This window comes from Aristolochia californica, unplaced genomic scaffold (assembly GCF_029961685.1).
Source record: "Aristolochia californica isolate CCGP_79_NKW_82.1479 unplaced genomic scaffold, dmAriCali1.0.hap1 SCAF_14, whole genome shotgun sequence".
In the NCBI taxonomy this organism is placed as follows: domain Eukaryota; kingdom Viridiplantae; phylum Streptophyta; class Magnoliopsida; order Piperales; family Aristolochiaceae; genus Aristolochia; species Aristolochia californica.
Window position 1 is genome coordinate 5801433 of NW_027181815.1, and position 70377 is coordinate 5871809.

Below are 70377 nucleotides of genomic sequence, written 5' to 3' on the forward strand. Positions count from 1 at the left end.
GAAGCCTTACATGATCTTGGTGCATGGGTATTATTTGATTCTCCTTCCAATGTTGTAGTTGTGGTACGTCACTAGGTATACACTGTAAAATATAACATTGATGGATCTATTGACAAGTAAAAAACAAGATTAATGGCCAAAGGGGTATACTCAGACCTATAGAGAAGATGTGTTTGAGACTTTTTCCCTTGTCACTAGGTTGATATCTGTTCAGACTCTTTTTTCTATGGTTGTGAATCAAGGTTGACTTCTATTTCAGTTGGATATCAATTTGTATGGTGATCTAGAAGAAGAACTATATATGAAGCAACCTCCTGGAATGTTGCTCAGGGGAGATGGCACAGTGTGCATGTTGAGGAAAGCAATCTACAACCTTAAGTAGATTCTCAAAGCACAATACAAATTTCTTCAGGAAATTTGGGATCACTCAAACATTTCCTTGGGATATAAGTTGCCAAAAGTAAGGCAAGAATTGTCTTAACACAAAAGAATTACATCATAAATATGTAATATGAATCACTAGGGGTGAAACCTATAGAAACACCGATGGAGGTAGGCCATGATCTTCAAGATGAAAGTATTTTTTAAATTAAAGATAGAAACATGTTGAAATATGTCCAAATTTATTCTCTTATTGTCTAGATTAATTGTCTCTTGAAATATGTCCAGATTCACACTCTCATTGCCAAGATTCATTGTATGTTCCAGATTCATTTATAATGAGATTTTTAGGAAATTAAACTCCCTAATTCCAAACTAATAAGAGCAATAATAATAATCGCAGAAGAAAGGAAAAATAAGCACGAAAAATATAAAATAATATTTATACAGGTTCACCTTAAGGTGAGACTACGTCTTGTATTCTGCCGTTGTAGTTTCACTATAATGATGAAATAATTTACAAGAAAAATGGTTTCTCTAACCTCTTTGACCGCAATAGATGATGATGTTTCGATGATAATACTCCGAGTGATGAAACCCTAATAATAATGCCCCCAAATATAAAGAGAAAATTAGGGTAACCAAATTACAAGTGTGAAATCTCCAAACTACAACAGTTAATATATCGTGGATTTGGCGGGGGCTCCGCCCCCGAATACCCAGGGAGGGGGGCTCCCCGCCCCCTTCCAACCCTCACAACGACCTTACCGCGAAGGTCGACTTGCGTATCGACTTAGCATAAGGCGTTAATTAGGCTCCACAACTTAAAAGAAATATGTCCAAATTCATTCTCATATGTTGTATATATTGTAGTTATTGTAGTTGTGATTGAATAAAATTGAAAAAGAAGTTTTTATTCTTCATTTTCTTCATGGTATCAGAGCCATGCCTCTAAATTCTTTTGTTTTCGTCAGCCTTCATTTTTGGCAATTACCATCGTTTCCGGTCTTCATTACCAAAAAATATTTTTTCACCTATTTATCGACTTCTATTTGTCAAAATCCTTTTATCGGCCTTCATTGTTAGACTTGTCTATTTGGAAAAGTGCATTAACGGGTTTCTCTTTCCTATCAAGCTTCTCCACCACCATCACCTTGTTCCTCATCCAACGATCATGTCTAAAGCTTCCAAGTCCTCTACAATCACCTCTATTCCCCAACAAATTCCTACTCAACTTGAGAATTTCACCTTTAAGCTTTCTATAGTTAAACTGAATGGAAGAAACTTTATGGAGTGGTCTCAATCTGCCAAAATCTTTTTTATGAGTCACGAGAGATTTAATATGTGAATGGAGTTGCAAAGGCATTGTTAGAGAACAATAAGTTCTATGAGGCATGGGAGGCTGCTAATGTCACTGTCATTTCATGGCTGCTACATTAGCAACCTAAGATTAGTATGACAGGTTTGATACTTCCTACTGCTAGGGACATTTGATTGGTTGTGAATAAATTGTACTCCAATATGGGATTTATTTCTTAGCCTTTTCAAATCAAAAGGCAAGTCGACAAGACACAACAAGGTCCGCAAGTTTTACAGACTACTATAACAAATTGCAAATGTTGTTTATTGGGTTAGATATGTATCATAATGTGGAGATGGAATTTTGTGTGTATGCGGAAAAAATAAAAGACATGATAGAGAGAGAGAAAGTGTGCCAGTTCTTGTTAGGACTTACTCCTGAATTCGAGTAGGTTTGTGACCGTGTTCTTAGTAAAGAACCCTTTCCTGATTTTACTAAAGTTTTACTCTTGTTGGAGGAGCAAAAATTCAAAAAGAGCTATTGGGTGACAAAGAACCTGATCATGAAAAGTCAACTTTAGAAAACTCACCATTTGTGGGAACTACGTTTGGTTCCAATGGTGGTGATAACACAAAAGGGGTTGAGTTAGATACAAGATGGTGTAATTATTGCAATAAGCCCAAACATATCAGGGAATCATGTTGGAAGTTACATGGCAAAACCTTCCAACTGGAAGAACATATATAGTAAAGGTATATAGGCGGCTACAAAAAATCAGGGAGGTTCATCCCAATAGTTCCAAGACACCTTTATTCAGTAAGGAATAGTTAGAGCATCTGTATGGACTATTCAATCAATCAGAATCTAATCCTAATACATGGACTATTTAATCAATCAGAATCTAATCTTAATACCCTTACTACTAGTTCACTTGCTCAAAAAAGGTATTTCTCCTGTAACCTTCCCTTCCTCGAGTTTGGTCTTCAATATTACCTCCCTTCCTCCTTTTATTCCCTCCGTGGGAAAATTTTGGTAAAAATCTCAAGCTTTTCTCTCTTACAACAATTGTAAGAGAGAAACCAACAGACTTTTGAGGGTAAGCAAAAGTATGTTGGATGCATCGTTGAGGCATCCATCCACTATGTACTCTTCTGGGCAAGCACAAGGAAATGAGGGACCTCACATCACATCATTGTTCTAATCAAAAGAAATTGGAAACAAATCATCACCTCCTTGGACCACACCATCCCAAACCTTGTTGCCAGAACCCTCCTAGAATAGTCTAAAGCATAACATTAATGGGGAATCCAGGGGTAATTTGGGTCCAATTGGAGGGATTGGCTTGATCAAAGATTCCTTAGGTACTATCTTTCTTGTTTATTTTGATCATTTTGCCTTTGGGGATGCTATTGTGGTAGAGATGAGGGCACTTCTCGTGAGTCGAGTCTCTGCCCCACGGTTGTAGATGGGAGCTCAGTGATCATTAGTTAGGCTTGTTGAAAGAAAACCCCTCTTGGGTGCTTCTTGATATATATATATATATATATATTGATGGAGTTGAAGATTTATCTAAACATTTGGATGTTTATTAGCAACATACCCTCATAAGTGCCAATAACATTGTTTCTAGGTAGCAATTCATTGTAGGAACTTCTTTTCCTCATGTGACTTGAGGTCGGTACTTCTCACTGGGATGTTGTTTATGTTTCTATTTCCTTTTTGTCATGTTTTTTTACTCCTTTTTTCTTAGACAACTTTCTTAATGGAATCCTTTTTCTCATCATTATCAAAACAAAAACAAAAAAATGCATAGCTATTTGTAGTGACATTAGAACCGCACTAACCATGTATTTTCAAATCTTTGGACATAACACTAGAAACTGTATGATGTCCAATAATGTTATTGCTCCCAATGATTGTTTGACCAGGAATAACAGCACCCACAATAACACCACTGACCTGACAAAATTCCAAATAGCAAACATTTATTTTTGGCAAGGGGATTGAAGGCGTGTTTATAGAACTATCGAACTATATCATTAGGAGAAATAAATAACCAATAAGCAAAGTAAAGCTACAAATAGAAAGATAGAAGGCAGACATGCTCCCAAATGTGAAATATAGAGAACTATATGGTATTAAAAGGATGAGACAAACTCACTTTACTAAAAATTACAATAAGGCCTAATTGTAACACTCTAAAAACAAAATAAGTCGCGTGAGGAACTCTATAGACCCCACAACACATGGACCTATTCATGTCCAATGAGGTCATTATCTATGTCTAGAGTTTTCTTTGATGCAAGTTGTTTGAAGATCCAATCCACCCATATAGACCATAGTCAAGAAGTAAGCGTGCCAATTTTTCTTAATTGCTTATTTTACTTTGTTATATTTACTTGTTAAATAATAATATATGAAACAAAATTATGTATATATGTAATTATTTACCTAATTACCCCTGTATTAATTATTAAATACATTTCAAGACAGCTAGCAAGTCATGGAGTGGAGCTCAATGCTCAAGTTTGGCTTAATAAAAATCATGATCTGGTTCTAGCTAATGACATATTAATGATATTTTTATAAAAATATACTTGTTCTAGCTAATGACCTTGACTTGGGGCTTGAGCTCGATAAGGTTTAGGATGGCTTAATTTAAAGATTGTTTAATTAAAAAATAATTATAAAAATATACTTGTTCTAGCTAATGACCTTGACTTGGGGCTTGAGCTCGATAAGGTTTAGGATGGCTTAATTTAAAGATTGTTTAATTACAAAATAATTATAGAGGGAGACACTAATAGGACCTCTAACTTTTTAGCGAGTGACCCTAGCACTCGAAGTTGCAGTAACTTAACTCTTACGGGCATAGGGATTCGACGAGGCCAGAAGAGGGGAGACAATCAAATTGGACGATTCACAAACCCTAGATCCTTTCTACCTCTTCTTTGATCCATGGCTTCAAAGGAACACGCGAACTGGTCTCCTTATGATAACAATGGAGGGTATACTGCATATTTGATAAGATCATTATTTTACTGTTTCTTTTTCTTCAAGGAAACACCCTAATTGTATTGGATTTCTGGTTGTTACTTTCAGGACCTGTGTGGCGATCGCTGGCGCAGATTACTGTGTCATCGCGTCAGACACGCGAATGTCGACCGGTTACAGCATCCTCACCCGTGATTATTCCAAAATATGCAAGCTGTACGGCATCCATCCTTTGAATTCGAACTTTAAATTCAATATTTTGATAACTTCTAGCCGTAATTATAAGGTGTCTCGGTCTTTAGTGCTTCAAGTATGAAGTGAGTTTGTATGAACAAGGAATGGTATTCCAGTGGTATGTTTTCGATAAACCCCTTCTCCAAGTACATTTGAACGGGAAATTACTCAAACGCTTTGCATGAAGGGCTTTTGATTAAGCGAAGGTTATCTGCGTGGAAGGATGAGGGCCTCAGTGGGGGACTCCGGAGAAGCTTGTACTGCGGCTTCTTCCGTTTTTTTTAAATATTATTATTATTATTGTTGTTATTGTTGTTGTTGTTGTTGTTGTTGTTGTTGTTGTTGTTATTGTTGTTGTTGTTGTTGTTGTTGTTATTATTATTATTATTATTATTATTTTAATATAATGGGAGGGGGAGGGGGGTGTAAAATCTCTCTGACTTTATTTTTTCTTCACCAAAAAGCAATAAGCAAAGCTGTTCAGCTCGTTGGAGCTCTTCAGTGGAAACCGCAGGGTAAAATGTTTAGAAGATATTATCCAGAAATTCTTGATGGCCAGGGCTGAACCCAAGCCAAAGAGGGGGTTTGGAAATAATTTTTAAACAGCAATTGACGCTCCTCGGTTAATACCTCACTAGTTGCGTCATTGCCCCAAGCGCAAAGATTAACAGATATTATCTGGAGCGTTATATACTCTTACTGAAATACTTTCTGACAAGTTATCTTCTCTATCAAAGTCATATTCTTTTAGTGATAAGCTTCAAGAGCAGAAAATTATTATGATGATTATTATTATTATTGTTATTATTATTTGGGGATATTGATATTAATGGGAAAAATACATAGCAACTAGAATCTAAAGGAAGACCTGACAGCGATATGCCTCTAGGAAGGGAAAATCTTCCTATAGCTAGGGAACCTGCAAGACTGTTGGCTGAATGAGACAGATGACTCCATTCCGCCCTCCTTGAGGTGGAGACATCAGAAATTTCATCAAACACATAAGCTAGGATTCAAGGAGGTTTAGATTTTTTGGTTGTCTGGCTGATAATGTTGGCTGAATCTCCTTCAATGACAAAGGGCCCAGAGGATTCTTGCTCCACAAAATGAACTCCATGAACCAAAACCCATCCTGCAGCTTCAGTTGAATCACAAAGGCCCAAAGAAGAGGACAAGGACAGTCCCCTCATGGTCCCTCAAGCTGCCGCCACTACCCGTTTGCCCAGGGTTCCCAACAGATCAGCTGTCAAATTTGAGTTTCATCTCACCTTTTGGTAAACAGAGGATGGCCAAAGAAGAACCCGCTGAATTGTTCCTTCAATTATGAGGCCATTGAGCTCGGCAGTGTATTGAAAGTTCTTTTGTTTCTCTCTACCCAAAGATTCCAAGGTAACAGTCATTGCTGCCTTCCCAAGGATTTTTCCATACTTGGGAAGGGGATAGGAGTGATGGTGAATCACAGATGATGAGAATGATTCTGGAAAACAAGACTAAATGCCAAAGTTGCTGAAGACAGCCCCTTCAAACTGATCTGCTGAATGAGCAATGAAGAAGCATGTGATTGATGGTTTTCTCTGCCTCTCCACATAACTTTCACGGGCAGTTTACAACTGGCTGCTCCCTCGTTGCCAATTCATCATGAGTGATAACTTTACCATGTGCTGTAATCCAGATGAAATAAAGGACCCTCTGGGGGCCCCAACAACTTCCATCATTTTCTGACTTTCTCAACCATTGGGAATGAAGTAGGAGCTGATTTGAGATTGTAAGTACGAGGCTACTCTGAACTGGCCAGATGTATTTGGACTCCAAATTATTGAGTCAGGTCCTTGATTGCTGGTACCATGCTGTTTCTAATTGCAACAATAATCTGTAAGCATCAACAGCTTCAACATCTGAAAGTCCCCTTCTTGTCCCAAAGAATGTTTGCATTAGTAGAAATTCTGGAGTCTTGAATTGAGATATCTGGACTTCCCGCAAATTTAAATAAAGCTGGATATGCCACAGTTAGATGCCAGTCCCCTTATTATGGATCTGTCCAGAATTTGATTCTGGTGCCCTCCTTACTCCAAACACATCTGCTTTTCTTTCATGGTGGCCATTCAAATTCTAAAGACCCTATTGTGTGCTGGACCAGGTAGGATCCAATGGCCATGGTTTATGTTGTATTTGCTTGAAATAGCCGTTCTCCTTAGTACATCCTTCTATAGTCCAAGTGCCATAGCCAATTAGCCTTGGAGGCAGAGTTCCTCTCCTTCCCTCTTTTGATTTTGAGTCCACCATTGGATTTCTGCTTACACACCTGGTCCCATTTGACTAGGTGGTAATTGAACTGGCCTCTGTTCCCTGCCTCTTAAATCTTCTTTGGCGCTTGCTTTGGTGGCTGTGCTTGCAGGGCATGGAAATAATTAGGTAAACCTACAACACTTGATTAGTATAGATTTGCTTGCTAGAGATGAGCAAAGGCCCTTCCAGGCTGCCAGCCTCTTTTTAACCCTTTCTAAATGGGGTTCCATAGCTGTTTGGTAAGCCTGCCCAAAAAAGGTGTATGGCCAAGATATGTAGTAGCAATTTAATGACTTAATCAAGGATGCTGACCAATGATTTCACTCTCTCACATATTGAGATTAACCCCAAATAAGCCTGATTTGTGCCAGCTGACTTTTGCCCTCATATAAGCTCATGAAGGAGAGCATGATTGTGATATTGACTAGCGGATCCTTTAATGACTTAATCAAGGGTGCTGACCAATGATTTCACTCTCTCACATATTGAGATTAACCCCAAACAAGCCTGATTTGTGCCAGCTGACTTTTGCCCTCATATACGCTCATGAAGGAGAGCATGATTGTGATATTAACTAGTGGATCTTCTGACCCTTTGTGGAAACCGAACATGCCATCCGCAAACTGTAAGATGGGATTCTTAGCTGCTGGTTACCAGAATTGTGTAAAAATCAAGATTTGGGTGAAGGAAGAGGAGAAAAATGGGAGAAAGGAGAAGAAGAATTTTCTGAAGAAGCTTCGTTGGGAACTGTGCACGAATTCCCAGACTTCTTAAATATATATTTTGAGTTACAAATTACAAAAATGCCTCTATGCACTTAATAATCCCTAATCTTCGTATATCTCCTTAACTACACGTCCTATGTATATGAAAATTTAACCACTGATGTAATTTAACAAGCAGAATAAGATTACATAAAGAAAATTAACCATTGAAGTCGTAAAATGACCAAAATACCCCTGGAGGGTAAATTAACCAAAATATCCCTGGATGTATTTTCTAACAAACTCTGACCGTGCATCAACCGATTCTTGCTTTGAGATGAATATGGAACAAAAGGTCTTCTATATTAAACAACAAAGGGGAGAGAAGGTATCCCTGTCTTAAACCCTTCCCTTTGCTGAGCCTTAAAGAAATTTGAGTATCCACTTCTTAAAACCCATGTTTTCAACAAGGAAAACCTGAAATTGCCAACTAACTTTGTCAAACACTTTCTCTAAGTTCAAGTTCAACACAATCCCTTGTCTTCCACCTTGGTGATAGTGGTCAATCAACACATGGGCCATGATTGAAGAATCAACAGTATGCATTCCTTTTTGGAATTCTGCTTTGCTGATTACATGGGGGAGTGCCTTCTTAGTCTTAGCACCTGGGTAACGATCTTATGAGGGCTGGATAAATTGGTAGGCCTCCATTGGACTATTTGCCCCTGCCTTTTTGGGGACTGAATCCATAAAGGTGGATCCCATGCTTTTAGCTATAATCCCATGCTCGTAGAAGTCTTGGAACATACTTACAATGTAACTTTTAAGGAACTTCCATATGGATTTGTAAATGCTGAAATAAATCCATCTGGCCCAGTTATTCTTGCTACTTGACACGCTTTTAGTGGCCACTTTGATTCCTCAACTATGAATGGAGCTTCTATGCTGTCAGCCACTTCATTGGCACTTGTTTGACTTGAAGGTGCTATGAATGGAGCTTCTATGCTGTCAGCCACTTCATTGGCACTTGTTTGACTTGAAGGTGCTGTTGTTTGGCCTGATTGGGTTATCCTCTTGAAAGTAAGAGAAGTAGGAGATGAAAGCCTTGGGTATTTCCTTCTTGGTTGATGCTACCTGTCCTATTTACCAAGGGAGAAGTTTTTTTTTTTCTTTTGTGGTGAGCTGAAGCAATGCTATGAAGGAACTTGGTGCTGTCATCTCCTTTTTTACCTATTTGAACTTGGCTTTTGTTTCCTCATCTCTTCAATCTGATCTAGGTCATGTGTTCTGGTTGATAGGCTGCTTCATTCCTTCTTATTGTTTCTTTTTTCTTTATCCTTTATTTTCTGCTTCAAGTTCTTCAACTTTCTACCCTATTTTAGGCTTGCTGGTCCTGGAAATTTTAATTCCTCCCACCATCTTTTCATCATCTTCACAATGGACTTGTCTGAAGCCACATCAGTTCAAACCTAAGGGGAGGGGCTCCCCATAAGTCTGTCTTGGTTTTCAGTATTATTAGGCTATTGTCTAATACTGGCTGGGGAAGGACCTTACTAGCTCCTGTGGGGGAATTTGCTCGTCCACTGCTGATTAGTAAGAACCTATCCAGCTTTGAAATTATTGGAGAATGGCAGCCATTGGTCTATGTTAATGAAGGACCTGTAAGTGTAAGGGTCCATGAGGTTGTGCTTCTTAATGAATTCTGAGAACTCTTTCATGGAGGAGTAATTTTAATTTGGTTATTATTGTAGAACTTGATGAAGTTAGAATCTCCTCCGTACAATAATCTGAAGAGAACTAAATTGCATATCTTGTTCTAAAGGACGCTTCATAGTATATTTTATCGAGCCTACTGCACAACTGCATGAAGAACTTTTAAGCAATAATTGTCATCTGTTTGAGAAAGTAGAGTCTTTAGAGTCTATCGGAGTTAGAATAAAGCTTTGCATGTATCCTGTATGATCTTTGCCGTCTCCAAGTGGACAACATTATTAGCTAGTGATTCTTCCGTGCTATTAATCATCCAGTTAATCACTAGTGTGTCTTCTTTCAGCCACTTTTTGTAGGTGGCAACTTACTCGTGAGTGTAGGGTGGTGGTTTTGCTAGATGGTCATCAAGATCTCGTGGAACAAAAAAATTATTAACTCCTACCAAGAGTGATAATTCGAGACAACCTTGAGTTCAATGGTGGTGATTTTAAGAAAATTATGTTTCCCTAATTCATAGGAAGAAGAAATGTTCTCAGCCACATTGAAATAAGGGAAAATCAAACAAATATAAGCAAGGACTGTTACAAATAAAGATAGCTACTTTAGTGTAAACAATTCACTTATACAAGTCCTAAAGGTGGGACGTCTAGTTCAATCAAATGCTGGAACTTAACCTAAGAGAATAACACATACCTTCCATAAAGAGGGATGCATAAGATGGCTGATCTACCTCACAAGAGAAAATTGAAATGTTTAAAAAAATTTATGACCTCAAATAGCAATTGGCTTATCAATCAACAAAACAGAATTTCAGGTTTAGTTTCATGTAGGATGTCCCATGCATGATAATTTTTTTCCCTTAATTTTCTTCACACCCTAAATTAGGGTCTCATCTTACTAAATATCAAATTCAGAAAATTAACAAGGTGGCATGGACCAGAATAGAGGAATTTTTATTCAAGTATTATTGAATTTTTGAGCCTAAGATTAAAGCTTATAGGCATGTGAAACTAAAAAACGAATCTTGGGTCTAGTCTAGCATGAAAAATTCAAACTTGCATTATGAATGGAGGCTGATTACTAGGCATTGAATTGGAGCAAGTGACTGATTAGAAGGCATAGATAACATAAAGAACAAACCCACAATTCATATACTTATCATGTTGGAGGAAGTAGCGAGCCTTTTGGCAGCCATTGAATTGTCTCCCATGTATTAAAAATTCAGCTTGAGCAGTGATGTTATAGGTCCTAGAACTCCTACTCTGTTACCATGTTAAAATTCTAGGACCTTAAAATAGTATTGACCTTCCTTAGAAGGAGAAGGAAGAGTAAAGTGATGAAGGGAGAAAAGAGGAGAAGTGAGAAGAAGAAGAGAGAGAAGGATGAGCTAGGGCACGAGTATGAAAGAAGCACTAGAAAACAAAGGAATTGAAGAAGGAGAAGCTCCCTTTCAGCCTTAGGTCGAGTCTTTCTCTTTCACTTATTTACAATGTCTACTAATATTACATAATAACAAATATGCCCTTGACTCAATTAGGAAAGCACAAGCGTCTTAAAGAGAAGAAACAAATAACTAAGTAAAGGAGATAGATTGAATACAATTTTAATCTTCAACAACTAGTATGCACCTTATCTTGGTGGATTAATCAGTTCTCAAAAAATCAGCAAGATAGAGGTGGTGTTCAAGGTGGTGTCCTCTATTAATCAGTTCTCAACTAGTATGCATCCCTTCCAGGTGGTGTTCTTTTCTTGGGGGGGCATTAGCCATCCTAGCAGTCATTCTATGGTTTTCTGCCTTTTTAAAAAAAAAAAAAAATGCTCTATCCTATATCTTCACGCAGCAGATTGTGTGGCAGAAAGGTGCATTTAGTTATTTATTGAACAATGTTTATTACATTAAATTTTAGGTTCATCATATCCATCTTCCTTTAGGTCCAAAGTGTTTCTATTGTTATCTCTTTTAGCACTTTTCACACAAGTGAGAAAAATTCTGTTAGTGGTGAGCTTGTCTTTGGAACCTTGAAACTCAAAAAACTTTTTACTGGAAATTACCTTACCTGTCTAGGAGCTTATGTGGTATATGCCTTTTCAAAATGTCCTAGACAACCTTAGACTATTTGTAGACTGTGGCATCTTGGAGTACTCTTTACATAGATTCCTTACAGCACAATATGGAATTTCCCTTGTTCTTGGAAAAGTTGCTTTCCAAGTATTGTTTAGGGAGTGAGGGACTTTATAGTGGTTCTGGTTACACAAAATGAATTGAGTCATTATTTACAGCTTGATATTAGGTAAGACAAATCTCAAAATATTTACATTTCCGGATCTGACCTTTCTAAACTAGGGAAGCCACTCCTATCAGCTTGTGTGGCTCATATCCCATGGAGGATCTGGCTGGAGAAGAGCAACTGTCATTCCAATGGCAGGCATAGTAGCTATGGAATTGTAATTGAGAGCATCTCTAGGACCATTCTTGTCTGGATTTTAACTCAAAAGAAGTTTCAAGTTCTGAATGGAGGAATCATGACAGGGAGCTGGAGGATTGTGGCTCAGGTGTCTGTGCCTAGGTCTCTCAACCACAGCTGAGCTTCTCAGACCACAGCAAGGCCTCCTCAGCTTCAAGAGCTCAATTGGCAGGCTCCTGTGGATCACAGGGGATTCCAGTACAGTCATTTGCTGGTGCTCCAAGGCTCAAGCTCCCCCTTGGAAGCACTGGCAAACCTACCCTGAAATTTTAAACATTATTCCTGAATTCAATTTCTACTTGGACTCATGTACAGATATCAGCCAATAGTTTGGTTGGCTCTCTAACTAAAGATGGGGTGGCCCTCCAATCCATCATTGCAACGGGATCCCCAGCTTAAGATTTTGCTCTTTGTTCTTTGGACTAAAATCTCACTTTTTCAAGAAAAAAGAAATTACAATTCAGTGTGGTGTTTAACCTTCTTGTGTGGATGTGACACATCTTTTTATTTGGTTAACCGCATTTCCTTCCCTCTCTTTTGGTTTCTATCAGTTCATGTGCAAACTTTATATAGAAAAGTTGATAGATATTTTTTAGTTATTTTTTGTGCGTAATGCTTGGATATATCCATTTTCTGTCTTGTGAGGTACATAGTAAGAAAAAATACCGGATGCTTATCTTTTTGTAGAGCGGACAAATCTGTGATGGCTTCCTCAGGATTTCAGGCTGATGTAAGAGCTTTACAGAAGAACTTAGCTGCCAAACACTTGGTATGTAGTCTGTAGATTCAAGATATAATTGCTTAATTGTTTGTAGATATCCTGCACATGGTAATCTCATGATGTTTGTGGTATGTGAAATCTATTATGTTATTTTATGTGCATAAGTTTCTGACCAGGCATGTAAGTGTTGCATGTTGCTCTTATTTTTTTTTATATTTCTTGGTCTGGGTCAGCATTTTTTTTTTTTTTTTTGAAAAGTATGAGCATTGGCTGCAAAATGGATAGGCCATTTTCTTTTCTGTTACCTTCGCATGGGGGCAAACTAGTGCTGCAGCCAACCTTTGCAGGGATATCAGAAATATCTCTCTAGATGGAAACTGACTTCCTGATTTGACTTCTTCATTCTTTTTCCTTTTTCGTTCCTTTTTTGTGTTGAATGTGTTAAATTACATAGGCAGGGGTATTTTTGGTCATTTGTCCATGTCAGATAAATGTCATAATGTATAGAATGATTTGATGTCATATGGTCATCAGGGTAGATTTGATGTCATATGCCTATATTTCAATTTGTGTCCAAATCTGGAGTGAGATATGAGAGATAGAAAGTGTTGTACTTAAGGGCCATTTTTGTCCTCTCAATGTCTTTCTCACTTAAGTGAACAAAATAAGAGGTTAAAAATAAAAAAGAAGTGATTGAATTGTTATTTAATGAGTAAAATATTATTAGTAATTATATATTTAAAATTTAGTTGGTTGTCAAAAGAATTTACATTAACTGTTTACTTCAAGTCATTTATCACCAATTATATAGGAAGTTTCTTGCTATATTCCTATCTATTTCTTACAAAATTTAAACTGTTTATTATTTGTTTCTGAATGTTTTTCAGAAGTTTATCAAATGTTCTCTGTTCATTTCTAACTCTAATGTCTTGGACAGGTTTATTTTGTTACATTTGTTGTTTCACATCCTTTTTCCATTTCCTTTTTTGTAACTATGGTCAAAGCTCCTGGATATTGACTGTCACAGCACCCCCTTGTTTTAAAATTTCATTATGCTCTACCCCTTTCTTTCTCTTTTAGAAGGAGAAAAAATATATGTATTAAAAGTTCTTTATGCCTCTTATGTCATATGAGTGTATAGCCCCTGCATTTAATGTGGAACCACTTAGTTTATTGTGAACCACTTGATGCATCTTAGTGGTCCATTTCTCATTGTGGTATACAGCTATGATGTGGCAGCCATCAAGTAGGTTCTGTAGTTTGAAGTAAGTTTGGTCAGTCTTAGAAGGCTGGGACCACACTTCCAGCGTAGAGCCTATTAAATGGGCAGGACTGCGCTTTCAGTGTAGAGCCTATTAAATGGCCCTACATTATGCATAGCTGCACATAAAAAGTGGATCCAATATTTTAATGAAGGCTGAGGCATATGATAGTTTTTGGTTTTCTTGTCTTCTTTTACAAGGAAAGAAGGCAAGGGGTTGAAGATAATGAAATTTCCAAACTAAGGAGAAAGGGGAAGAGGGAGAAAGGGTTTAGTGTAATTAACCCATCTGTTTCCTCCTCTAGAGAAGATTGCTACCTGGAAAAAGTTTTCACTGGAATAAGACTATTGGTCATTGCACTTTATCAAAAAAAAAAAAAAGACTATTGGTCATTGCAATAATTTGTAGCTAAAAGATTGTCATAAGACACAGACCTAATAATTGAACTAGGTTCAATCATTATTATTTTACATTTTTGAGTAGTATTATTCTCTCCTATTTTTTTTGAAATCCCCCTTCCATATTCCATCCTGAATACTAACAAATAAAATTGACATATTAATGTTGGAATGCTGGGTTAAGATTTTTTTATTTTTGGAATGTAAATTATTGTGTTGATAGCTATTCTTTGTTCCTTAGACTCTTTGATAAACAATTTGGGCATTTATTGGAGCTCACACTGGAATACAACCATAAGTTATTCTATTTGAGTAATTATTAGAAAATTGAAAATTCCTAAAGAATGGCTTTGATGCTTTAAGTTCTTTTTCCAGTCAATTTTTTCCCATTTCATGGTTTTAATTTATTGACTGTTAAGAAAAGGGTTTTTCTTCTAATACATTCATAGGGGCCTTCATCTCTATCATGTTTCTTGCGTGGAATATATGGAAATTGTCCTGACACCGAAATTACAGTTAGTGACAAATGATTTAGGTATAATAGACTGTTTAGTTGCACTGTGGCTTGGTTTTATAATTTTTGCTACATAAGCCAAGTGACAAAGGATTTAGGTATAATAGACTGTCTAGATGCATATCTGGTTCGGAGCATACAAAAGCCAGGTACAATTTGTCTCACCATTGACCTATTAATTGACCTATTATATTTTTAATTCCCAATATAAGTTAATCAATCATGTCCTTTTAATGAGGTGATTTGGATGCAAGAAATAGGAGAAAATGTTCAAGTTCTATTTGGTTATGTTTGGACTCATCGCTGAATTTTTATTGTAAAGTGAAAAAACATAATGTTGAAGAGAGGAAATCGCCCAACCAAAATCAGGTGTCTTGCTGCAATTGCATGTCAATATCTCTTCTTTGGAATATGTGAATTAGGAGGTCTGTGTTGTTGAACCTCTTTTTGAATTTTGTGTGTGCCTATGTTTACTTGCGGTGATGCAACTTTCTCACACTGGAGTATGTTGGATTGTGATTCCAGACTTACGGAGACCATGATTACATTGCTGCATTTGTTATCTTAATAACTTTATGATTGTTAAGTTTGGCTTGCTTTGGGTATGAAAATACTTATATTGTTCCAACTGCAAAGCGACAAGAAGCCATTCTAACCCACAACTTGTTCACTTGGAATGACATTCTGGCATTGGAGTAGGAAGATACTAGCACTCTTGTTTTGACAGCTGTTTAATCAGTGCCCACTGATAGCTAAACCATCTGCCCTAGAAGTATGAGCCGTTGTGCCACTTACAGTTTGCATAATGTTACACATCTGTGGCTTACGCTTTTGGCTCAATGGTGACATGGAGTTTTTTAAGTGTGAGGTCTAGACTTCAAGTCTCACAAGGGGGTTGGGGGGGGGGGGGGGGGGGGGGGGGGAGAGGGAGGAAGTATGTATATAATCAACATTCAGAAAAGTAATTATTTCACACCTGCTTTTCTTGTAGTTGACCAGCCTTCAAATGCACTTTTTTCTTGTTGATGAACATTTTAGGTCCATGTACTTTGGAGATAGTCGAATTGCCAATGACTAGTTATAAACATATTTTATATCTTTACGATAAAATCTGGTATTTTTACATTCTGAAAGATTATTAAAAAAAACTTAATGTCAGTTGCTTGCTGTTAAATCTTGTACTCATCTCTATTTGTTTTTCCGGTGTTGAAGATCTATCAGCATCAACATAACAAGCAGATGAGCTGTCCTGCAATGGCCCAGTTGCTCTCCAATACTCTGTATTACAAAAGATTCTTCCCTTATTACGCCTTCAATGTGCTGGGAGGCCTAGATAATGAAGGTAAAAGTTAAGCCTTGAATACATTTCTAACAAAGCATTATTTATTGCACTCCTAATTTCTGAGTTTTCAGGGAAGGGCTGTGTTTTCACATATGATGCTGTGGGTTCATATGAGAGAGTTGGATATAGCTCCCAAGGTTCTGGTTCTACCCTCATCATACCTGTCTTAGACAACCAACTGAAATCTCCTAGTCCTCTCTTGCTACCTGCAAAGGTAAAAAGACTAATGTGTGAGATCGTAATTTATTCTTCTGTAGTCTACTAAGTTAGTTGGAAAATTTGTAACTCGAAGCCCAATTTCCTCTGCAGGATGCTGTAACTCCTCTTTCAGAATCTGAGGCAGTTGATCTTGTAAAAGATGTTTTTGCATCTGCAGCTGAAAGGGATATTCAGACTGTAAGTTTCCAATGCAATTATATTATGAGAATGATCTATGGAGAATTGATAGCTAAATTGAGAGAAGTAATGTTCTTAATCCTCGTACAGTTGATGTATCATGGTTGCAGATGAGATATATATTTAATGCTGATTTCATAAATGATGACTTTGCTGAATCTTTTGCCCAAATCACTAAAAAAAATAGCAACCTCAAGAGTCCAAATCAAGTGGGTCACTCAGTGATATTCAAATTGATTACTACAAATGATGGTGCACCCATGGAAGACAGTATTCTTGTTTTGGTTAATTCCACTAAAGTGGCTCAATCTGCATAACTTTTTCTATCATTCAAGTCTTAGCTTTCAAATGATGGGGACCTGTCTTTTGAACATAATAGTGTAGAGGGCTATTTTAACTGTCTGTTTTTTATGTCTACAATTTGTACATGTGGCGGTTAGCATAAAAGATTGGGATGGGTTAAGGTCTACCTGACAACGCCTAGCCAATACACCCAAAAGACCGATCTGTTAGGTGAAAGCTACCGCCTACAAGAGTGGACGGAACCATTTTGACACTACCCCATCCCAATCCAGCCCATCCACCTGGGTCCAAGCTAATTTGCTGGCTATACTCTAGCTTGTTGAATTATGTTCTTAATGCAATGTAAATGTTACTGTTTTAGTATTTGAATGATGTTATATTTGTTTTGCAGGGAGATAGGTTAGAAATAGTTGTTGTAAATGCTGGAGGTATTCGCCGTGAGTACGTTGAACTAAGAAAAGATTAGGTAGTCTTTATGGCTCAATGGTTACACAGGGGCAAACAGTACTCTTCTGTCATAAGAACTGTATTGTTTTAAGTTTTAATACCGATATTCCGTTCATTATCTTCCAAGAAACTGTTGTAGCAGAAAAGTGCAATTTTCCAATTTCACTTGCATTATGTTGCATAGTTTGTATTTTAGGTAAACATTTTGTCATGGGAAAGCACCCGTCAGCAAATGATTCGTGAGAAGCAAAAAAAAATTTATGCACTGTAGTGAAACTAGAAATGTTGTGGAAATTATCACTCCAAGCTGCAAAATTCAACTACTCCTGTGTGGAACTTAAAATGTTCGAGTAGTCATGTAGGAACTTTTGTTGTCTTTGTTGCGTACCTTCTGGTTGCAGGACTGAACAAAGATAATGCAAGATTGAAAATGTTATGGGTGGTTCTGAATAAATCTTTAAAAGACAATTAACAATGAAGTTTGTTGAGGCTAAGGCAGAATGGATGCGTATTCAGATGTTAGTTGACATGATGATGTTTTCTTTCATTTCAGAGAAAATGATGAAACCTTTCTTTGTGCTCTTACATTGCAACTTTAATATTTGTGAGAAGACGGCTTGTATTGTAGTTATTCCTCTCAAGGAAATTGTTCATGATCAATTTTCCTATTACGTTTCTATTGGCAAAATATACCTTGGAGTTTAGCCAACCCTACAGAGCCTTTGGATTGACCGTCGTTGCTGTTCTCAATCTAAAATATATTTTGTTACAATGTAACTAGGGCACAAACCGACACCTAAATAAAACCATGGAGATCCGCTAGTGTACCTAGTCGCATTTTGCGGTGGAGAGAAAATCGATGGCCGACAAAGTTGCAAGCCAATGTTCAAGAACACGTCCTTTAATGGTTAATAATGGAAGAGCACGTCCTATCTGCTAATCCTGTAATGTGATGTGGTCCAAATGTTATCTTGGTATATTGTGTTTCTGTCACTTTAAAAAGGTTATCTTTTTACTTGACTCTTTGGGAGGAGACACAATTTTTGCATACTACACAAAGGGCAATAAAATCGTAAAACTATTTTTTTTATTAAGCAATTAACTGAATATGAAAATAACCCTTGAACATATCTTTTACTTTTGCCAAATTATTCAACTTAACTCTAATAAATATACTTAAAATTTTAATCTAAAATATTTATAATATGTATTTAAATAATGAGGGAAAGTAAGGAATAATAAAAATGATATATACATATATAATCACCTCAAATATTTCATTAGCTCTAAGTAAATTTCATTAATTATAACAAAGTCATTGGATTGACTATTATAAAATGTAGTTAAAAATATTTTTAAATAGAAGCATCCCTGAGAGAACAACAGAATATTGCATGCTCCCACAAACTTTTCTTTTCATCATCGATAAAAATCTAAGGCAGCAGGAGATGACTTCGTGCATAGGAGTCGAGCACTTCAATAGGGAATGAAGATGAAGACTTGAACACATGTAGAAGAGTTGATTCTTTTAGTTGAAAAATGAAAAACTAAAGTAAAAAAAAAAAAAAAAAAAGTCAAGACTATTATAAACAGTGAGTTGTGAATTTAGAAAAGGGTCGATCACTTTTAGTAGGGGAGTTGAAGACTTAAAACATAAAAGTCCAGAAGAATCGAGCACTCTAAAAGGAGTAAACCCCTTTGCAATATAGACAATAACAAAAGGAGTCGACCCCTAAAAAAATGAGTTTTGAAAATAATAAGAGTCACTTCCTCTCAAGGTTTAACCACTAAGAATTGATAAATTTATTCAGTCTCCTTTTTCAAGGTTTATCTTTGTAGGACTCAATGTTCAATTCATTAAAATAATTTAAAAAAGATAATACGCATTTGACTCCTACTAAGTTAAATTATAGAGAATTATCATATCAATGTTTGATGAATACATGGAAATTCAGAGGTGCTAGAACCATTCACTCATACTCTAAAACAAGTTTCTATCAACAATACTCAAGAAAGAGGCATTAAATAAATCATATTTGGAATTTTCTATGGGGACTAAGCTTTAAATTGTACCAACTATGGGATGTATTTAATATGTATGATTGATTATAGCTTTTATCTGAAAATTTTCAACAAGATAAACTAAATATGTAGTGCGGTAGGACCAACAAAGTTCCTCTTCAATCTAAACGCCGGGTAAAACCCACTGAGCGTGAAGAGGTGGCGCAGAAACTATCGACTATTTGACTCTTTCTAGTGCGCTAGGGTTTTTATGCGATTCTTCTTCTTCCGGCCACTCTGTCAACCCTATTTTTCTGTAGCCTAACAGAATCCACCATGAAGCCTAACAGAATCTAGTACTGGGTGTTATACCTATCGCCCCCGGTTGTCCAACCTCCGTGCTCCATGGCGACGACTAATCCTTTCGAACTCCTTGGGGATGACGACAATGACGATCCCTCGCTCCTAATTGCCAAACAGCAAGAGAAAATCCTTACCAAAAACACTCTCTCGGCTGCCGCTCCTGCACCGGCTAAGCTTCCATCGAAGCCTCTTCCTCCGGCGCTAGCTGGTAAGGAGCATTATTTCATACCCCCAAATTTGAAAGTTCGCCGGCTAACTTTGCTGTTTTTGGTCGAATTGCTAAACTAAGTGTGATGCTTGGAGGCTCTCTAGCTTCCTCGGACGTTGTAGACATGTCGTCTATTGTTCGTTTGACATCAATCTTCCACTGGAGACTTGATCTCCTACATCCTCTCAAGTCTATCAACATTTGGAATTGCAATGATCCCCGTATTTGCAATAAAGAAAAAAAAGTGCTTAGGATTGTAGTGCACAAAATAAAGTATTTGCAGAAGAATGAAGCTCTTCACTTAATTTCACTAGGTCGTTCGATCCAATCAACTCGTCCACATCTGCCATGCTGGAGTGTTGTGGAAATTTTGATTGGCACAGTGTATGTGTTTTTTCCGCAGTTTACAATAAATGCTTAGCATTGTACTGCTTAAAAAAGTATTTTCAGAAGAATGAAACTTTTCACTTAAATTTCACTAGGTAGTTGGATCCATTCAGCTCGCCCACCTCTGGCATGCTGTAGTTTTGTGGAAATTTTAACTGACATAGTGTTATGTATTTTCCCGCTGTTCAACTATAAGTGCTTAGCATTGTAATGCTTAAACTAAAGTAGCCGCAAAAGAATGAAGCCCTTCACTACTTTATTTCACTAGATAGTTGAATCAACTTCAACTTGTCCATATCTGGCATGCTGAAGTTTTATGGAAATTTTAATGGGCATAATTTTATGTGTTTTCTTGCAGTTAAGAATGCTAGGAAGGATGTCGCTAGTTCTCCACGAGGTCGTGGGCGAGGTGGAAGTGCACGAGGAAGGGGTACACGTGGAGGTGGGACTGGGGGGAATCGAGACTTCGGGAGTAACGAAAATGCAAATGGGTTTGCTGGAGGTTATTTTGGTGATGGTGGTAGGGCCGATGGAGATATGAATAACCCTTCAGAGAGAGGGCGTGGGGTTTCCAGTGGGGGCCGCCTGCCATTCCGTGGTGGTCGACGAGGGGGTTACAGGAGTGGAGATAATGGAGACCTTGAACAGCCAACCCGCAGGCAGTTTGATCGCCAAAATGGAGTTGTGCAAGGGCAGGACACTAGGAGGGAGGAGGTAGGACACGGTAATTGGGTGACTAATAAGGAAGAACCTCAGATACAGTTAAGCAGCAGATTTTGTTTCTCCTTTTTTCTCTTTATGTTCGGCGCTTAGATCTGTTTAAAATTTATCATTTAATAGGAATTTCGCTCTGCTAAATTTCATTATTAATTAGGGAATCTGAGGGAACTGCCAATTTGGAGAATAATAGTCCTGAGAAACAGCAGGAGCAAGAGGACGTGCAGAAGTTGGATGTGAACAAGGAAAGCATGAAAAATCCAGTAGAAGAAATGGACAGTAAGGAACCAGAGGACAAGGTAAAAATTCATGTTGTCAAAGCTATGTCAAGAATGGTTTAAATCGTTCTTTACTGTTTTCAATCAGGTTTTCTACTTCCTGATTGATACATCTACTGGCAAATGTAGTTTCTATTTTACTGCTGCCACTTATTTGGCAGGAAATTTTGATTTGGTTGGATTACCATCTCTGATGGTTTTTTCAGATGAGGGAAAGAATATGTGTCGTGAAGAAGCATTTGGGGTAAAATGACCAAATCGAGAATGATTTGTGAATACTGTTACAGACAGCTGTTTGAGAACTAGAATTGATTTTTTGGGATCTTCTCCCATCAATTTATTTTGAATTTTATCTTCTTGATATATGTTTTCCAATATTGTAAGATTTTTCTATCCAGATCTCGTGACAATATTTTTATCTTTTTACCTCTTGAGCTAGTTTTTTGGCAAGTTACAGCATCTGTTTGCCTCAATTGAGATACTACTATTAATTACCCGGTTACTTTCACTGAAATATAAGGATCTTATTGTTTAATTTGTTTATTGTTGCTCAGAGTATCCAAATATCCAGAAGCAATTGCAAGTTTTTGGAAAAGTAGGAGGCTCTGGTTTTAGGCTGCAGTCATTACATTTTTTTACTGGTTTGATAATATTTAAAGAGTAAACTTCTATTCATTGGTTTAATGTTTCGGAGTCTTGTGGAGCATGAAAGTGTCAATGGATATATTTATATTATTTGAAACTAAAAAATATAAATCAATCCAAATTCCTGTTTCTACCTTCGAAAGATATCATTTTCTGATTCTGTCAAAGTTTTGGGCTGCTTTGTAGAATCAGAAGACAGTTAATTTGACTAAAACAGAAAGCAGAAGATGTGGAAGCTGAGACTGGTTGAGTTTCACCTTTTGTATAGGAATGTAAGAATGAAGTGAATCCGTTTGATCTGTCTATTCTGTTAGCTCTCTTGATTCAGTCATTACCAAAGCTATTTCTCTCTGTTGCAGCACTATCTTCCTATATATGTTCAATTATGGCTGGAGGGATTGAAAGGATATTAGTACTTGGTAACCGTAAGTCCAGCTCCCAATAGAGGTTGCAATCAGTTTCAAACGTTTTACCACTCCTATAAGGACATGATTGTCTTTTGCTGCAGGTGAAACTCAAGTCAAATGGATCAGGCTGCAATTTAGCAGTAGGTAGATTGCAAAAAGTAGAGTGAATAAACATTAGTCAAGTTCCTTGCATGCATGATCATAGAAAAGCCATTGCTTCCAAACACATACTAGATGGGAATATGTGCTTGAATTGCCCCTCAAGCAATTTTATAGAGGAAGCTAATATATTTGAGTTATGTCCATAACAATGGTGTAGATGCGACTCCAAGGAAAATGGTGCTTGGGAAATGGTGCTTTCTCTTTTCGATTTATAGCCAATCTTGATTTTGTTTGTTACTTGGAACAGAACCGCAACAAAGAAATCCAGAATTGGATGAAATCCAATCCATGGGATGAGAAATGCTATTTGGTATGTAAGAATAATAATATTTCTCCTATCTAGTTCTTCCTATTTTGGGGCGTTAAGGAATAGTCCTACATGGATTAGTGAATACAAAAATCTTGAGTTTATTATTTGGGAGGGGTTTTCTAAGTTGGTAGTCAATTTGGGATGGACCTTGGACCCAACTTCACATGGTATCAGAGTGGGTACTTTTATGTGGGCCTATATCTAAACTATCCACTTATAGAGCCACAAAAGAGGGCCTACACCTAAACTATCCACTTGTAGAGCCACAAAAGAAGGCTTATATCTAAAATTATTCACTTGTAGAGCCACAAAAGAGGGCCTACAATTAAATTATCCACTTGTAGAGCCACAAAAGAGAGCCTACACGTGAGGGGGAGTGTTAAGGAATAGTCCCACATTGATTAGTGAATATAAAAATCTTGACTTTATTTGTTGGGAAATGGGTTTCCTAAGTTGGCTAATCATTTTGGGATGGGTCTTGGACCCAACTTTACATGGGGGACAAATATGTGAAACAACACTATTCTTGAGAGGTTTAACTAGAGATTGTGTACCTGGAAAGGACACTCAACTTAGCAGGTAGCTCATTGGTTGGATTTCTGTCCCTCCTTCAATGTCCCAAAGTGGTGCCTGTAGAATTGAATTCCCACCTTTTTAATTGGGATTAGGTTTGCCACTCAACCTCACGAGGGTGTGGGTATTATGTGAATCCATATGGTGAACAACGGCCTCCTCGCCACATGGCTGCTGTGCTTGGTTCCAACAAGACCAGCCTGTGGATAAGCATCATTATCTTCAATACCTAGATCCAATTAGCTCCCTTTTGAATCTGTTCCCACTTATACTTTTGTCCTCTATAACTCGGTGAGTAAGTTTAAGCTTGACTTATGTGGGACCTCTGGATTTATTGTTGTGATGGAGCCAACAGTAGGTTTTGGCTTGGTGACGTACTGTTGCTGAGGCTTTCCTTTCCATATATCATCTAGCTAGAAACCCTTTGATCTGTATTAGAGACACCCTGTCCATTTCTGATTGCTGTATAAGTTGAGACCTCAAGCTGCACCGACTTTCAGGCCACTGAATTGAAGGACGTTGCTAAGCTTCTTTTCCGCCTTAATCAGCAATATTTGTATGGTCATGGAAGTGATCAACTTGTTTGGGGTATGACCACTTCTGGGAATTACTGTCTCCATGGTTTATAGTTTTCTCTTTGCTTGTGTTATAGCTATCCTCCCACTGTGTACTCTTGCATGGACAACCACTGCCCCTTATAATAACCCTCTTTCTGTGGTGAACAATGAAGGATCTGATGCTTACTTTGGACCAACTACAAGGGTGGGGACACAACGTGGACAATAGGCAATGCAGACTTCGTGCCAACAGCAAGGGATAGTCAGTGATCTTTTCCTTCATAGTTCCTTTAGTTATTATCTGTGAGGAGCCATTTGGTGCAAATTCAATCTGTATTGTTGCTTTACCAAATCGTTCTCGGAGGTATTCTAGTTCTTTTATTGACACCTCTCAAAATTGGGAAAGCTGGTCCAAAGATGCTTCTTTGCAGCTGTTACTTGGTTCATCTGGAAAGAAAGGATTCATGCACCTCTGAGAACAAATCCCACTTCATTGGCATTGATATAAAAAACCTATTACATCATACTCTTCTGAGCTAGCAAACTTCCTTATTTTCATCTTCTCCTAGAGAAGTTGGAAGGCTATGGCTAACTACCTTTATTTTGGGTTGCTCCTCAGGTGGGTTGACTTAAAGTTAACTTTGATGGTTGCTTGAGGGAAAAACCCTGGCCTCACTAATGGTAGGCGTGATTAAACTTGTAGTCAGGTGTCACTGCCTCTGGTGAGGCTGAGTTGAGAGCCCTACTCAATGGGCTGCGACTCTTTTGGGACTCTTCTTTGTTAGGTTTTTCTTCCTTTATTTAGAACAAATTAATATTGGTATTTAACAAAAAAACTGGATACTTATTTGCTAGCCGTGGTGATTGCACATGAAAGTGGAAACAATGTTTATTCTCCTTTGATAATGTGTCATGTGATTATTGTTCTGTTTTCCTGAATTGAACTCTCGCTGTTCTTGATAATTTGGAAACCCCTAAGTGCCTGATTAGATGAAGTCATATTAGCAACCATGGAGTGACTCCTTAGCTCAAGGTTGTATCTCGTGGAACCACGAACTTAGGAGTCTCAATCATCACTGTTATTTGATAAATACCTTCTCGTCTGCCTTGGAAGCCATTACGTTCATGGCTGGGTCATGACCACTGTATTTGGACCAAAACCCCTAATGGGAACAGCTCCTTTTCGTGGCCAACGAAGCCCCCCCCCCCCCTAAATAATAATAATAATAATAATAATAATAATAATAATAATAATTGACCATTTTCTGTAGTGTTTGGCAAAAGGGTAAGATTCTCACCCTTGACTAGTTCTCATGGCATGGCGACACCTTGGAGATTAGGCAATTTAAGCACAATGGTTGTGATTATGAATCTTAAGACATTTAATCATTCACTGCCTTTTAGCTTTGTCTCAATGAGAGAAAGGGCCTATAATATTCATCTTTGTTCTGGATCTTATAGAATTTTCTAAGTGATAATTACATGTTTTTTTCTGATATATAGGAGATGACTCTTGATGAGTATGAAAAGATACTGATGGAGAAGCGGAAAGCTTTAAATGTGATGAAGACTGAAGAGAGGAAGGTTAATCTTGATAAAGAGTTTGAGTCTATGCAACTACTCTCATTGAAAAAGGGAAATGATGATTTCTTCATAAAGGTGGCAAGTCTGCTGTGTCATTTGGATTTAATAGTCTCACCTAATGGTCATTTTTTTTGCATTTGCTGTTTCTGATACATTAGATGGGTTATATAGGCATCTGACAAAGACTCTGGCAAGCACAAAGAAAATGTAGGCCGTGAAGAGAGAGTGAAGAAGGTATGTTATAAGTTTTCCTTTGCTTTTTCTTGTTTTGTTTTTTTTTTCCAATAGAAGAAAAGCATTAGACTCATTAATCATGAGAACACCACTTGTTCCTTCTTAGTCCGTCAGCATCAATGAATTTTTGAAGCCAGCTGAGGGGGAGAGGTATTATGCGCCCAGGGGTCGAGGCCGTGGCAGGGGAAGAGGTGATCGTGGGCAGAGCAGAGGTGGGTTTGGTGGTGGTGGTGGTGGTGGTGGTGGTGATGATGGTGGTGGCTCAATCATACCAGCTGCTCCCTCCATTGAGGACCCAGGACAATTTCCAACTTTGGGTGGAAAGTGAATTAAGCAACTAAGCATTCAGTCCCCTTTGTTTTCCTGCATTTTGTTTTTCATTTTTCTTGTACTGAGAATTACAGTAGGATCCTCCAAAAGTAGTTTGGTCTTTTGTACTTAAATTTAAAAATCTTTAATCCTCAGTGATGTATATTCGAATGTTACCATACCTGTTGCAGTATATGACTGTTTGTTGGACGTGTATTTGTCATACGGGGAATGGTTATGCACCGTAATATCCCACTTGATGCTCATTAGCTGCTGCTCAACTCATATTTGTTTCTGTTGTTGACTGACTGGCAATGCTTCGGAACTATTTGATGTCGATCCTGTTTTACAGCTTTACAGAAAAGAGGACAAGGCTGGACTGTGGTATGTCATTGTCTTTTTCAGGAACCCGTGGAGCTTTCGTTCATGTGTGATGGGATATGGTGTCTTGCTTCTGAGAAACAGGAAATTTGTGCGGTATAACCAAATTTGGCCCAGTATGTTGTGACGCTGGTTGTTTGGTTTGAAAGGTTGGCAATATGTCTTTGTCAACTTGATTGAACCGGCACGTTTAGTGTTGAATTACGGATTCAGGAGTCGGCGGTCCTTTGTGTTTGTTTTAAGCCATGTTGGTAGGAGAAGGCTATCAAGTTTTCATTGACAGGGGCCCCGTAAGAAAAGATGTTTTGCACCTCTTACTCACCTCTGCCCTTTTACGTTTCGTAACCTGTTCGATATGCGATTTATTTTGTTACCATGATTAGATGGTGAATTTGGATGAGTTGGGACCTCGGGCTGTGTTGTGTCATGGTAAACAATATTTCCTTGGTGGAGGTGGTGAGGACTGGGAAGAGAGAGAGAGAGAGAGAGAGAGGTTAATGAAATCCGAAAAATTGTTTGGACCTGCTTAAAATCTAACCAGGGTGATATAGGGGCGACAAGATAAAGCAGAAAACCCGTAAGATGACGATGAGGAAAGTCAAGACTTCGAAGAAATGAGGCAAAAAACAAGAAGAAGGCTTATAGCAAGGCAAGACCTCGGTTAATTCCAGGATGACTTATTCTAAATGGGGCTTCTTCATGTGGAGTTGCACCGAGTGATGGATCTGTTTGTAAAAATAAACCAGTCCAAGGAAACAAAGCAGCAAACTCAGAATATAAGATTAATGGGCAAACATAGAGTTTGTAATTGCCTACAGTAGAAGATATCTGTGGCATTAACACGTTGAGAGATGACACTCCTTGGCCAATGACGACTATATAAATGGCTAGAGAGAGGACTACCAGTTTACCACTATTGTTTCTCAAAAGCAAGCCAAGATTGTACTTGTACATCAGAGGAAGAGAATTACTTAACAAATTCAAAGTTTTTTGTCCACAGAGATTGGTCTCCTATGAACTAATGCTTTATATGTTATAATTAAAGTGATAAAAATCTAAAGAGTATTTTCTCAAAGCAATCAAAACATAAAAAAATCACAAATACTTATCAATTAAGAATATTGCTTCAAAGACTTACTGTGAACGAAGCATGGTAGGATTGGAGTGCTTCCACTAGAGGACATTCTCGCATAAAATAGTTCCACACGATTCCCACATCTCTAAGATTCTAGAATTGCTACATAATTGAAGGCAGTCAGTTTCATGGGTGTTTCTAAGGGTTTACAGCCCCATCATTGCTGTTATTTTTACAGAGCGTCGTGTGTATTTCTGTAGAAAGAACCTCAATTCCCCATAAAAACCTAAACCACCTCTAATTTCCATAACTCCAGCACAGTAACAGTGAGCTCTTCCACTACTTGAGCCGGTAAATTCTGTGTTAAATTATTATCTATTTTGTGTTGTGAGTTCAAACTTTTTATTGGAATATGTAGCTTCCTGTCAGTGACATTCATGGAACCCGACATGCTTGAATAGGGAGAAGAAATTCCCATTTTAATTTTTCTTTACTATCAAACTAAACTTCAGACGAGTTCTGACAGGCTTCCTCAATAACAAAAACACAAAAGGAGAAGAAACTCACTTGACACTTTCAACGGCAGAGAAACAGACACGCCAGCCTTCAAATTTTTACTAGCCTAGGCTACATAGTGGTTAAGCATCACCTCCTTCAACTTCAAGCACGTATATACAAAGTCTTATAACGCAACAACTGTACAAGCAAAATTTCATTGACGATGAAAAGGAATGACGACCATGCAAAAAGAGAAGAGAATGGAAAAAAATTAGTCCTACTACATGTCTCAGTTTTATGTTTTCCTTTCCAGCTCAGAGACAATCATCGTCTTCATTACAAGAACCCTGCCTTGCCTTCTCCATTTCCCAATAGGCCGCTCTTAAAGTCTCGTAGGAAAGCTTCCCACTCAATCCCTCCGCCCGTGTTGAGATTGGACCACGATGCTGTTGCTGGTCTGCCCACAGTCTCCGACTCCTGCTTCCAGTCTCATATACCGGTGTAGAAACATAACTGGAATCAACCACCAAGTCACCCTCCAATATACGAAGCACCTTTTACAAAATTCCAATCAAATAGGCATATTAATGAGCAGCTTTCTTTTGCAAAACTTTTGAAACTGAAATAAGTACTAGGTAGGAGCTATCCCTGATGCTATTGGAATCAGTATTACCTGAGACATGCGAGGCCTTGAATGGGGATCACGACATATGCATAAGGCTGCTGCGTGCAGCATGCAGTACATCTCATGTTCGGAATAATGGTTCCCCAAGCGAGGGTCAACTAGTTCTTCAATGGCATACTCTTCCAACAAAGGGCGGGCCTGATCAAGTCAATCAGCAGCAGTATGAGGAAGATGAATTGCATCACACACAACCTCAACAAGAAAACTTTTATTAACACTTTTTGAAAAGAAGGATAATACTATAACTATAAAAAGAATGTGTTTCTAAGCTTGAAATTCCTAGAACAGAATTTAGAGTGAACACCTACCCATTCTGTGAGACACTGCTGACCCTTTGGCCGCTTTATATCAACAGCCTTTCTGCCAGTAACAAGCTCCACGAGTACAACACCAAATGAATAAACATCAGCCTTTTCTGTAATCTGGCCACTTTGAGCATATTCTGGCGCCAAATACCTGTATGGAAAAATAGAGCAATCCTTGAAGTCATATTCATCTAAAAGAATGAGAATGCTCTGTCATTATAGTTCCTACACTTACCCGAATGTTCCGATTACTCTTGTTTCCACGCCCATGTCTCCATCAGGCTGCCACCTTGCAAGGCCAAAATCTCCAACCTTGAAAAGACCAAAAGGTAGAAGTTAGAATAGCAGTTAGTAAGCACACAACCTGACATGTCAAGAGCAAATTTTCTAAGGTGTACATGTGACCAATGTGAAGATGCAAATGCTCATCAGTTGCAGAGAAAGCTAGAGTTAGTTCCTGTGAGTATCAATTTCACGTACCAAAGGTTCAAAATCATGAGTGATGAGTATATTATTTGGCCTCATATCACGATGAACAATGCAACCCACGCGACATTCTTCATGAAGGTATCGCAAGCCTCGAGCAGCTCCAACTGCAATCTTTTGACGTGCAGTCCAAGCTAGTGGTTCTTGATCATGTCCTGCAAGTTGCAATTGCTCATATCTGAAAAACTTAGAAGATAGAAACAAAGAATCTCCAGAATCAGAAGACAGTTTTTTTCCCCAAACATGCCAGAAATCACAAATTATTACCATAGAGGTGAGCATCCAAAGATCCATTGCAGATATATTCATAAACCAGCAACCTTCGCTTGTCCTCGACACAGAAGCCTATCAACATAACAACATTCCTATGCTGTGCACAGCTTAGAACTTCCACTTCAGAGCAAAACTCAAGATCCCCCTGTGAACTAGCCAGTTTGTGCTGTTTTACCGCAACTGCCTGACCATCTGGAAGGACACCTCTGTGCACAGATCCAAACCCTCCTTCAGCCAAGAAATTTGCTTGAGAAAATCCACCAGTGGCAAGCTCCAATTCAGCATAGCTAAACCACCTTGGTGGTTTTCCAAACACTGGAGCCTTGTGTTGACAAATGGAACAAAGGGGAGGAGGGCCCGGAGGCGCATTTCTGGACAGCGAAACTGCATCCCGGACATTTCCACTGAAGTCCAGATCCGATCTATAGTTAAGTGCGCTGATTCCAGCCTCAAGGTCAAGTGTAGAAAATTTTTCAAGAAATGCTTTAGCAGTGGAAGTCTGAGTTTTATCATTCACTCTCTCTGAGTTACCTTCAACATGTTCCAGAGAGTGACATCTAACACTTGGAATATCAGCCATCCACGGCTGGACATCTAAGCTTGTGGATGGAGGGCTTAGATTCTCACTATCAGCATCTGAGTTTGTGGGATCTAAATTGCAGTTTTCCTCCATGATATTTGTCCCTTCTTTTTTTAAATTTCCATTTGTATCAGATACAAAAAATGGTGAAGTCCCAGGATCTGAACTTGACACAGAGGAGGTTCCTGCCTCTGTTACTGTAAAGGGCGTCCCTAGCTCTGGACTGCTAGTTGGAGTCACAACAGGCCCACGGATGGAAGCCATGGAACTGTTGCTGCTCTTTGGAGGCTTAAAGGATGGTTCTTCCAACTCACTGGGTAATGAATCTGTTGGCTCTGTTTTGGTTGATCCAACAAAGTTCAAACGGAGAACTTTTGGTTGAGAACGCTTCATTACTACTATATTACATTGCAGCTCCTCCATGCAGTGTTTCTCTTCCTGCTTCAGTTGTCTGTAAACAGTAAATTCAAATGAAAATTTTAAGGAAATACAGATAAAGGCTCTAAAAAAGAAGATATAATTATAATGTGCATTATTTAAAAAAAAAAAGAGAAAATTTGAAGATTAATGATTACTTGTCTAATACAACCCAACTTGCTTGAGCTCTCTTGCATTCAGCAGCGACAGCACCAGATGGGGACCCGGAAATTACCTTTATTTTCACATTTATCTGCAAAGGATAATTGAATTATAGGAAATCATCAGCTACGAAAAGGGAAATGTAGAGAGATGTGAAGATACACAATTTACTGCATATCGACCTTGTTAGGGTCATAGACATCATGGAGCTGCAGCATCAGCTGGGAGCAAGAATCGGTAATTTCACATTTCTGCTCTGTTGTAGTTCCCGAGTGGGACTTTTTGTGCCCACTTGCACAATCTCCGGCAAACCTTGGGAAATTCCACAACTTTCTGCCTGAATAAAAAGGATGAATAAATCTCATAAATCATCATAACCATCACCAACTCACAAGCTAAAGAAACAATTACAGAGAAGCAAATAAAAAAGGGAAAGGTTAAGTAGACATTGTGCCATTAATAAGGTAGATGGAAAAAGTGCAATACCCTAGATGATATCTGTTGAATTTAGCCCAATTCCATCCTAAAATGACTAGCCACCTAGGAAATACATTGCACAAACTTATAACCCAATAACATTTCTTACATTTAACAGTGTGGGGCTTTTGCCGCTTAACAATATCAACTTCTTTAACCGTGTCTTCTAATATGGTTGGACTGTATCCATTCTACTGTTGACTTTTCCAGATAAAGATTGAAAAGTACCATATAACATAGCTTAGTTCATCCCTCGATTCTGTCAAAGTGAATGATGACTAAGCAACAGCAACCTTCAATTTACCATTACATACGGAGGGATATAATATTCTTAACATTTTAAGAACTTGTACAAAGAAAGAAAGGTATTGCCTAATTTTCCCGGAATGAGCAGCTCATCAAGAAAATCACAAAAACACAAGTGGGAGGCACGTCTTCAAACCTTGACAATTTCTCAAGACAACCGGTTATCTCATTCCTAAAGGATGCACAAATTCCTGGCACAACTACACATCTTTCTGAACAACAGAATCGTGACATTAGGAAACGGGCGGCAATCTAAATCATGTGCGTGCGACATCAGAGCAAAGGAAATTACTCATAGTAATTGCAGTTTTTCATATTGCTCAGAGCTATTAGGATAAAAAAAAAAAAAAAAAACACACTGACGGACACGATATTACGTACAAGATCAAGATCTTGAAAATATTAGCAAGCAAAGGGATCAAGATGTAGAGGAATGGCATAAGTAGCATAAGAGTCATACCTGAACTATGACATGGCAGCACTACTAACAGTGTAATGCAATCGCCGGGTTGAACGACATGGGTCAGGGCCCACACGAGAGCTGTCCTCGGAATTTCCTTAGAAGTTTTAACAGCAACAACAACCTTCTCAGTAATATCCGAGTCCTTCTCCGGCTTCCCACGCTTGTGCTGGAGATTATTGTTCATGGCATCCAAAAATCAGATGGTAAACCCTCTAAACCAGCTTCATTATTCAAAATCTCTCTCTTCTCTCTGAGGGACACAGACTAAAAATCATAAGGAATGACCGGAAACAGCACAGATTCTGACGGAGGTTCTTAGAAGCACAGAAAGAGAAATCCCAAAACCTGGAAAGGAAGAAGGCCCTGTTCCTGCCCTGGTGGAACCAGGCCAGAAGATAGTCAAAGAGAAAATTGACGTCCCCCGGAAAAGCTTTCAGCACAAAAAGACTCGTTTAGCTTTTCTGAGCATCTCTAACTCTTTAAGAATCTGAAAGCCCGCTAACCGAATCTTCGAACAACTGCTTTCTTCTCTCTCTTGGTTTAATCAAAACCGCGAAAAAAAATTGAAATATTTGAGTGTGTACTCGAAACTTTCAGATGAACGCTCAACATGAAACAAGCAGCTCCAGCCAAGCTTCACAATTCAGGGCAACACACGCAGCCTCGAAATAGAAGCTTGGCGGCACTGTTTCTCCAAATGTACAACAGTCCCACTCTATAGACAGCACCACCTACTATCGCGATAATCCACAGTAATGATCTTCTAAACTCACTTTCAAAGCCGGTGGAGAGTTAAAAGAAAGGGCCCCCAAGTTCCAGCTGGGTAATAGAATAGATTCTTGATCCACAAGGATATACCAGCAGAAGAGACCAATCGATGATATACAGCACATACGCAGCTGCATTCCTCCTTTTCCACGTATAGTGCAAGAAATTTCGGTTCAGACCTTAAAAGAACTCATCCAGTTCAACTAAAAGGTCAAGATGACAAGCTACAGAACTTGGGAAGCGAAGCACACGAAGAACCTCCGATTTTCGCTCAAATAAGCAGGAAAGCCGAGAAGGCTCCGGTCCCTGAATCTAATCAAGTTAAGATGTAAACCAGCTCATGTAGGCAGGCATTTCCACACTTTACAATCTAAAAGTGAATATGTCTTCCACTCCCGATTCTGTTAAGGGAAGTTACAAAACTACATCAAATCCGGCTCAGTCTAGGAGTTCTTTCCACTTCCCAGTGTCCTCAAATTCTTATCCCTATATCACACTCACCGACAAGGTTAAAAACAGACAAAACCCAAAAAAACGCTCGAAATACTTCAAACGTTCATCTGAAACCGAAACCGCTAAATTTCAGAAAAGCGCCACCCTCCTTTTGAAAAGACTCTGAACACTTCCTCCGCCTATCTCGAAGTTCTTTCCTTTCCAACAGCAAAAGAACCGTCCAACCCCAAGCTCTAAACAAACAGAACAAACACTCGCCCAAACACAACAAAAAGCCACCCCACTTCGTGCCGTCCTCACAGATTATCTATCCAACTTCTCGAATCCAAAGCCGGAACGAAAGCTTCGATTTGTCTAGGGTTTTGGACCTTCAACCGCTTCGTTTAGTACACGGAGAAACAAAATATCATGGCAGCAAACATCGAAACACCGAAGAAGTAATCTCCGAACTGGTGCAGCTCGAATGCCGCTCGAAGGTCTGTACGATAGAAACAGCCCCTTCTTTCCAAAAAAAATTGCCAAGCTGCCCAGCTGCCCCTACGAGCCTGACAGTCCTGCAAGAAAATAAAAGCTTGGCGGCATTGAGTTTGTCGAGGGTAAGAGTTTATTAATAGATCTTACAAAAACAACGACAAGAGTCGATTTCGGGAGTTGGGACCCAGCGATCCACATGAGTTCCGTGACAAACTGACAAAGCGTATTCTACCAGCTTTAGTAGACATCGCGACAACCTCATCCGGGCCCACGCTACATCATTTCGAAAATGATACACTTGCCGCGGGACCCATTGCAGACAAATAACGTAACAGTTTATTTTATTTTATTTTTTTGAAATAACGTTTTCTTCCGCCGTCCTTTTCCGTGTTTCAAAATTTTAGGTAAAACCGAATATGCTCTTACGAAAGTAAAAGCCCTCATTAATTAAAATACTCAACAGCGGCGCTTTAATTCAATTTCATCGCCCTAGGGTATGAACAGTTAATAACTAAAACCCCAGGGGCTCTCTTCTCTTCCACTACGACTCCAACGGAATTTTTGAACTTTGAACCCGTCGAGACGCGAACTGACCCGCGTGGGCGGGGGCGCACCAGCCGTTATCTCTCAACTTTGCCTACACAACGGGGCCGCGGCTGGGGAAATTAATTGACGCCGTCGGGAAACGGCAGACGTCGTCAGCATTGGCGGCAGGCACGGATCCTGTCCCCAGGGATCGGAAGCTCCGAAACTTTGGAATATAGATTTCGAGAAGAGGCCCGCTGGGGTTATTTTAAAAGCATCGGTTTATCCTCGTGTTCATGGTTTTTTGTGCTCTTAGCTTTCGATGCTTCCTGGAAGGAGGGCGGCATGTACGTTCATTAAATTAATGCGTGTAGGAGTTACTGTGACGAGGGAGAGAGGAGACTCTAACGTGCACGTCCAAAGGCAAGGTTTTCTTGTTCTTATTAGCGGAAGGGAGGTTTTTGTTTAATGGGAACCTGCAAGACTCGTGAATGTCATATCTTAATGATGGTAATAATGTTAAGGATGAGTAACATGAAAAAATGGGGTAGAAGCCCTCTACCCTGTCATCTACGAACGAAAAAGTGAGATAGGGGCGGTGTGGCTTACCTCATATGAAGACAAGATGGGTACCTTTCCTTTTTCTGTTTGTTTTCTTTCTTTCTTTAGAAGCAGCGGGCTTGGTTGCTGTTTCCCTTGCTTTCATCAACTGCCCTTTGTTGGGTTGGAACTTCTTTCACTCCGAAGACGGCAAAGATTAACAACAATATTACAACAAGCAGGAAGGGGCCTCTGATCCAATGTCTCTGCCACGCCTTCACCTCTTTGTCCTCTTCTACTCCTGTGGTCCACATCCCAGTTTACTGCACTCTGATCGCTCCTCTATCTGAAGATGCCTGTGCTGTAAGTGCCTGCTTCCGTTTTTACTAATATATTAAAATTCAATTATAAGACAAATACTGAGATGAGCTCAATTGTGGAGCATGGCGGCAGGTAAAAGAAGAAAATGACGGAGCTGAAAAGGCACCAAGGGGTCGAGCGTTTCGGGAAACTGAGGAGAAGAGATCAGATAAAAGGGGCGAAATGCCAGAATAACAAGTGGGACAAACTGGACATGATTGAATTTGTTGTTTACCCTTTGAAGAGGGGAAAGAGGCGGAGGAATGTAGCTTTCCTTGCTAACTTGCGGGCAAGGGAAGGAGCTACCTTCCAAACTGACTCGTGTACTCGAGTCAGTGAGCTACCCAGTGTGTCTGATCTGCATGGGCTGCCTCGCTGTGGCTGACGATTCCTTGGGATCTTTGTCGCCTGAGCTCCCAAAGTGGATGTACTCATTTATTATGCTCCAGAGACGGGTTCAAGTGTGCGGCCCCAGGCATGGGCGGAGGACGAGCATTCCCGGATTGGCTTTCGTCTTCGTCCTTTTCTTATCGATTCGCTGCTCCCTTACTGCCGCGGCTACCGTTCTGCCCGATCTTCTGAAGAGTCTGTAGGAGGTCGTGAGAGTGGAGACCCACCATGTGTGGCTGAGTATGAGTTAGAATGGATGTTGATTAGACAAGAGTTGAAAGTTAGGAGACTGTATGGCCCAATTACAAAATAAATTGCCTACCCAATCACTACTCATGAAAACACTTCAGAGCCTATCTTTTTTCCTTGTCCTCTCCCTTCCCTGCTTTTGTTGTCTTGTGAAAAGTAGACACGAGAAAAGGGGGGAAGCTGTCTGTTCTCGTTTCATTCATTTTTCTTCTTCATTTCCTATGAATTTAGTGTTGTTTCTTATACATTTTTGTATATGAGCCATCCATAGGAAAAAACTATGGGAAAAAAACCATTTGGTACAAAATAATGACTTGACTGAGATTGGCGTTGATCATGGGACAGCTCTACGATCACCCTTTTTCATCCCGTAATGTTTTCTATAATCAAAGGCAATATGATAAACAACTGATATAAACAAAGGACTCAAAATCCTCCGTTCCAGAAAGTCACAAAACATAATAGCACTACCAGGTACTGACAACATCGACGAGGAGAAGCAGGGTGTCCTACAGCGGCGGAAGGTCATGAGTCCTGCAAAAAGAAAAATACAAGTTATACGAGAAATGAGTTCAGAAGTAGGCCATAGTACAGCTGGAAAAAGTTTTTACCGGTCTGGGTGAAGGACTAAATTCATCGTCAGCACTCATTGTCAAACACACATCAGCCTCCCCCTCAAACTCGATAGCAGTAGTCAATTTGGAAAATGCTAAATGGCCATCTGACGATCCTGTCAGTGATTCTAAGAAGAAAACATAATAAAATCAGATAACTTAGCATTAATTAAAAAAAAGAATAATTTCCAGTCAAGTTTTCACCACTTACCTTGTAATTCATTTCTTAGCCAATCTTGTGCACATATCAAACCCTGTACAGTGCTTGGGTGCATTGAGCTGCGGTATTGATCAAGTACTTCACCCCCAGAGCTAAAAGCAACGTCTGATGCAACAGTTGACATAGGTATGCATAAAATGTCCTGAGCCATCAGACCAACAATTGGATACTTGGGTGCACTGAACTTCCACCAAGCCAAGACATCAAAATTTTCTGCATGTAAACCATTTTGCACAGGGTAAACAGGTTCCTCCAAATACATTTCCAAATCGGTCTTTATACGTTGGTTGCATGAGGTCTCTTGAAGAAACTTCTCCAGTCCTCTTCGCTTATCAACAGATGTATTACTGGGGGAAATTTCACTCACTCCACTAACACCACATTCATTACTAGCACTGCAACTACTTCCAACATTCCATGGAAGGCCTTGACAAATTGCAGTCAAAGCTGAGCGAGCAACATATTCATTGTAAAGGTTGGTTAAACCGACACGGATATTTGCAATCTTCTGCTCAGCTTCCTCACTACCATATATCATTGGAAAGTAATACTCAATTGGCTTCATCTTGAGTCGAGGATCCAATATTGCAGCTATTGCCAAAACCAAGTTACTAACACCCCAGTATCTGTTGAATTTCTCGATCATTTTTGACGCCATCGATGCAACTAAAGGATCTGAACTTGTAGACCATTCTTTTAGAAATAAATGGATGCAACAGACTTCAGTAAAACAAATATTTGCTGTTGGATATTTTGCACTTGAGAAAACTTGCATTGCATCATAAAAGGCCTTCAAACGGCTATGAACTGTTCTAAGAGTTTCCCATTCCTCAGGACTAGGAACATGTACATACTCACCACAAGATTCTGCTAAACCAGAGAAGGCCTCCTTCAAATCTAAAGCAGTTTCAATCATAAAAAGTGTTGAATTCCACCTTGACGAAACATCAAGAGTGATTGATTTTTCAGAGGCTCCAACTTGCTTAGCCACTTCTTTAAACCTTTGCTGCCTTATTGGCGAGGATTTCAAATATTTCACACTCTCACGCACTTTATGAACCACCTCATTTATCACTTCCATGCCATCTTGAACAAGTACGTTGACTATATGTGCACAAGAATGCACATGAAAAATATCACCACCCATAAAAAGTGAACCGATTGGAGCAAGAAGTTTAATAAGTTCCTGACCAATTTCATCATTGGTAGGAGAATTATCCATGACTATACTAAATACTTTCCTGTCAATGTTCCAGTCATACAACTTCTCCAAAATAGTTTTAGCAATCGATTCAGGCACAAGTGGATCCTCGAGCACAGAAAAGTTTAAGACCCTTCTTTGTAGTTTCCAGTCATCATCAAGGTAATGAGCTGTCAATCTTATGTATTCCAATTCTTTGCTAGAACTCCAAAATTCAGCTGTGAGGCTAACTCGACTTGGGAGTTTTTCAAAGACCTGATATAACTTTTTCTTTTCATTTTCAAAAATCTTCATGCAATCTGCCTTGACAGTATTGCGTGACATTATCTTGAAATACGGTTGAAGGTTTTCTAGAAATGTCTTAAAACCAACATGGTGAACAAGTGAGAATGGATATTCATGCAAAATGATCATACGAGCAAGATCCAGACGACTCACTTCTGGGTCAAATTTAAAGTGGTCTGGACTAGAGCTCACATCTTTGTCTTTGTCTACATCACCTGCCTCTAAAAGTAGCTGACTTTCATCCGGAAGACTGTCCTTCAACATTTTATAGGAAGGACAAGCATCCAGGTGCTTCCTCAAGTGAGTAGTCCCACTTTTACTTGCTCCATTCAAAGGCTTCTTACAATGCTTACACCTTGCCACACAAGTCCCATCCTCATTTTTTTCTCTATCATAATCATTCCACACAGGTGATGTCAATTTGCGATGACGAACTCTCTTCAACTGCTTGAAGGGTAGACAAGCTTCCAGATGTTTTCTCAGATGAGTAGTTCCACTCCTACTGCCTCCATTCAATTGTCTCTTACAATGCCTACACCTAGCTACACAACTCCCATCATCATTCTTTATTCTATCATAATCATTCCACACAGGAGAAGTCAATTTGCGCTTTCTTGGAGAGACACGTGATGCTTCAGACATACTGATGACAAAGCCTGCAAAGCCAACAAAATAGGTATTACACACAAATGCGTAAATGACATAATCATATAGAAGTAAAACCCATAAGAAAAAAAAAAATACTTAGTCCAAGAGAACCAAGAAAAATTATATCAACTAATTCTCATCAAAAGAAAGACAAGTGACATGTTGCTGGAGCATATAGTATTTCAATTTCTATATGTCACGCAACAAATTACTCGCAACATGCTTGAAAAGCACATCACAGACATCCTCATTGAATCATCCAACTACATTGGAAAGCATATATGCAGACAATTACATATTTTGTGTTTTAACACAATAAAAGAGGATGAGCTTCCCTCAAACCCAAAAATGAACTCATAAACGCTTTACAGAAATCCAGATGAGTACACACATGTTCACGAGAATTGCGACTAGAGTAAGGGATCACAAGAAAGGATAATACCAAGTAGCAACTAACTAAAATGAGAAAGTGATTGTGGTGAATAAGTCAAAAGCATGAGCTCTTCTGACACATTATAATAGAATAATGTTTACAACAGACTGAAAGAAATGGATTTTCTAAAACAACCCAAGGCACTATTTAGAAGCCGTGTTTTCAATTTTGATCCCTGGATGAAGTCAGCTTCAACCCATGATAATAAACCATGTTCAATGGGATATATATATATCATGACCAGAGCCATGTTCAATGGGATATATAAACCATTTATTTCTTCTTCTTTTTTGAAAAAATCGATTTCATTAAGCCCGAAGGCAAAAACGCAGCAGCGGCTAAGGAGGGAAAATCTGAACAACGAATAAACCATTTTCAATAGACGAACAAGTATGGAAGAAGCTAAGAAACTACTTCCAATAATTTCTTCATACTGTGTTATGTAGACTCTTTGGACTAAAAAATGACGAAGAGAACTGTTTGTTTCTGACGCTTACGATACATAGAGAGGGAATGTAACCGCAGAATTTCCACCAACATCAAAAGAGAGAACGTCAAGGGCCGGGGGCGTAAACCAGGAAAGCAGGCAGATAAATAAAGATAATATTTAAAAACTAAATTACGATACTAACAAAATAACCTTTATGTTTCTGCGTGGTGCAGTTAGAAAAAAGTAAAAAGAACAGCAAACGGTAACATTCGACACCATACATTTGCAAAAACTATAATACCTTCCGAGAGAACCCACCAAAAAGCATGCAACCGGAGATTCACCCAAAGCTACGGCATACATCCCCAACCACGAATCCACATCACATCAAAGTCCAGGAGTGATGGAAGAAAATTAGAACCTCCTCCATTTCTAAATCATATAAGTTCCCTAATCTCTTTTTCTGCACAACAAACTTTAATAGCAGCCCAGACAAAGAAAAAAATTAAAGAGATAACAGTCCACAATCAAACAAGAGATTCAAGAAGCGCCTGTGCTCAGAGAGGACAAAAGAAACAAATTTTCAGCGGAAAAATGGTAAATTTTGCCAGTGGACATAAGACTGACAAAGTAAGAGCAGAAACCACAAGTCATGGAATTCTTTCCTTTTTTATCAACGAAGAAAATTGCCTAGAAAATAGAGAAAAAATAATACACTGAGAGAAAGCCAGTGAGAACGAAAAAAATTGCCTTGAAAATAGAGAGAGAAAAAAACTCAGAGAGAACGCCTGTGAGAACGAAGAGACCACGAGCATCCCAACCGCCGAACTAAGGATTCGGACTTCGGGGGCAATGAAAATGCTTAGGGTTCGGACCTCGGAGGTAAAGCACGCGATCTGTTTGGAGGTCCGATTGGGGAGTCGGAAAAGATGCGGTCGACATGTCCGCCGCCCCCTTGCCCGAGAGTCTATTCTCCCGATACCCGAACCTTGGCAGCGGTTGGACCGGTGGAAACGTGTGCTCTGGTCGACTATAAATCATGGCCCATGACCTATTTTGTTATTTCTTCCCCCCTTGAAAACAGAACCTATTAGAGTTTTATAACGAGTAAAGGCCCGGGATGACACTTAATGGTTACCCATATGTACAGAAAATATGTATCTTTTTGTATTTACGTCTGAAACCGTCAGAGATCAAACATGAATAGACCGGGTTTGCTGGCAAGTCTGAACCGCTCCAACATAAACCCCACGCTGCAGGTGAAATAGTTGACGGTTGAGATCAGTCCATTTTAATTTCGTATAATTCTTTCACGACCAACCCGTTTTGTGCCTGGGGAGGTCAGGTTACTGGACTGTGAGATGGTCGGGTAGTCGGGTCCGAGCAGAGGGGGTGGCCCTGCGTGGTGCGCGTGTAAGCGCGCGAACTTCTGCTACCATATGCAGATTTGAATCTATAGGCGGACAAGATAAAAAAGACGTAGTCCAAAGCTCGAACATTTCTTCACCTCCGAGAATGGTATGAAATTTTACTAGATGAGTTTGGCCATCTAATGGGGCCTGGGTAGGGAGGCAGCCCAAAATCAATACCTATTGCCGATACAGCACCGCTACTCGTTAGTTTAACCTAACTTACACTTGCATTAATGTTATATTTCAGAAGCATACAAGGCATTAACCCTTCTTTTAAGTTTAATGGTTAGAGCAGTGACACTATCTCAGTTGTTTTAGGCATTATATCACAAGAGAGTAGTACCACTGGGGCTGTAAGAGGAAGATTATAGCCATTATTATGTATGAGACAGTTTGGATATATTTAAGCCCCTTCCTGAATAGACTGAGACTTACGTTGCATATACCTCAGTTTAATTTGCTTAGTTAACAATAAATAAAACTCGGACTTGAGGCTTAAGGAACAATAGACCATTGTCAAATTACATTTCCGGCATTATCTTCATTGTCCATATATAACTACTTACTCACCAGGCATTATCTTTCATTGTATCATCCACATTTAGCTGCCTCTCGCATTACCAACATGTCATAACAACCGGAATCCGGAGCAATGCCACTCGACCACCACGACAAAGGTCCATCGAACGAGCTTACAAGCTACGCGGACTAATTTCTCCAAGATACATGTATATTCCTTGATTACATTTCACAGCATCACCATCTTTTGACCAGATACGTAAGTGCCTCCGGCGAGCTGTATATGCAGAGAGAGGAAACAATATGCTCCCGAACAGCACGCAGGTGGGAACAGAGTATCTCCTAAAACTTGAAATCTTTCTTCTTTGACTTCCCTTCTTTTTCTTGCATCTTTCGCTTCCTCTTTCTCTCGTTCTGCACCATCCATTCTCATTGTTAAAAAACAACCGTGCAGATAGAAAATAACAGACGCTGAGTCTACAATATATACCTCAGCAACCATGTCGCTCAGATCTTCTGGCTGGTGCCGCAACTTCTCCTCTTCTCTAGCTTCCTCATACCTATTTTAACAATTTAGATTTATCATTATCGGGCCAAGTCCTACATTAGAAAAAAAAAAAAAAAAAAAACAGGATATTGCCTACCAAAGAACCATAGTGAAATTCCACTTACTTGGCCGCCAATACATTGTCCATAACCTCCAACTCTTCTGGTTGCAGAGTGACATCCACTTTATCTGCTTTTTGACCTCGCAACAGATCAACCTGTACGACTCAACGTGTCAGAATTTCTGTGTCACAAAATAAAGAAAAGAGCACCTGTTTCATTTCATGTAAGTGGAGATGTGATTAAATGACAGTAGTTAATTTCATTTTCCAAATAACACGTGCATGCAGAACCAAATAAACAACATGTGGCCAATGCATATACTTGACCGGTACGTTTCCGCCTTCAATGACCTTAAGGGCCTTGTTTAGAACCCACAGAAAAGAAAATGGGAGAGGAATTTTCTGTTGTTTGGCATCAGAGAATCATTGAGAGAAAAGAAAGTAAGAGAGAAAATCAAAATTAAACCTCTTTTCTTTTGTCTCCACTTTCTGTGTTCCAAACACAGCCTAAAACTCTTGGACACATTTTCAGAAATTAAATAATCCTCCTGCATCTCTATCAACACAACTTAGAAAACGCAAACAACTCACCCTTTTGGCAGCCGGCTTGTCTTGTGTACCAGTTCCAACCACATACCTGTACCCCACACAAAGTACACAATTGACTAGTCAAAACTTAATCAAAATCGTATGAGACTAATAAAGGAAATAAAAAATTCATACGTATGTGTTGTTCCAAGCAAAGTCCCTGGAGCAATCTTCTCTTCTTTCTCTTCAAGCACCTACCAACAGAACAAGAAGAACAAGTCAGTTCATTTTTGCTAAAGCCACATGTTAATTGAGGAATCACCAGGTCAGTTCACGGCAAAAACGCTCAACTCACTTGATACAGTGGTCTATCTGGCTCCTTCCGCTGCTGTTTTCGGAGGTCAATAACATCAGGTGTTTCCACGCCAGTAGGTGTACTGTAAGAGACAAATTACTCAATGATAAGATGACCACTCTTCCTTCAAAAAGAAAGAAAAACGATGACCAGATCATCAAAAGAACCATGCAGCTATGATTACCCACATAATGCCCAGAAGACCCAACACTATTTTATATCAATTATCTCACTCAAGTAAAGATAATACTAATGTATCAGTAGGTTGATTATTTGTATGCCTCATTAGAAATCTTTCAGTTAGCACTATGGCCACATCTGCTAAAGAGAATGGAGATAATACTATGTATCAGTAGGTTAATCCTTTGTATATGGCCACATCTGCGATTCTCTTAACAAGAGATCCTGGCATAAGTTTCACCGGTATCCGGAATGCCTTGGGTGTCTGCTGCAATCAATCTAAAGATACTAATTGTGCTCTTTCTATAAACTATTACTATCAGCAGTAGTACCGGTGTTTTTCCGATAAATACTAAATGCAGAGATCTTTTGTAACAAGAAGGGAAGGAAACATGAGATAGGAGAGTAACAGTACCTGGATAGGCTGTCAACAGACTGAATGCCGGCTTCCAACTCTTCTTCCTCTATCTCAGGCTCCTCTTCCTCTTCACTCACGTCTTCCTCCTCCAGATCACCCCAGTGTTTGCTCCTATCCACGGGCTCTTCCTAACATTTGAAGGCAACAAGAAAAGCTTTCACTAAATAGAAAGCATCTACTCTCATCCAAAACCTCTCAATACAGAAGCATCATACATCCTATATCTCTTTAGAAGCTTGACATTTGACACATAGCAAAAGAAACACAAAACTACCTCATAGTTTGGTTGCTCTTGTTGATGAACCCCAAAAACATCTCCGTACAAAGGACGTCCATACTAGTTCACAAAATATGAAAAAATATCAGCAAAGCAGTAAAGTATCGCAAGAAATCAAACCAAAAACTAGATCCAAGAACTAGGGAGGCAACCCTCAAATGACCCTTATTTTCCTGGTTGAGATCAGGTACACCAAATGTCCTGATGGTATCAATCCTAAACCTGAACCTGAACAACAGCTAGGAACCATAACCCCCCAATTATTCAAAAAATTTACGACCCAATTTTTTTTTTTTTTTTTTTTGTGCTATACAAGTAAATGTGTGTCTTGTCTTGCTGCAAGGAACCCATTGTCCCCATACCAATAACTCACCTCATCAACAGGAGGTTTGCCCCAGCCTCCAGGATGATAACCAAAGCTAGCACCTGGTGGGATTGGAGCATTCAATCCTGGAATCTTTAGATGTGGATATGAAGGTGGAGGCCCATATCTCTGCAATAGATAAAATTTGTTCAGATGTACTATAGATGGGCACAAGTTGTACTAAGATATTCTATAACCAAATGTTTAAACCAGCAGAACAACAGGATACTCGTAAAGGATTTTGCCACAACTTTAATGACATGATAAGAATAAACAATTCAAAAACAAATATAATTTGAAAAGGTGTGGCAGCATAATGCAATTGAAGGTGTAAAGAGAAATATAAGATGGTTGAGACGGATAAACCTGCATATTGATCAGCCATGGAGGAGGAGCACCATCAGGCATACCAAGAGCTTCTTTGAGTTCATGTGACAACAGCCCAGGCTTCATCTCCCTAAGCTTCACCTGTATAATTTCCACAAAAGAGAATTGTTAGGTTAAAAAATAAGACAACTCGGAAAAACCAAAGAAGGCAAAAAGATCTAGCACACGAAATACAGAGAATACACAATGTCGGCATAAAGTAGTCCAAAATAATTCTTATTGACCTACATAATCCATTTATTATAATATAAAAAATAATCCATTAGAGAAAACAAACCAGCAGAAATACAAGAGCACCCAATTTTCCATCAACCATGTGAATGAAGAATGCCCAGCACATTCAAAATCACATATAAAGTGAATGCAGAAATCACCTCAAACTCTTTCCCTTCATGGTACAGGTCACCTTGTGTCGTCAACTTTGGCTTTGTCTGATACTTAAAGAAGGCATCATGTAAAACCTGACAAATGAAAAAGTGGTATCAGCATTTTTATAGAAATCTCTTCTACTCTCCCTACACTTATTAAGATAACTGTTAAGGAATAATCCCTTATGGATTAGTCAGTACAAAGATTTTGAGTTTATTAGTTAGAAAAGAGGTTTCCTAAGTTGGCTAGTCATTTTGGGATGGGCCTTGAACCCAACTTAACATAGTATTAGAGCCGGTACTCATATGTGGGCCTACACCTAGATTATCCACTTGTAAAGCCACAAAAGAGGGTCTACACCTAAACTATCTACTTGTAGAGCCACAAAAGATGGCCTACACCTAAATTATCAACTTGTAGAGCCACAAAAGAGGGCCTACACCTAAACTATCCACTTGTAGAGCCACCAAAAAAGGGCATACACCTAAACTATCCACTTGTAGAGCCATCAAAAGAGGGCATACACGTGAGGGGAAGTCTTAAAGAATAGTTCCACATGGATTAATGAGTACAAGGATCTTGAGTTTATTAGTTGGAAAAAAAGTTTTCTAAGTTGGCTAGTCATTTTGGAATGGACCTTGGACTCAACTTCACAATAACAATATGTCATACAAACCTGATAATCAATATCCATTTTTCCCATCTTTGGTTGCATGCGTTCACGTTGCTTCTGTTTCAGCTTCTTACTATCCTCCTTTTCAATGTATGCCTACATATGAAATTGAGAATAAGATGAACAGTATGAAAGTTTAATCCAGAACAGACTTTAGTTCCATAGTTACAAAATTCCATTCTAAAAAACAAAGAAAGTGAAGGATCTGCAGGAAATACGCACAGAAGGCAGAATTATAGAAAATTCAAAGTCATAAGTAGAAAAAGACTGTAGGATGAAAGGAGAGGTTCCAGTAAACATTTTTAGAGAAAAGAGTTTAATTAAATATTGTTTTTTAAATCGATGTGGTTCCTGTCCTCAAGCTTCTGAGATCATGCAGATTGAAATACCACTGAATACCTGTCTTATTTTCTCAATTCCAGTAGCAGCGATAAAGTCTGGAAGTTGAAAAGGCTGTTTCTCAATACCACGCTTGCCCTGCATAGTGGAAATAGAAGATTAAATCTGAATTCCTAATAGATTTTTTATTAAAACCTAACTATGCCATTCCTAAATGAAAATTTAATAGGCATAGAAACAGCCCACATCTGCAATATAAAAAGAACAAATTCAGTCCCAACAAATAAATAAAAATAGATATTTTGAAATTTAAAATCCGCCTTAATCACTGAGGTGAAGAAAGATAAGGAAGCCAACTAGCCAAAATTCTCCAATATTTGGGACATGGTGCGGGCACACCTAAATGAACTGTTTGGTTCAAACATGGCCATAAACATAGGTAACTAGACCCCACCCACCCTAGCATTATATCAAAAGAGAAACCATTCAAAGGTCCCCCTTTGGCAAACACGGTGACATGTCCTGGCTCCATGATAGTTACAGCGGGCCCCTGCAAGAACCACATATATGTATAAGAGGGGTGAAACCGTATGGACTTTTATCATCCCTCACCCCTTCTGCCCCCTTCAGTTTGCACCCTTAAACCACATGATTTATGTAACAATTTCTTTTCCCCAAAAAGGCCTGTACCAATTTCTTATCATCTCATATCTCACTGCAGTCACTGACCTGTAAAAATTTTCGCTTTTGGCACCAGTGTCTTGGTACAGGGACAGTATTCCTGTAGGATTTCAGATACACAAGTAACTTAGGGTCCGCAGCCGTTGCATCCCAAACCTGGAAAATAAGAAATCACGGAATCCATGTAAAAAGAAATAAGACAGCTGAACTATCACAAGCACCTGGATAACTTTCTTATTTTTTACTTTTAAGAACAGCAACTTCACTGTAACATCTAGATATTAAATCCCACAATCTTCTCCATGATGCAAAAGAATGATGTTCAATAGCAAAAAAAAAAAAAAAACTAGAACCTATATAATAAGAAAATATATGAAAATGTTAAACAAGTAGCAGCCACAAATTGAAATATGTCATGTCATTAACGTGGACAGCATGCTCATTTTTAGTAAGATTTATGTGATAACAACTATGACCTAATAGATCAAAATAATGACAATAAAATAACAATTAATTGCAATAGAGGTCACTTTGCTTTTCTATATATCAGCACGGAGAATTAGTTTACATCAACAATCATTATGACTGCTTTAGTTTAACAGACCAAGTAAGAAGGAAACCCAGTGATCTTCTGATGCCAAAAAATGCCACTTCCCAATATTACAGAGCAGGTTCTCTTGCAAAAACATGATGCAAAAGGCACATCCCTCTTTTATCCTCAACATGCTATATATTCTTAATTTCATATTGTGAATTCAGTTCTAAACAGCAACTCTGGTATGTAGTAAAGCCAACAATAAAGCCCAATCCAGTTTGCTACAATCTATTTGAGTTAATATAAAAATTAGGTCCAAAAGCTTTCACCTCGTCATGGGAATGCAGTCCATGTGCCAAGGAAAAATAGGCTAAATTAAAGAATATGTATCATCTTATAACATGAAGCCCAGATAAAACCATTGAGACCATAAGCTCTCTCTTCAACGTTGATTACACACTCTATGCTCTATACCCTAGGAGACTTAGACCCCAAGACCTCACACTAGAAACTTCCCATGTGGCCATTGAGCCAAGGCCAACCACACACTTGCACTTAATTCCTAGAAAAAAACTTTCTTGCTGACAAGTATCCACTCGCATGTACTTGAATGGCTACAGAATAGAGTGAGGATCGAACCCAGGTGAGAGCAACTCACAAGAAGCAAGAAAAATATAAGATAATTAATTAACACATAATCATACCTCAACAACATCAGGTCTTGAGCAAATTTGTTTCAACTCAGCAATTTTCATTCGCCTTTGAAGCTGAAAACACAGAAACAATTACCAGAATAATTACAACACAAAAATGAAGGAAATGCAAGAGATGCCAGAAGAATAAGGCAATTGTGAAACCTTTTTCTTCTTGTTAGAAACTCCTTTTTCTTTCTGTTGTGCATCTTCGTCTTCCTCTTCTGAGTCGGAGTCTGCTTTCTTTTTGGCTGCTGCATCAGTAGCTGCATCATCCAGCTTCTCTTTCCCCTGATAATACAATAACATAATCTTCAGTAACAAAACATCCCAAATCATCAATAGGCATTAAGGTTTAGTTAAAGGTAAGTTCTTTCTCATACTTCACTATCACCAGCTGCATCGCTAAAGCTAAACTTCTCAAAGATGTGCTTAAAGTCTTCAATCAGACCATCCTCAAAATCTGCTTTTTCTGGTACATATTCAATCTCGACTTGCTCAAGAGCCTGCTAACATCCAACAAGTAAGCTGTCAAATAGGAATCAGGTATGCTTTCATAAAAAATAAAAATAAAATAGGAATCAGGTATGCAATCAAGGAAAATGAACGGTAATCGAATTTTCTCTCCTATTGCCAATAAATAAAAAATCAAAGAACTATAACAATTCCTGTTAGTGGATGATGGCTACAGAAAATAATGCCCTTAAGTTGCTCAGATAATTTCTTGGAAAAAATGGAGGGTAAAAGAAATGATAAATTTTCAGGGAATGTGGAACCAGTACGAGGAATGAAGGATAGAGAAAACGAATGTGTGGATGGTAACCAATTGGAAATATTAAATATAAAATGCTTGAGTTTGAAACAGAAAAAGAAGAAAACAGGTAAGCATTCAAGAAACATAAACAAGGTTGTCTAAACGTTCTCAAACTAACTAAAAAAATTTGAACGTCACCGCATAAAATCATGACTCAGAAGGTTGACCTCTCCATGAGAAAGAAAGGGAAAAAAATGGCTAAGAATCATAACGTCAACAAACCCTGATAGCCAAAAATATCGATTAGAATGAATTCCAATCTAGCATTCTCACTCGTTTATATCACAATTCTCAGCCATAACATGTTAAAACCACTTACAGTAGCCTTATCCTCGATGACATTCTCATTTCCTAAAACAAAACCCTAACCGCTAAAGAGAACGAGTTTACCTGCTGGGGGTCGGCGTTTTCCTTGCCTTCATCAGGAGCATCGCTCTCCTCTCCATCATCCTTTCCCTCACCAGAGGCTAAAGATGCTTTACTGTTCTTCTTTTGCTTTCTCCGTCGACGACGACGCTCGCTGACCTTGGATTTCTTCCCCGGAGATGCAGCACCATTCGGCAAGCGTCCAATTTGGGCAACACCATTCGGCACCGCTAAGGATTCGATGGTCCCGTTCACCGTCTCCACCGCCATGGTCACCGGCAAAACAAAGGCCTTTCCTCTTCAGCCCCGACTTGAGCACTGGCAGAGTCCGTACCTCCCAGAAGTAACGAGAAAATAAACGCCAAAACATATTGGACCACCAGTACTATCTATATATTCTCGCTGGAGATCTGAACCGTCAATCATAACCTGAATAGCTTTTGACCGTCGATCTTGACCAGGCGAATGTGAAGGGTGCGAAGTTGCAACTGGTGCCTAGTGGGACAACCCATCTGACATGCAGAGCATTGCAAAGAAAAGTTTGGAACCCAAGAAAATAATTGAATTTCCAAATAATTGGAAAATTTTAGGCCTTCCCGTGAGTAATTCCATTGCTGATTCACGATATGCTAACTAAAGTATTTGTTTTTTATTGATTAAACGTCCATCGTTATATAATGTGCTACAAGTATACTATCAAATGCATCTTTAAAATTGAGATTTTAGTCATTTCAATATCTTGCACATAATTTAAGAAGGGTCATTGGGACCGAAATTAAAAATTAAAATAATTTGTGCGTATAATCAAAATATCATGCATAAAAACAATTCAATATAAATAAATAAATAAATATATATATATATATATATATATATATATATATGCACACACTATTGAAACCAAAAAAAATCTTAATATTTCCCTAGTGGTAGTCCTTGCTTAAGAACTCTTGTTTGAAAATTTTCCACTATTACACTCTAAAAAGTAAAAAAATACAAAGAAATTTAAACTTTTTTTGGCCACGTGTAACTCAATACACGATTTTTACACAAACCAATCTACCCAAGAGAATGTTATTAGATTCTAGCTCTACCTAGACCTTTCTATCTAGATTAATAGGTTTTAGATGAACCTTTTACAATATACATAAAAGAAAAGAAAAAATTTACACCCTTACTTGGAGAGATATTTCTGTTCGAGAAATTCAAATTGCCTCCTCCTTTGTGGCACATTGTGGAATGGTCGAAGAGTTTGTACTATGATGTATGCAGGAATGATTGAAAGAGGTAGAAGATTTTCAATTGTATGACTCTCTCTATTTCTCACTAAAACATTTTTTGTGGAAATTTGCAAGATAAAGCTTTGTGGTTTGAGAATATGCTAATTAATATTCATTCACTTATTTACTCATGGTTTGGTGGGGTATTTATAGTTTCCCCAACACAAACTAGCCGTTATTTGCCCGTTGGCAAAAAGTAGACCGTTGGTTGATTAATTAATCAATCATAGTAACTACTTTTCTATCAGACAGTGATTTATTAATCGATGGACTGATCGATCAATATGTTACCATTGGTCTAGAAATGTTAAGTTGATCGATTAATCGAGATTCCATCTGGCTATGCATAGTAAGTATGATCGATCAGTGTATTTTCATGATCGATCATACTTGAAGTCCCTTACTGGCAAGGTTCTAACTGATCGATCAATCTAGAGGGATGATCAATCATTCCATGTTAATTCACCTTACTTGGACAGCTATAATCGATCAATCTTTGAGGGATGATCAATCATGCATTATAGCATGAAATAACCATGTACTGGATGATCAATCAATCGACTATAGTTGATCCGATCATGCTTTATATTTCTGGCTCGCATAGTTTCTAGATGATTGATCACACTCAGTGACTAATCGATCATTCCAATTCCAAATAAATATGTCTTTATAAAACATGGTAATTTCTCTCTAAGTATTTTAAATGTTTATAACTAATATGTATGATGATTCTAAACATGTCTATATACAAATTAAATCCTAAAACTCTGATCACACAAGTACTTAAGTAATAGGATTTAGAATACTCTCTTACATAAATTGATTGAGTTTAAATGTATGCCTTGATGTTTGAACTCAAGTCTTTTTCCTTATGGGTGCTTCATCTAGATTTTTTCTTCAATTTTGCTTGATGTCTTCATTTTGGCTTTGAAGCTATAGACCTTAAGATGCTCTTGAAGGTTAACTATTTGAAATACTAGATTTGTAAGTTATTAGCTCAATTAAGTTTGTCTTATCATCAATATCAATGTAGGAGTCAACACTAGACTAGTTTGTCAGATTTCATAAATCGCTCCTTCTATTTTCTTCGGTGCAATCAATTGGGTGGTTTAATGGGTACTTATAATACATTTTCTCTCATGTCCAATCTGCTATGTTTTATTCTTTTCTCTTTGTCTCTTCTAGGCTAGTTGTTCAAATATTTAAGCGAATGATCTTTAATAGAAGTTTTCTCTCTTTAGTCTGATAAGAAGGCAATTGTTTGATTGGGGCAGTCCTGCCTTACTTCTTGTGCTGAGCTCACTTGTTCAGTAGGATGGTATACTTTCTAGCATGAGTTGCTTGTTTCCCTTTTTCTATGAGTCATTTGGATAGTTTTTGGCCAATCAAATAGATATGTTGCCAAAAAAAATATTTGGAATTTTTTGAGCTACAAGTTATATTTAATACACTTCACTAGTAACTTAAATATTTGTTATCATCAAAATTATGCCAACAGGGAATTTGAGACCAATAGGGATGAAGTTATGATATGGAGTTGGAAGGCAAAATTTGTTTCTTAATACTTGCTCCGTTGCTATCTCTTTTGCCAATCGTGTAGAGTGGTCTAAAAAAACTCGAGTGATTTGTTTTGCCAATGGTCTCAAACCTAAAATCACTATCAAGATGTGTTTGTTTCAATCATAAATACCCTTCATATGCATGAGGAGCCTTATTATTTCTTAAAGGCTAAGTTTGATGGACTCCTTTCCCAGTTAGAGGAAATACACTTCCAACAACCATACCCCCCAACCAAGGGGCTTCCAATTCTTCACCTCTCACAACTTGTAAACCCTTCAAAAAGCTCACACTTGAGGAAGTGGAGAAGGAGCAGAGCCAATGCGTATGTTATAATTGGGATGAAGGAAATTTCTTATACATTTGCGACCAACTTCTAATTTTATTTGATTGAGGAGGGTGACTTCTTGCCCAAAGAGGAAGAGATAGTTGATTCAAATAACAACCTTGAGAGTTCCTTGCATGCTCTCTTATCTAATTTTATTTGATTGAGGAGGGTGACTTCTTGCCCAAAGAGGAAGAGATAGTTGATTAAAATAACAACCTTGAGAGTTCCTTGCATGCTCTCTTAAGAAGAGTTCAACCTCGAATCATGACCCCAAAGAGGGTAGTCAAAGGTAACAAAGTTCATGTTCTCCATGATAGAACTTTCCCAACATGTGGGAAACCATGTTCTAGTTTTGTAGGTGAGCCAACTTACTTAAATCCTTCAACATGTTGGTTAGTCAATACATACCCAATTCCGAAACAAGATGCTCCAAGTTGGATAAAAATTAAAAGATGGGTAAGTTGTCATGTGCCAAATGAACCCTAACATGGAGTGGTAACCCAGTTCCTTGTCCACGGCTCACTTCGGACTCATAAAAAAAAAAAAAAAAATTCAGGCAAGGCCTCCTCCCACTAGGCAATATTTAAAAAATACTACAATATTAAATAAAATAGGAGGTGGTAGCACTAGTGGACAATAAATTAAAGTTGTCTAGATATTAGATCCGTTTTAATTAATTAATTTTGACAAGTGGAAGGAGATCACGAAGGTCCTTCCAGGCTGCAGAAGAAAGGTCCGAGTCCGCCCCTGGACCTGTTCCGAGAAGTCTTTGATGCGCCTTTTTGTCAAACACGAAAAATACCAAAATAAAAACCACGGAAGCAGGGTTAGAACACGCCTTTTCGGGAAGATATTTACTGCCCTAGCAAAGAACAAAGATCCTCCGAGAGAATCGGAACCAACAGTATCCGTTACCGAAAATCTTACCACCGATTCTCATGCATAATTTCTCGCTAATTTTTCTTTTTCACTGTAAACATTTGGTCGTCGTCTACCGTCGTTCAAAAAGAGTCAATTGCAAAATTACGGACTAGTAAAAAATAGGAGCATATTCGTGTTCCCCGAATCTGATCTTTACTTCGCCGTCGGAATGCCCATCCAGCAGCATCCAGTGACAGTAAATTTCCATTTTCTCTCTTTATTGAATTTGGTTTGTTTGTAGATAGATAGAAAAAGGAGGACCATGTTTTCCGCCATTCTTAAATATTTTTGTTTCTTCGTTTCTCCGCTTCAAAGAATTTTCGAGACCGATGAAAATACAGATTACCCAATTCTCTGCACAGGTTTTTTCCCTCTTCCTCTTTCTCTCTCATCACGTCATCCTGCAAATAGCAGACGTCAGGCGAACAAGGTTTTTTTATGTTGAAAATGGCGAGGTGACCTAAGAGCTCGGAGAATAAAGGCCATGGCTGAGTCAAAGCCTCGTCCTGAACTCGTCGGCTGGCCGAGAGAGGGCCCACGCGAGTTCGCTGTTCCAATGAGACAAGCGTAGGTCTTCTTCAAAACCCAAGTCGTTGTCTGAAACGTCTTCCCCTCCTACATTCAGATCTGGAAAAGCGCCTCTGTTTCTGCTCTGGGTGCGCAGAAGCTCCTGTCTTCTCCTGTTAGAGAGAGACGGAAGGGGAGAAAATGGGATTGGTAGATCCCCAAGTAAATGGGAATGGCAACGGAGATACCTTCTCCAAATATTCCAAATACCAGAAAATGGGCACCGACCTCAAAGAGGAAGACGAGGAAATTCAGAACCGACAGAGCAAGAGCTTAAGCAGCAACAAATATGTTCTGGCTTGCGCCATTTTTGCTTCCCTCAACTCCGTCCTTTTAGGATATGGTAAATCAACTTTTTTTCTTTTTTAAATTTTAATTTTTGCCTGCCCTGCAGAAGTCTTTTTTCTATTGTTTTTGTTCTATGTTTGAAGTCAACCTTTCTGTATCCTTTGCTTCATTTTAGCGACTATTTCTCATTCTCAAACACTTTCAATCATAGAACTCGACCCTTTTATCTCTTTTATTATTCCCCAATTTGGCTTATCTTTATTGAGTCTTCTTGAACTCAGAATTGGGGATCTAGATGCAAACTTATGATCGTTCGCTAACTAATTATATGTTCATGATAAGGCGTTTATTTCTGCTTTGATCTGATTTGATATGAAGGAAAAAACGAAAAAAAACAAAAAGAAACTGGACGAAAACAACAATGTATGTCGCGAACAGTATATTTTAGTAAAATAAACATTCAGACAGCTGGTGTTTTACTTCCTGCTTGATCTGCCGTAGGCCATGCCTTTTTGCGGAGGTATTCTTGTAGCTGTTATTTAGCCAGTTACAGTACCAGTGGATGAGATTTGTTGAACTCAGATCAGATACAAGCACGAGGCAGTGCCTCTACCCAAGAGTTCCGAGACATATGGATGATTTTCATCCATTCTCACTATTCCTTTGTTTCTTTATACTGACGCCAAAGCACATTATAAATCTGAACACTGCAAATGGCATAAATTATGTATTACTTCACAATCTTTCAGTAGCATTCACTTTTATTAACCGTATCCAAGATGTCTCTCTATCTGAATTACCGGAATCTTTTTGCTTTCTTTTGTTTTATAATTATGTTTCTTAATATGACAAAATATCATCCAAAAAGAGTTTGAACGTTTGTTAACTAATTTAAGTTTCTCAACGTACAGATGTTGGAGTTATGAGTGGAGCCATTCTTTTCATTCAGAAGGATTTGAAAATAAGCCAGTTTCAAGAAGAAATCCTGGTTGGATGTTTGAGTATTATTTCGCTTTTAGGTAGTTTGGGAGGGGGAAGAACCTCAGATGCCATTGGGAGGAAATGGACAATGGGTATAGCTGCCATAGTTTTCCAAACCGGTGCTGTCATAATGGCTGCTGCTCCATCTTTTGCAGTACTGATGGTTGGGCGACTTCTTGCTGGTGTAGGGATAGGCTTCGGGGTAATGATTGCTCCTATATATATTGCTGAGATATCCCCGGCTGTTGCCAGAGGGGCTCTCACTTCTTTTCCTGAGATCTTCATAAATTTGGGAATTCTTCTTGGTTATGTCTCGAATTACATCTTCTCAGGTCTTTCAGTTCACATCGGCTGGCGAGTCATGTTGGCCGTGGGGGTTCTCCCTTCAGTCTTCATTGCAGGTGCTCTGTTTATCATCCCAGAATCACCGAGGTGGTTGGTGATGCAGAACCGCATTGATGAAGCAAAATATGTACTGTTAAAGATAAATAAGAGTGAGACTGAAGTGGAAGAAAGACTTGCTGAGATTGAGGAAGCGGCTGGGACAAAAAATCCTGAGAATAAGTATGATGAGAAAGATGTATGGTATGAGCTTTTGAGGCCATCTCCAATCATTCGTCGAATGATTATTGCTGGGTTTGGGATCCAGTGCTTCCAACAGATAACAGGCATTGATGCACTTGTATATTACAGCCCCACGGTTTTTAAAAAGGCTGGAGTTGCAGGCGATCAAGCGGTTCTTGCTGCAACTGTGGCTGTTGGACTCACCAAGACTATTTTCATCCTAGTTGCAATCTTTCTTATTGATAGAGTTGGGAGAAAACCTCTGTTATATGTGAGCACAATTGGGATGACCTTTTGTCTGTTTGGTTTGGCCCTTACCCTTTCTTTGTTGGCACATGGGTTGGGCTCAAAAGAACTTGGAACCGGACTGGCGATTCTGATGGTATGTGGAAATGTTGCTTTCTTCTCGGTGGGGATAGGTCCGGTTTGTTGGGTTTTGACATCCGAGATCTTCCCCCTGAGGTTGCGTTCCCAGGCAGCTGGACTTGGGGCAGTGGGAAATAGAGTGAGCAGTGGTCTGATAGCAATGTCCTTCCTATCCTTGTCTGGAGCCATTTCAATGGCTGGAACTTTCTGCCTCTTTGGAATCATTTCAGCTCTTGCAGTGGCCTTCGTCCATTTTCTTGTTCCTGAGACAAAAGGAAAAACTCTGGAGGAGATTGAGTTGTTGTTTCAGGATGCAAGTGATTCACGTAGTGGTGAAGTGGAACTTGGAGATGTGGAACGGTTGGTGCAGAAAGAATGAGCTTTTGGTGGTTTTTGTGGACATCTCAAATCTTTGACCTCGAAGGTTTTATGGCCAGTGGGGTTCTCATGGATCTTGTTGTATGGATACTAAATCGTAGCAAATGGAGCTTTTAGGGTTTCATGAGATCCCCCAATTCTTTTAGAGTTCATGGAGCTTTTTAGGATGCATACCGGGAATTTCCCTGTGTAAGTTTAGCATTTGAGACTACCATATTTTACCTCAGGAGGCCAGGAGAATGTGTCCCTTCTCTTGGCCAAATTTATGTATATGGGCTGCCATCACACGGTGCTTAGATTCTGGAAATCAGATCATATTTATCTCACATCACATGTTCTTTTCAGCATATCAATAATAATTCAGTTGGCCTTGTTTCTGTGAATCTTCCTATCTTCCTATAGTGGTCTCTGCTCTATCAAAATGCTCGTTGGAACTGCTCTATGCAATCAAATCCTGTGTTGCCATCAATTCTCAGTTTTGACAAATGAAACAGGCTGAGAAGATCGAAAATGTAGAGCAACTCTCGGAGTCTGGACATGTTTACGACCAGATCCCCAAGTTGATGAAATCAAAGAACAGAATTAAATTGAATGGTTGCAGAAAATGTTCTACTTATTTAGTAGGCTAAAAATTGTCTTAAATTTAACCAATTATTTTAAAAAGAACTAACCTGACTCTGTCGAACATAGTTAGATCCCGGCTGCTGGAGGACTTTCCCAGTTTTTAAGCAACATTAAATATCACAGTTGATATAGAAGGCCAACAGTCGAGGCAGCCAAATGTAGCATTCAGAATAAACCAGCAAAAAGAAAAAAAAAGAAAAGAAACTGGTTGGCTTTTTCAAGCTTTACTCATCACTGTCGAAACAGGTTCCACTCTTTTTCAACATAAAATCATCTCTGAAGACACTCCCACACCAAATAGGCAAAAGAGAATGGACAGATCGAAAGCAACGGAGATGAACGTGGCGAAGCTTTGCATCTCGAGCCCAGGTGCCAACTCCAGAGGGGCTTTCGTGTCTTGCTTCACACGCCATGGAGAATAGAATAGAACTCCTGAGTGGCCTAGTCAGTCGATTTGCCAATAAAATTGGCGAACTCGGCCGGGTCAGCCATAGACTTCCTCAAGTTTTCATCTATTACGATTAGAGCAAGGGACCAGTTCTAAGTAGAACAAGGTTCAACTGGCTGAATCTTTTCGGGTTTCTTTAACACTAGTGGAGCAATAGGAAATTCATTTTCTTATCCTTTAAATATTTATTAAAGGAAAGAGGGATCAAGCGCAAAATTGTTCCATCATCGAAAATGGCAAAAACGCTAGAAAAGTTTGTTAAAGGAAAGAGGGATCAAGGTGCATTACGAATTTTAGTTTGATTTAGTTTTTGAAGATCAGTTTGATATAGGATCTCCATGTCTACATCGAAGCGGAATAGATGCTCTGAATCTCCTATTTTTGGTTCTATTTTGTGGAAATTTACTTGTGAGATTAATCAGAAAATTTCCAATCAAAATATACAGAACAAAACACTGGGGCTTTGTGTTTGTTTCTTCTTGCGCTGTCATTACAAGCATTGAATATATTGTTTCTAGTTTATGGAATTTTCAAGAGGCAAGAGATGGATTCAGGATTGCAAATTTCTACCTTCTCAGTGGTCTAGTTTGGATGTTCTTGGCAGTTCATTGAATATACAATGGACCAAATTCTCTCCCATTGAATGCAAACTCCATTATCACAATTCTTGCAATTCTTTGGGTCTGTGAGAATGCTTCCTGAGGCTCTTTCTGCGTTGATCCAAGTTAAAGTCTCCTTGGGTCATCTTGATGCCTTTTTACTAGAAGAAAGCTCCCAGAAGGCGATGTCGCCTTTGAACATTTTCCAACTGACGGACCCACTTCTTTTTAGTCCCAAGAAAAAGACCAAGGCAATATTTCCTTAGGTTTCTTCTAGATAGGCCAAGTTTCCTAAATTCTCTGCTTGTATCTATGGGCAAAAATGACAATGAAACTAATATTTTTCTTGTGATTGATTGATGGAAAATGAAAAAAAGGATTGCATGATGGCTGCTCTGTAGAAGAAAACTGTTGTTCTAGTCACCCACCAAGTTGAGTTTCTGACAGAAGTTGATAGAATTTTGGTAATCAATCTATGCAATTATCATCTTTTCAGTTCTTCTTCCCTTCTTATGTTTTCTTTTTTATGCTTGCATCTAGCCAAGTTTCAGATTCATTTTTCAGGTAATGGAAGGTGGACAAGTAACTCAATCAGGAACTTATGAGGAGCTTTTAAGAGCTGGAACAGCATTTGAACAGCTTGTGAGAGCTCACCAAGATGCAATGACAGCCCTTGGGAGTACAAAAAAAAAAAAAATGGAGTGCAAGGTGAATCTGAAAATGTAAAGGGAGATCAGATAGACTCAAAAGGGTTTCCCCTTACCGAACAAATGAGTCAGGAAGAAATCTCCAATGTTAATCTTTCAACTGTCCAACTCACTGAAGATGAAGAAATGGAGACAGATATTGGCTGGAAACCGTATTTTGATTACATGCATATACCATTCTTCAAAGAGTAATTAGAAAGGAGTTCTTAGGCTGCACAGTAATAACAGTAGCTCATAGAGTTCCGACAGTCACAAACAGTGATATGGTCATGGTTCTTTCTTATGGTAGGTTCTCATTTTGGTAATTGATGTTAAATTTAATTACATCGGCTTTTATACCTCGCAAGCGTACGAATCGTTCATGTAATCTAGCGGGAAACGAGGGTCATATCCACAGGGAGGACTGAATTTTGTGTATTCTTTAGTCAACTAGCCTAACCAAATATGATGAATTAATCTAAACTAAACACTAATTATATCCTAAATTATCAAACAATAATCTAATTAACTACTTGCACGACAGGAAACGTCAACTCTGGATTTTACCGTGATTTGTGCCTCTCTTGAGCGCCACGTAACCACGAATCCAGATTCTCAATCCTTGCGTCTAGCCCCTCTCGGGCGCCTAGAGTTAAAGACAGAAATCAGATTACAATAGAATGTAGAGAATCAATTTCCTATTGTGATGATGTTAAAATTATTAACTCTGGATTTTACTGTGATTCGTGCCTCTCTCGAGCGCCACGTAACCACGGATCCGATTTCTCAATCCTTGCGTCTAGCCCCTCTCAGGCGCATAGAGTGAAAGACAGAAATCGGATTAAAATACCAAAATCCAACCTAAATTACAATCCTACCCTAACTAGCTAATTTAATCAAATATCCGGAAAACAAATATTCGATAAACATTAATTATCAAATCAAATTTAATAAACATTCAAAACATAAGTTCAAACTATAGGAAAATTAAATTACAAAATGACGGATTACTCCCCTCCTCCTTCCTCCCGCTCGAGCAGCAAAGGCTGGTTCTCACGGGTGCTGCAATTTCCAGAAATTGATGGCTTCGGGTTGCAAGAGCGAGTGGTCGGAGGTAGAGACGACGCCGGCAAAGAAGGATAGAAACCCACAGATGGAGGTGGTGCGGCGGATGACGGAATGGAGCCAAAGTCTTCTGACCGGCTCTCTCGAGTCTCGGTCGGAGTCGGAATAGCTCCGGAAATGGTCGAAAATGGGTAATCGACGCCGGAGGATGGTCGGAATGCAGAATCGGCGCCAGAGGAGCCCTCTCGGGTCACCTCTCGGCCTGGCGAGCAGAAAATGGCAGCGTCGAACTCGCCACGACGGAGACTCTCTCGAGCTCTCCTCGGGTCTGTTCTCGGTTGCCGGATGGTGGTGGACGACGGTGACGAATGGTGTTCAGAGGGAGCCCTCTCCCCCTTTCAGTCGACAGTCCCCTCTTTTTCCTTCAAAGCGTTGTTACCCTAAAAATCTCCCTCTTTCACTAATGGCATTTTGGTAAATATCTCCTTCTCCACCAAAATTCTCCTGAAATTCCATAATTGAATCCATAAAAATCATTTCATGAAGAAATAAACCCTAAAAGCAATGAAATATAATTCAGGAGAGAAAAATATGCAATATAGATAGTGATTCATGCCAAATTCAATAAATGCACGTTTTATTTGAAAACCGATAAATAACCACCTATAACACAATTATAAGGGTTATTCTATTATAATTTACCTAGTTCTCATGTCAGAATTTGTCATCTACCACACCCCCAAACCTAAATTTTTGCTAGTCCCTAGCAAAACAACAATAGAACCAAAATTAAGCCTAGGAAAACAAAATACCACTTTCGTAGGGAACACGATTGCATTTAGCGTATACAATAAGCCGTTAAACCCCTACTTGACGGTAATGGACGAGTTGTGTCTCGTGAGGGTTTGCATGGAATTTACCCACAAAATTCATCTAACTCAATAATATAAAAAGAAAATTGAAGAAAATTTACTCCTCATTAGCATATGACTAACACTTAGTATCGTAAAATATCTGAAAATCATTTGAAACCTTGTTCAATTTGAAAACCTGTGTAAAATATAGCACATTATCAATCCAAATACACTCATTGTTACTCCACATGAACCAATGTGACCCATAAGCAATTACTTCAACAGAACAAAGAGGCAACAAATAACAATAAAATCCTGGTCACATCACAATTAAGAGAAAATAGTAGAGTAAGCCTGTTGTCTGACAATTCATAAAAAGAGTATACAAATTTCAATTTTGACCTGCAACTTCTTTCAACTTACAATTCATCATCAAAGTTAAGGAAACTCATTGCTTCCAGATTTAAACCTATTCTTCGCTATTACCAGCGCATTTTCGCTATTACCAGCATAATTTTTGTTTCACTGAATACTTTTGGTATTACCACCATTTTGTATTCGTCTTCACTGCACATGCACTTATTTTTAAGTAACCGACTGTTCCGGTGCATGTCCCTGGGTTTGTCCAAACGTTTTATAAGGTTATTTGTCTTTTGCAAGCAAGAGCATTTCCATTTGCATTCATACATTACAACAAGGAATTTCACTGAAATATAAAAAAGAATAAGATCAAATAGGCATACAAGACTATTTAGACTAACATAGATCAACACTAGATTTACATGTTCTCTTTTGTAACTAAGTTCCAAGTCTAATGCAATAGTAAGTTATCCCACTGAATTCTCATGGATCACAACAAATAATATCAGATTTCTAATAGGCATATTCTACACAGTTTTACGAAAATTTTTGAAACACATTTGAGCAACTTATTTTAACTCTACTAAAGTTAGCCACATACTAAGAGGAGTAATTTGAAAACCACGAACAAAAATCAAAAGAAAATCATTGCTAAGACATAAAAGAGTCGTTCCCCCCCCCCCCCCCCCCAAACCTAAACCTGACATTGTCCTCAATGGGGAAAAGTTAAAACACCAGAACGGCTACAAAAAGGAATAACATCTAAAGAATAATAAAACTCATGGAAACCACATGCTCCACACATCATCAAACAAACCAACTAACAATCACTAAAATATTTGATTTACTAGACGATTTATTGTTGGCTTTAACGTCGGTTCTGGTGCCAGTCTTCTCGTCTAGTAGCTACTACTCCAATTGACTCACAACTTAGCTAGTTAAACTCCAGCAGAGTAAGGGTTAAGCTCCCTCAGGGCTCCTAAATCCATAGGTGGGACCATATGTGTTAGGTCATCAACAATAATACCGAAGAGTCAATAAAGACCCCCAGGAATGATACATAGTCTCCCTCGAAGAAGGTTTACTCGTATCAACTGTACCCGTAGGTAATCATTTGTAGATGAAACCGCTATCCCACATCACACTTTGAAGAAATCTCCGTGTGACTGGCCGCAGAAGGCAGTAGGAATCACGCGGTGAACACAAGTCCTTGAGTTACTCACCATAAGGTTTTCATTCAATACTTCAAATTCGAACTGGTCAAACCCAAAACGGTTGTTTGGGTACAGACCTCTCAAACTAGGGACCAAAAGTCTGATCATCGACTACCGGAACCATTTATGCTCTCAGCCGATAAGAGAGTACCCCGAGTCCATAACGGGGGCCAGCATCACGGGGGACCTCTAATCAATCAAGACCAAAGTACACCAAAGGTTATCCCAAATAAGAATGAATAAACCAAAAATAAAAACTGTAATGTACCAAGGGATAGAAACGTGGAGATTGCCTGCAATGTGCTAAGTTTATAGTCATAAGCAAGACTCTGATGCAGTCAAGATGAAAGAATAGGTTCCTCCTAGAAAATCACCATCACCTCCTCCGATGTGGGGACATTCTCACGATACAGTTTGAGCCTCTGACAGTTAATTTTGAAGACCGACCCGTCTCCGTGATTGCGGATCTCAACAGCGTCATGAGGAAACACCTGTGTAACCTCAAATGGACCGGACCACCTGGATCTCAACTTCCCTGGAAACAAATATAATCGTGAGTTATAAAGTAAAACATTCTGCCCAACAGTAAAAGACTTGCGAAAAATAGATTTATCATGTAAAAGCTTTGTTCGCTCCTTGTACAGTTTGGCATTCTCATAAGCATCATGACGTATCTCCTCCAACTCATTCATTTGCAATTTCCTCTCCTCACCCGCTAGAGCCAAATCAAAATTCAAAGCCTTAATGGCCCAATAAGCTCTATGCTCAAGCTCAACAGGTAGATGACATGCTTTGTCGAATACTAGGCGAAATGGAGACATCCCAATAGGAGTCTTATAAGCGGTTCGATAGGCCCATAAAGCATCGTCCAATCGAGTGGACGAATCTTTCCTATCAAAGCGAACCGACTTCTCCTAAATCCGTTTGATCTCCCTATTAGAGATTTCCACTTGACCACAAGTTTGCGGGTGGTACTGAGTGGACATCCGATGAGTGATGGAGTATTTCTTCAACAAGGTCTCAAATGGTCTGTTACAAAAATGAGATCCTCCATCACTGATGATTGCTCTCGGGGTACCAAACCGATTAAAGATGTTTTCTTTTAAAAACTTTACCACCACTTTGTCATCATTTGTCTTACATGCAATAGCTTCAATCCATCTAGAGACATATTCAACAACAACAAGGATGTATTGATAGCCGAATGAGACAGAAAAATGACCTATGAAGTCGATACCCCACACATCAAATAATTCAACAATAAGAATGGGGTTAAGAGGCATCATGTTCTTCCTAGACAAACAACCAGTCCGTTGGCATTTATCACACACACGACAAAACTCATGGGCGTCGCTAAATAATGAAGGCCAATAGAAACCACATTGCAAGACTTTAGCCTTTGGTGTTCTCCTACGAATATGTTCTACCTCTTCAACAAAGGGAGTTAATAGTTCACCTAGGGAACGGCACCCGTGCATAAAAACACAAAAAGAAACAAAACTAACTATCAAATTATGCTAACAAACTAACTACTGAAAATACGAACTAAATAGAAGAAATAAAAATAACTCCACACAAAATCATCAAGATAAAACAAAAAAATGAAATTATGAAAGCAGAAAAATAAATCTAATCTAAGACCATGGAGAACAAAGAAATACACTTAATACGTGCCTCCCCGGTAACGGCGCCAAAAATTTGATGTTAAATTTAATTACATCGGCTTTTATACCTCGCAAGCGTACGAATCGTTCATGTAATCTAGCGGGAAGTGAGGGTCATATCCACAGGGGGGACTGAATTTTGTGTATTCTTCAGTCAACTAGCCTAACCAAATATGATGAATTAACCTGAACTAAATACTAATTATATCCTAAATTATCAAGCAATAATCTAATTAACTACTTGCACAACAGGAAACGTCAACTCTAGATTTTACCGTGATTCGTGCCTCTCTTGAGCGCCACGTAACCACGAATCCGTATTCTCAATCCTTGCGTCTAGCCCCTCTCAGGCGCCTAGAGTTAAAGATAGAAATCAGATTACAATAGAATACAGAGAATCAATTTCCTATTGTGATGATGCTAAAATTATCAACTCTGGATTTTACCGTGATTCGTGCCTCTCTCGAGCGCCACATAACCACGGATCCGATTTCTCAATCCTTGCGTCTAGCCCCTCTCGGGCGCATAGAGTGAAAGACAGAAATCAGATTAAAATACTAAAATCCAACCTAAATTACAATCCTACCCTAACTAGCTAATTTAATCAAATATCCGAAAAACAAATATTCGATAAACATTAATTATCAAATCAAATTTAATAAACATTCAAAACCTAAGTTCAAACTATAGGAAAATTAAATTACAAAATGACGGATTACTCCCCTCCTCCTTCCTCCCACTCAAGCAGCAAAGGCTGGTTCTCACGGGTGCTGCAATTTCTAGAAATTGATGGTTTCGGGTTGCAAGAGCGAGTGGCCGGAGGTAGAGACGACGTCGGCGAAGAAGGATAGAAACCCACGGATGGAGGTGGTGCGGCGGATGACGGAATGGAGCCGAAGTCTTCTGACCGGCTCTCTCGAGTCTCGGTCGGAGTCGGAATAGCTCCAAAAATGGTCGGAAATGGGTAATCGACGCCAGAGGATGGTCGAAATGCAGAATCGGAGCCGGAGGAGCCCTCTCGGGTCACCTCTCAGCCTGGCGAGCAGAAAATGGCAACATTAAACTCGCCGCGACGGAGACACTCTCGAGCTCTCCTCGGGTCTGTTCTCGGTTGCCGGATGGTGGTGGACGATGGTGACTAACGACGTTCGGAGGGAGCCCTCTCGGGTCTCCCCTCCTTTGGTCGGCATCCCTTTCCCCCTTTCAGTCGACGGTCCCCTCTTTTTCCTTCAAAACGCTGTTACCCTAAAAATCTCCCTCTTTCACTAATGACATTTTGGTAAATATCTCTTTCTCCACCAAAATTCTCCTGAAATTCCATAATTGAATCCGTAAAAATCATTTCAGGAAGAAATAAACCCTAAAAGCAATGAAAAATAATTCAGGAGAGAAAAATATGCAATATAGAAAGTGATTAATGCCAAATTCAATAAATGCCCGTTTCATTTGAAAACCAATAAATAACCACCTATAACACAATTATAAGGGTTATTCTATTATAATTAACCTAGTTCTCATGTTATGGCATCTATCTCACCCCCAAACCTAGTCCCTAGCAAAACAACAATAGCACCAAAATTAAGCCTTGGAAAACAAAATACCACTTTCGTAGGGAACATGATTTCATTTAGCGTATGCAACAAGCCGTTAAACCCCTACTTGACGGTAGTAGACGAGTTGTGTCTCGTGAGGGTTTGCATGGAATTTACCCACAAAATTCATCTAAATCAACAATATAAAAAGAAAACTGAAGAAAATTTACTCTTCATTAGCATATGACTAACACTTAGTATCGTAAAATATCTGAAAATCATTTGAAACCCTGTTATATTTGAAAACCTATGTAAAATATAGCACATTATCAATCCAAATACACTCATTATTACTCCACCTGAACCAATGTGACCCATAAGCAATTACTTTAACAGAACAAAGAGGCAACAAATAACAATAAAATCCTGGTCACATCACAATTAAGAGGAAATAGTAGAGTAAACCTGTTGTCTGACAATCTCACAAAAGGAGTGTACAAATTTCAATCTTGACCTGCAACTTCTTTCAACTTACAATTCATCATCAAAGTTAAGGAAACTCATTGCTTCCAGATTTAAACCCATTCTTCGCTATTACCAGTGCATTTTCGCTATTACTAGCGTAATTTTTGTTTCACTGAATACTTTTGGTATTACCACCATTTTGTATTCGTCTTCACTGCACATGCACTTATTTTTAAGTAACTGACTGTTCCGGTGCATGTCCCTGGGTTTATCCAGGTTGTTTATGAGGTTATCTGTCTTTTGCAAGCAAGAGCATTTCCATTTGTATTCATACATTACAACAAGGAATTTCACTGGGATATAAAAAAGAATAAGATCAAATAGGTATACAAGACTATTCAGACTAACATAGATCAACACTAGATTTACATGTTCTCTTTTGCAACTAAGTTCCAAGTCTAATGCACTAGTAAGTTATCCCACTGAATTCTCATGGATCACAACAAATAATATCAGATTTCTAATAGGCATATTCTACACAGTTTTACGAAAATTTTTGAAACACATTTGAGCAACTTATTTTAACTCTACTAAAGTTAACCACATACTAAGAGGAGTAATTTGAAAACCAGGAACAAAAATCAAAAGAAAAATCATTGCTAAGACAAAAGAGTCGTTCCCCCCCCCCACACCTAAACCTGACATTGTCCTCAATGGGGAAAAGTTAAAACACCAGAACGACTACAAAAAGGAATAACATCTAAAGAATAATAAAACTCATGGAAACCACATGCTCCATTGGCACACAAGAAGTAAAGGAAAGCCAAAACAGTGCGAGGAAAAGAGATATCAGTAAACACCCCCAAACCTAGAGCATGACACATCATCAAACAAACCAACTAACAATCACTAAAATATCTGATTTACTAGACGATTTATTGTTGGCTTTAACGTTGGTTTTGGTGCCAGTCTTCTCGTCTAGTAGCTACTATTCCAGTTGACTCACAACTTAGCTAGTTAAATTCCAGCAGAGTAAGGGTTAAGCTCCCTCCGAGCTCCTAAATCCATAGGTGGGACCATATGTGTTTGGTTATCAACAATAATACCGAAGAGTCAATAAAGACCCCCAGGAATGATACATAGTCTCCCTCGAAGAAGGTTTACTCGTATCAACCGTACCCGTAGGTAATCATCCGTAGATGAAACCGCTATCCCTCATCACACTTTGAAGAAATCTCCGTGTGACTGGCCGCTGAAGGCAGTAGGAATCACGCGCTGAACACAAGTCTTGAGTTACTCACCATAAGGTTTTCATTCAATACTTCAAGTTCGAACTGATCAAACCCAAAACGGTTGTTTGAGTACAGACCTCTCAAACTAGGGACCAAAAGTCTGGTCATCGACTACCGGAACCATTTATGCTTTCAACCGGCAAGAGAGTACCCCGAGTCCATGACGGGGGACTAGCATTGCCAGGGGACCTCTAATCAATCAAGACCAGAGTACACCAAAGGTTATCCCAAATAAGAATGAATAAACCAAAAATAAAAATTGTAATGTACAAAGGGATAGAAACGTGGGGATTGCCCACAATGTGCTAAGTTTATAGTCATACGCAAGACTCTGACACAGTCAAGATGAAAGGATAGGTTCCTCCTAGAAAATCACCATCACCTCCTCCGATGTGGGGACATTCTCACGATACAGTTTGAGCCTCTGACCGTTAACTTTGAAGACCGACCCGTCTCCATGATTGGGGATCTCAACAGCGCCATGAGGAAACACCTGTGTAACCTCAAATGGACCGGACCACCTGGATCTCAACTTCCCTGGAAACAAATGCAATCGTGAGTTATAAAGTAAAACATTCTGCCCAACAGTAAAAGACTTGCGAAAAATAGATTTATCATGTAAAAGTTTTGTTCGCTCCTTGTACAGTTTGGCATTCTCATAAGCATCATGACGTATCTTCTCCAACTCATTCAATTGCAATTTCCTCTCCTCACCCGCTTGAGCCAAATCAAAATTCAAAGCCTTATGCTCAAGCTCAACAGGTAGATGACATGCTTTGCCGAACACTAGACGAAATAGAGACATCCCAATAGGAGTCTTATAAGCGGTTAGATAGGCCCATAAAGCGTCGTCTAATCGAGTGAACCAATCTTTCCTATCAAAGCGAACCGACTTCTCCTAAATCCGTTTGATCTACCTATTAGAGATTTCCACTTGACCACAAGTTTGAGGGTGGTACGGAGTGGACATCTGATGAGTGAAGGAGTATTTCTTCAACAAGGTCTCAAATGCTCTGTTACAAAAATGAGATCCCCCATCACTGATGATCGCTCTCAGGGTACCAAACCGATTAAAGATGTTTTCTTTTAAAAACTTTACCACCACTTTGTGATCATTTGTCTTACATGTAATAACTTCAATCCATCTAGAGACATATTCAACAACAACAAGGATGTATTGATAGCCGAACGAGACAGGAAAATGACCCATGAAGTCAATACCCCACACATCAAACAATTCAACAATAAGAATGGGGTTAAGAGGCATCATGTTCTTCCTAGACAAACAACCAGTCCGTTGGCATCTATCACACACACGACAGAACTCATGGGCGTCGCTAAATAATGAAGGCCAATAGAAACCACATTGCAAGACTTTAGCCTTTGGTGTTCTCCTATGAATATGTTCTACCTCTTCAACAAAGGGAGTTAATAGTTCACCTAGGGAGCGGCGCCCGTGCATAAAAACACAAAAAGAAACAAAACTAACTATCAAATTATGCTAACAAACTAACTACTGAAAATACGAACTAAATAAAAGAAATAAAAATAACTCCACACAAAATCATCAAGATAAAACAAATAAATAAAATTATGAAAGCAGAAAAATAAATCTAATCTAAGACCATGGAGAACAAAGAAGTACACTTAATACGTGCCTCCCCGGTAACGGCACCAAAAACTTGATGTTAAATTTAATTATATCGGCTTTTATACCTCGCAAGTGTACGAATCGTTCATGTAATCTAGCGGGAAGCGATGGTCATATCCACAGGGAGGACTGAATTTTATGTATTCTTCAATCAACTAGCCTAACCAAATATGATGAATTAATCTGAACTAAACACTAATTATATCCTAAATTATCAAACAATAATCTAATTAACTACTTGCACAACAGGAAACGTCAACTCTGGATTTTACCGTAATGTGTGCCTCTCTCTCTCGAGTGCCACGTAACCACGAATCCGGATTCTCAATCTTTGCGTCTAGCCCCTCTCGGGCGCCTAGAGTTAAAGACAGAAATCGGATTACAATAGAATGCAGAGAATCAATTTCCTATTGTAATGATGCTAAAATTATCAACTCTGGATTTTACCGTGATTCGTGCTTCTCTCGAGCGCCACGTAACCACGGATCCGATTTCTCAATCCTTGCATCTAGCCCCTCTCAGGCGCATAGAGTGAAAGACAGAAATCGGATTAAAATACCAAAATCCAACCTAAATTTCAATCCTACCCTAACTAGCTAATTTAATCAAATATCCGGAAAACAAATATTCGATAAACATTAATTATCAAATCAAATTTAATAAACATTCAAAACCTAAGCTCAAACTATAGGAAAATTAAATTAAAAAATAATGGATTACTCCCCTCCTCCTTCTTCCCGCTCGAGCAGCAAAAGTTGGTTCTCACGGGTGCTGCAATTTCCAGAAATTGTTGGCTTCGGGTTGCAAGAGCGAGTGGCCGGAGGTAGAGACGACGCCGACGAAGAAGGATAGAAACCCACAGATGGAGGTGGTGCAGCGGATGACGGAATGGAGCCGAAGTCCTCTGACCGGCTCTCTCGAGTCTTGGTCGGAGTCGGAATAGATCCGGAAATGGTCGAAAATGGGTAATCGATGCCGGAGGATGGTCAGAATGTAGAATAGGCGTCGGAGGAGCCCTCTCGGGTCACCTCTTGGCCTGGCGAGCGAAAAATGGCAGCATCGAACTTGCCGCGACGGAGACTCTCTCGAGCTCTCCTCGGGTTTGTTCTCGGTTGCCGGATGGTGGTGGATGACGAACGGCGTTTAGAGGGAGCCCTCTCCGGTCTCCCCTCCTTCGGTCGGCGGCCCTTTCCCCCTTTCAGTTGACGGTCCCCTCTTTTTCCTTCAAAACGCTGTTACCCTAAAAATCTCCCTCTTTCACTAATGGCATTTTGGTAAATATCTCT

The 70377-nt window shown here is 39.0% G+C and overlaps 6 protein-coding genes and 1 non-coding gene across 9 annotated transcripts; 3 read left to right on the top strand and 4 right to left on the bottom strand.

Annotated features, from left to right (window-relative positions):
* The first annotated feature begins 4526 nt into the window (after positions 1 to 4526).
* Positions 4527 to 17861, top strand: LOC137950380 (proteasome subunit beta type-1). The gene is made up of 7 exons (XM_068796821.1): positions 4527 to 4689; positions 4784 to 4891; positions 12762 to 12843; positions 16182 to 16311; positions 16383 to 16525; positions 16621 to 16707; positions 17402 to 17861. Exons 1-7 carry the CDS (start codon positions 4640 to 4642, stop codon positions 17474 to 17476), a joined length of 675 nt encoding a protein of 224 aa, XP_068652922.1. The 5' UTR covers positions 4527 to 4639; the 3' UTR covers positions 17477 to 17861.
* LOC137950957 (U4 spliceosomal RNA) lies at positions 5430 to 5574 on the bottom strand. The gene has a single exon (XR_011112044.1). It is a non-coding gene; the product is annotated as a U4 spliceosomal RNA (small nuclear RNA).
* Positions 17862 to 19633: 1772 nt separating the features above from the next.
* LOC137950558 (RGG repeats nuclear RNA binding protein A-like) lies at positions 19634 to 26402 on the top strand. Its single transcript, XM_068797100.1, has 6 exons — positions 19634 to 20029; positions 20775 to 21177; positions 21291 to 21432; positions 25569 to 25724; positions 25821 to 25883; positions 25990 to 26402. Exons 1-6 carry the CDS (start codon positions 19864 to 19866, stop codon positions 26209 to 26211), a joined length of 1152 nt encoding a protein of 383 aa, XP_068653201.1. The 5' UTR covers positions 19634 to 19863; the 3' UTR covers positions 26212 to 26402.
* A 1696-nt stretch (positions 26403 to 28098) lies between these two features.
* Positions 28099 to 35216, bottom strand: LOC137949765 (inactive protein kinase SELMODRAFT_444075-like). 2 transcript variants are annotated; one of them, XM_068795947.1, is made up of 10 exons: positions 35130 to 35216; positions 32298 to 34075; positions 31237 to 31391; positions 31051 to 31145; positions 29890 to 30926; positions 29617 to 29777; positions 29372 to 29448; positions 29140 to 29287; positions 28820 to 28969; positions 28099 to 28700 (listed from the first exon to the last, which is right to left on the bottom strand). In XM_068795947.1, the coding sequence occupies exons 2-10, from the start codon at positions 32482 to 32484 to the stop codon at positions 28461 to 28463; spliced, it is 2250 nt and encodes a 749-aa protein (XP_068652048.1). In that variant the 5' UTR covers positions 32485 to 34075; positions 35130 to 35216; the 3' UTR covers positions 28099 to 28460. The 2 variants fall into 2 exon arrangements, with proteins under 2 accessions (XP_068652048.1, XP_068652049.1); XM_068795948.1 differs by lacking the exon at positions 35130 to 35216 and having other exon boundaries at positions 32298 to 34085.
* A 1014-nt stretch (positions 35217 to 36230) lies between these two features.
* On the bottom strand, positions 36231 to 40821 carry LOC137950862 (zinc finger BED domain-containing protein RICESLEEPER 1-like). 2 transcript variants are annotated; one of them, XM_068797515.1, is made up of 4 exons: positions 40209 to 40821; positions 36885 to 39035; positions 36671 to 36801; positions 36231 to 36593 (listed from the first exon to the last, which is right to left on the bottom strand). In XM_068797515.1, the coding sequence occupies exons 1-4, from the start codon at positions 40216 to 40218 to the stop codon at positions 36585 to 36587; spliced, it is 2301 nt and encodes a 766-aa protein (XP_068653616.1). In that variant the 5' UTR covers positions 40219 to 40821; the 3' UTR covers positions 36231 to 36584. The 2 variants fall into 2 exon arrangements, with proteins under 2 accessions (XP_068653616.1, XP_068653617.1); XM_068797516.1 differs by having other exon boundaries at positions 40192 to 40821.
* Positions 40822 to 41767: 946 nt separating this feature from the next.
* Positions 41768 to 49750, bottom strand: LOC137950122 (uncharacterized). The gene is made up of 18 exons (XM_068796502.1): positions 49432 to 49750; positions 48611 to 48733; positions 48393 to 48518; positions 48240 to 48302; positions 47049 to 47156; positions 46380 to 46457; positions 45984 to 46076; positions 45313 to 45399; positions 44918 to 45019; positions 44561 to 44680; positions 44185 to 44247; positions 43908 to 44038; positions 43313 to 43394; positions 43153 to 43211; positions 43021 to 43066; positions 42494 to 42585; positions 42312 to 42381; positions 41768 to 42235 (listed from the first exon to the last, which is right to left on the bottom strand). The coding sequence occupies exons 1-18, from the start codon at positions 49675 to 49677 to the stop codon at positions 42164 to 42166; spliced, it is 1761 nt and encodes a 586-aa protein (XP_068652603.1). The 5' UTR covers positions 49678 to 49750; the 3' UTR covers positions 41768 to 42163.
* A 4266-nt stretch (positions 49751 to 54016) lies between these two features.
* Positions 54017 to 57014, top strand: LOC137949869 (probable polyol transporter 4). The gene is made up of 2 exons (XM_068796093.1): positions 54017 to 54403; positions 55260 to 57014. Exons 1-2 carry the CDS (start codon positions 54202 to 54204, stop codon positions 56636 to 56638), a joined length of 1581 nt encoding a protein of 526 aa, XP_068652194.1. The 5' UTR covers positions 54017 to 54201; the 3' UTR covers positions 56639 to 57014.
* The last annotated feature ends 13363 nt before the right edge of the window (positions 57015 to 70377 follow it).

Excerpts from the sequence above, each read along its gene's own strand:
- LOC137949765 (XM_068795947.1), bottom strand. The coding sequence starts at position 32,484 with ATGAACAATAATCTCCAGCACAAGCGTGGGAAGCCGGAGAAGGACTCG. Across the intron at positions 30,927-31,050 it reads AGTTGGGTTGTATTAGACAA|ACAACTGAAGCAGGAAGAGA; the intron begins GTAATCATTAAT and ends TACTGTTTACAG. Across the intron at positions 29,288-29,371 it reads AGAGTAATCGGAACATTCGG|GTATTTGGCGCCAGAATATG; the intron begins GTAAGTGTAGGA and ends TTTTCCATACAG.
- LOC137949869 (XM_068796093.1), top strand. The coding sequence starts at position 54,202 with ATGGGATTGGTAGATCCCCAAGTAAATGGGAATGGCAACGGAGATACC. Across the intron at positions 54,404-55,259 it reads CTCCGTCCTTTTAGGATATG|ATGTTGGAGTTATGAGTGGA; the intron begins GTAAATCAACTT and ends CTCAACGTACAG.
- LOC137950122 (XM_068796502.1), bottom strand. The coding sequence starts at position 49,677 with ATGGCGGTGGAGACGGTGAACGGGACCATCGAATCCTTAGCGGTGCCG. Across the intron at positions 48,734-49,431 it reads AAAACGCCGACCCCCAGCAG|GCTCTTGAGCAAGTCGAGAT; the intron begins GTAAACTCGTTC and ends GGATGTTAGCAG. Across the intron at positions 44,681-44,917 it reads CATGGCTGATCAATATGCAG|AGATATGGGCCTCCACCTTC; the intron begins GTTTATCCGTCT and ends TATCTATTGCAG.
- LOC137950380 (XM_068796821.1), top strand. The coding sequence starts at position 4,640 with ATGGCTTCAAAGGAACACGCGAACTGGTCTCCTTATGATAACAATGGA. Across the intron at positions 16,312-16,382 it reads GGGAGGCCTAGATAATGAAG|GGAAGGGCTGTGTTTTCACA; the intron begins GTAAAAGTTAAG and ends CTGAGTTTTCAG. Across the intron at positions 16,526-16,620 it reads CTCTCTTGCTACCTGCAAAG|GATGCTGTAACTCCTCTTTC; the intron begins GTAAAAAGACTA and ends TTTCCTCTGCAG.
- LOC137950862 (XM_068797515.1), bottom strand. Across the intron at positions 36,802-36,884 it reads GCTAAGAAATGAATTACAAG|AATCACTGACAGGATCGTCA; the intron begins GTAAGTGGTGAA and ends TTTTCTTCTTAG.
- LOC137950558 (XM_068797100.1), top strand. The coding sequence starts at position 19,864 with ATGGCGACGACTAATCCTTTCGAACTCCTTGGGGATGACGACAATGAC. Across the intron at positions 25,725-25,820 it reads ATGATGATTTCTTCATAAAG|GCATCTGACAAAGACTCTGG; the intron begins GTGGCAAGTCTG and ends TGGGTTATATAG. Across the intron at positions 25,884-25,989 it reads GTGAAGAGAGAGTGAAGAAG|TCCGTCAGCATCAATGAATT; the intron begins GTATGTTATAAG and ends GTTCCTTCTTAG.